Source organism: Astatotilapia calliptera, chromosome 16, assembly GCF_900246225.1.
Source record: "Astatotilapia calliptera chromosome 16, fAstCal1.2, whole genome shotgun sequence".
Lineage (NCBI taxonomy): Eukaryota > Metazoa > Chordata > Actinopteri > Cichliformes > Cichlidae > Astatotilapia > Astatotilapia calliptera.
Genome location: NC_039317.1, coordinates 17,735,662 through 17,795,336, shown reverse-complemented (window position 1 = coordinate 17,795,336; position 59,675 = coordinate 17,735,662). Strand labels below are relative to the sequence as shown.

At 39.6% G+C, this 59,675-nt stretch overlaps 2 protein-coding genes across 11 annotated transcripts; both read right to left on the bottom strand.

Annotated features, from left to right (window-relative positions):
* Window positions 1–1,919: 1,919 nt before the first annotated feature.
* On the bottom strand, window positions 1,920–35,375 carry mid1 (midline 1). Of its 7 annotated transcripts, none has more exons than XM_026143755.1 (11): window positions 35,268–35,375; window positions 13,342–14,063; window positions 12,076–12,135; window positions 8,172–8,267; window positions 7,619–7,726; window positions 5,217–5,365; window positions 4,993–5,120; window positions 4,227–4,370; window positions 3,516–3,677; window positions 3,218–3,425; window positions 1,920–2,941 (listed from the first exon to the last, which is right to left on the bottom strand). In XM_026143755.1, exons 2-11 carry the CDS (start codon window positions 14,005–14,007, stop codon window positions 2,593–2,595), a joined length of 2,070 nt encoding a protein of 689 aa, XP_025999540.1. In that variant the 5' UTR covers window positions 14,008–14,063; window positions 35,268–35,375; the 3' UTR covers window positions 1,920–2,592. The 7 variants fall into 7 exon arrangements, with proteins under 7 accessions (XP_025999540.1, XP_025999535.1, XP_025999539.1 ...); XM_026143750.1 differs by lacking the exon at window positions 35,268–35,375 and adding an exon at window positions 28,041–28,155; XM_026143754.1 differs by lacking the exon at window positions 35,268–35,375 and adding an exon at window positions 24,274–24,460.
* A 1,650-nt stretch (window positions 35,376–37,025) lies between these two features.
* LOC113008227 (rho GTPase-activating protein 6) lies at window positions 37,026–56,802 on the bottom strand. 4 transcript variants are annotated; one of them, XM_026145502.1, is made up of 14 exons: window positions 56,542–56,802; window positions 45,271–45,430; window positions 44,618–44,689; window positions 43,590–43,852; window positions 43,196–43,391; window positions 42,660–42,715; window positions 42,420–42,570; window positions 42,159–42,307; window positions 39,877–40,056; window positions 39,286–39,383; window positions 38,866–39,116; window positions 38,300–38,368; window positions 37,926–38,215; window positions 37,026–37,832 (listed from the first exon to the last, which is right to left on the bottom strand). In XM_026145502.1, exons 1-14 carry the CDS (start codon window positions 56,686–56,688, stop codon window positions 37,647–37,649), a joined length of 2,268 nt encoding a protein of 755 aa, XP_026001287.1. In that variant the 5' UTR covers window positions 56,689–56,802; the 3' UTR covers window positions 37,026–37,646. The 4 variants fall into 4 exon arrangements, with proteins under 4 accessions (XP_026001287.1, XP_026001286.1, XP_026001289.1 ...); XM_026145501.1 differs by having other exon boundaries at window positions 37,027–38,215; XM_026145504.1 differs by lacking the exon at window positions 56,542–56,802 and adding an exon at window positions 50,384–50,433 and having other exon boundaries at window positions 37,027–38,215.
* Window positions 56,803–59,675: the final 2,873 nt, after the last annotated feature.

The window sequence follows — 59,675 nt, the reverse complement described above, 5'->3', positions numbered from 1 at the left end:
GTACTTCACAGTGACTTGGTCCACTGCCTAACATTACTTTTTTACCTTGCACAGGTTAACATAAAACAAAGGAATAATGGGAGATCTGTCTTTAATTCTACCACTCAGCAGAACAATAGACATTAATGGTTGCAACCAGACTGCAATTTGTGAGCTCCATTACCTTGGGACTCAGTGTTTAATGTTTTGTTTCAGTTCCATGGTCAAGGGTCACCCACATCCAATGCACATTTATTAAGGCAACAACTAAAGTTTTTCTAATGTGCTAAATTTTCAGTTTGTCTTTTAGTGATGTGGTTTGATATTTATTTCTCATAGAATTTTCTGTTTTCTCATGCCCCCTGCCAGCTGATTGTTGGTCCCCCAGTGCCACCTCATTTCAAAAAATCTTGGGAACACTCCTGTTTGTGTGTTTTATTGCATTTTGTTTCTCTGGGAAAAGTGTGTGTATGCATGTACTGGTCATAACAGAACCACTTGAAAGTAACTGTTCGTGCATAGCTGGTTTTGATCGTTAAATAAATAAATAAATAAATGTTAGATGCCTAACCAGAAATTTCAGCTATCATCCAGGTTATGGTGAAGGCCCATTGTAGGTTTTACTAAACAAACACCACAAAACAAACAGATCAACGTGGCAGATGGAATTTGTGGGCGGGACAAAAAATGGCACCCAGCAACACGTTAATCTATCACAGAAAAAAATAAATAAATCCAGCAGGTGGAGCCCTGGGAAACATTTTTAATAGACAAAAATTCAGGCTCCGGGATATTTTCACTCCGTTAACTCTTCTATGTCTGCGTCCATTTATTCATGCAGAAGTAAAAGTAAAAACAATAATGTGTCTACTTGTGTTTTTCATGCTACAGCGTTTCTTTACTAAAGTTGATGTATATAAGCTTAGCAGGTTTTACTATTTTTTTTTAATCAGTAGAAAAAAACTGTCCTTAAGTTAAATGTTACTATTTAACAGGAAGGAACTTTAATACCACTGTTTATTTTACAGCTAACAAATCTACTGACAAATTTCAATAATTAATTTTAATTTAACGATTTATTTTTTAATTGAGGAGGTGAAGTGACAACTGGCAATGTGTAGCATTTAGTATACTTCTGGTTGACTAGATCCTCTTCACAAATAGCTTCAAGTATTTCTTCCCACGCAAAAAATGAACACATCACAAAATCAAGCTCTGGTGACATTACATGGAGGAGGTAGTGCTCACTTATTATGGCTTTGTCTGCAGGGTGTCTCATGGGGAGGTCACAGAGAGTTCAGATCTTCTTTTTTTTTTTTTTTCTTTTTTTGCTCTTGTACTTTGTTGAAAGGAAACGCTGCAGAATTCAAGCCACGCTACTCCAATACAAAACGAAATGTCAGAGCAAATCTTGTCAAAAATTGTGTTGTGGCTCAATGCAGGTTAAAGTCAGTCCTGCAAAGCAACGTTGACACTTTTCTTTATGATGGCTGTGTTATCTTTTCATAAAAAAAAGCATTCCAATGTTAAAATAAAACTCAAAAATAAATGATGGTGCATTGTGTTAAGTTACAATGTACTGTTACTGATGATTAAATGAGGTAGAAAAGCAGATATATTATAGGAGGCACACATTTTACAAAATTGTAAAGAATGGTGCGTTTATATACATATATACATATATGTGTGTGTGTGTGTGTGTGTGTGTGTGTGGGGGGGGTTATCAGTCAGTCAGAAAGAGAGAGAAAAGTCAATGCACAGATTTTTAAAAAATTAATTGTTCTTTTCTTCAAAATTTCTATAGAACTTGCAGTGAATCCTTTGTTGTCAGTTGTTTTTCAGTATGCTATTATCCTGTCCAAATCTGCTTTGGTGACAGCCCTACTGAAACACATTTGTGGATTGCATTATTCATGACACAAGGAGGATAGTCACGCAAATAATCATGCGAAGTCACTTTTATTAGATCTTGTCAGAGAAACTTAAAATGGCATAATTATGATGAAGATCCATTTTAAAACGGCTATAATGAGGAGATGAATATTCCCGAGATGCTAAACTTTACTAGAACATTTTCAGAAATAAATACATAAAAACCCCTGAATTGACTGATTTCTTATTAGAATTAAAAAAAAGTGAAACCGTTCTTAACTATTATTCTTAGATCCTGCATTTACATGTTTTTTTTTTCTTAGAAACATTGACAAGTAATCATTTATATTATAATGACAACTTTATCAAAGTGCTACGACTTAAAAAAGTTCAAAAACACAAAATTTCCAATGGCCTCTAAATCAACCTTCCACAAACATATGAGCCCCCTTAATAGATGTCATTAAAAATTCGCCATTTTCCTTAAAAGTATATTAATAAAAAAGTGTGCAATATGAATGTAAAAAAATGTGGAGCCAGCTAGTGAATTTGGAATTGTCACCAAAAGAGTAATGTACATAAATGTGCAAAGCAAAGAAAACATTTATTAAATAGCTCAGATTAGTTTTGGAAATCTACACCAATGTCACTGTATCCTTTTTTCTTTTTTTCAAAGGTGCACACTATCAAGTCCCTTTCTGGATACAAAAAAGAAAATCCAGGAAAGACGGGGCAGGTTTATCAGTTATTGTAGTCTGTTCCCTCTAAGTGATCGGGGATAGGCAGTCCACTCAGGATTGTTAGGCATCTGTTCCAAACATTGAACACAGGGCAGACTGGCTGAGCAAAGTCAATGTCAAACGTATACAAGTGCTGAGAACCAACAGCGTCATAAAAAGACAGAGATCCAGAATCATAGTCCAACAACACCCCGAGACGCCGCAAGTGGGGCGAGGGCTCGATGGGAATCTCTTTACTGTTGTGACGCACCACCCATGAGTTGTTGCAGCGAGACATTACCCAGGAGGCTGAGTTTTTGCCGACCCACTCGTGTTTCGGCGCTGACTTGTACGCAATTCCTACTGCAAACCTGCGTAACCAATGAGAGGAAATAATTACATTTCATAAATACAGGTTTAGTAGTAACATTCTAAATCTGAAACATCATTCACGCTTACATAAAAACAATACATCTACAGACTTAAGCAGAAATAAGAGCAGACATTCTAACTGTAGCAATGTAGCAAATTTCATGGAAATCTATCCAATGACTAGCGAGCCTATCTTTGTTTAGTCTTGAGTCCAGCCAACCAGGAGTCTGACACTGAACTACCTGTGAGCCATGCTACGAACTTAAATGTTTTACCATGTGCTTCCCCCAATCAGAGCCTCCCAGTAATGGCGCCCACTGTCGATGTAGACATTTCCCGTGACACCGTAGCTGCTGTGGCTGGAGAAGCGGTCCTGACTATGGCTCTTCTTGGACGATGTCTCATCCCTCTCTACTGTCAGGTTGTCATGGGACACCCTCAGCTTCCGGTGAGCAGACTTTGGTTCCAGTTTGAATGGCTGACCTTACAATTTTAAAAAAAGTATTAATTACAATTGTCAAGTATTAATAATTATTTAGTAACACAAGCATTTCTGAACAGCTGCTGACGTACTGTTTGTCTTGAGTTTCCCTGGTTCACTGCTGCGGGTTCCAGCCTGGTTTATTGCTTTCACTATGAAAATGTACTTGGTGCCACACTGGAGTCCGTGCACCGTGTAGTGATTTTGCTTGATGTTTGGTACTATCATCCAGCTATCAGCAGATTTACACAAACCTATAGACAAAGCACAAATTCACCATGAGAATTATTACTAAGTTTAAACTAAGGAGTGAGACAACACAGTATAACAACATGAACTCTTTCAATCTAAGGCTGCTATTTTTAATTCATCAAGTATAGTTGCACTGCTACTCAAGTGTGCTCGAGCGCTGAGGCAGATAAGAATAAATGCTTGATCGAGCATGTTGTGGCTAATTAGGGCGATCAATTCGAGCAGTCTGCTCTTTATTTCAACCTCGAGATAATATCCAGCTTACGATGTGCATCTGGATGTAAATCCAGTCTGACTGTTATTTTCCTTTCCCTTCTGAGATGCAGCAAAAATTACAGTGCATTTTGGAAACATCTCATTACCCACGAGAGCCAGGACAATGCTCTCCACTCCAGCAGCTAAAACACAATATTATGTTTGGATATTGTAGCATACCCCCTCGAACTATTTGAAAATCTTTCTCAGAAATCCTTTTCAAATCCCACCACTATCGTGTTTTCCACCCCAAACATTTGACTGTGGTTCCTTTAGAAAACAACATATGGACTTACTGACAACATTAGATTGGCTGGTGAAGATGGCATACTGTAGCTCGTATGATACAACAGAGAATTCATCATCTGATGTCCAGTGAACCGTGATCGTGTCATATGAAGCTGTACAGAGTTCCTCGCGGATTACTGGTGGATTTGGCGCTTCAAACACAAAACAAAAGGTAAATGTTGCCCAGAGAAAATAATGAAAGCAGTGTTGATTTCATTCTGCACACAACATCAAAATAACAAACAGAGACCAGTGATGGATAAACAGCACCAGCCCTTTGTGTGTATGCACGTGTGTGTTTGTGTGAGTGTCTGCATGTGTCCTTTATTCTGACAAGTGTAATTAATCTATATTGGAGTTCCTCCAGCTATTACAGTTACATCCCCCACGCTGAGTTAAATTCACAGTGCACAACAGGAGCCGTGCATAAACAATCAAACCTGTTTCATTCAGCAGCAAAAAAACTATTGCTGTAAATTATATGAGCTTTTTAGTTTTCTGCCACTCCTTCACAATCACATAGTTTAAATATGAACTCACCGCTGTTATGCTTGCCGAAGCCTGTAATTTTATAAATCCATAATTCACGGATAAGCTGTGGTTCATTTTAAGTGCATCTTTCAATAAAGGAAGCCGGCAAATCGTATGAAAAAGAAAGTTTTGGGGAAACTGATCAGGCGGTACTAAACAAGCAAACAGATTATAGTAATTTACATGGAGGATTCATTTCAAACAATTAAATGCTCTGTGCTTAACATGCGTGGCCAGACTCACCTGTGAGGTAATCTAAGCTTTCTAGCATTTTCTTCTCCCTTGTGAAGTCCAAAGCAAAAGTATCAAATGTGTCATTCAGGTTAATTTCTGGTAACAGGATTTGGGAGGATGCTGTTGCCATAGACACTCTGGTACAAAGAAAATATTAACATTAATATGTGGCGACAGTTTTACACACAGTTTCTATTGTTTGTTCCCGTGTCTGCCTTTCGCTGGTGTCTCACCTCTCGCAGATACTTTTAGCTGTCTGAAGAAAGCGAGCGTGGTCTGTCTCCTTGAGGGTTTGGTCAGCCTGGGTGATGAGCGAGGAGGACCTCTCAATGCACTGCTTGCAGCCGGCTATCTGCTGGGCTAGCTTCCTCAGCCTCACAGACTGGGCAGAAAATAGGATATGCAGACAGATGAATAGCTTAGTAAACTACCAACCGATGCATGACCTATGAGACGGCAACTTATCCAATGTAAAATTGGGTTTCACTTTGCCAATAAGGAAATCCTGCTGGGGAGAAAAAAACTCTGATTTTTCAGTAGTGTCATAGTCACAAGAGTCTGTCCTACAACCTGTTTTATAAGCAATACTTGCATAAGAGGGGTATTCATGAGACATCCTACACAGTATTGTCATAGAAACCAGACCCTTCTAACCCCCCTCTGTGGCTCAATGGCTTAGTGGCTGAAAGCAACCTCACAACCTGTGTCATGAGCCATGAGGTGTGGAAGGAAAGAGGCCCCCTCCAGAGTGGACCATCACAGGAAGCAAGACTGATCTTAGTCTGACACTGAACATGGCACAGCATGCTCCCGCTTCTCTAAGGCGGACAGGGGAAAAGGAAGGGAAACCATTCAAGAGGCATAACACCTCCATATTAAAATTATGGACACCCGCTCCTGATACTGAGGACAAAACAAAGCAATAAACTCTCGTCAGTATAAGTGGCCATCAATATGTTGAAACACAGGTCCACACTGCAGAAGAGAACTGCAATTTGTTTTCTCTTTAGAATCCAAAGTCAGCTTTTCTTTTAACTATTCTATATTGTATTCTTTAACCTTAACATAGCCAAGTAAATTGTTTTTGTGCCTAAATCTTCCTAAACAGTGGCAAAAATATATTTGCTTGTTGCCCTATAATTGTTCACATTAACAGGATAGCAAGCAATTACATTTTAGTTCTTGAAGCATGTCTCTTTGCCACATATGTTTTTTGTTCTTTCCCTGAAGATTCTTCTCAGTCAGTTGCTAAAACAGCCCCACTGTTAGGCAGCTTGACTGAATACTCAATAAGATGTGAAGCAGGAAACAGTAAACATCACGGTAATGTGTGCTACGTTTTACTATTTGTATATTTTTGATAAAAGCTGCTTTTGAAAAGCCAGTGGTGATTGCTGGGGGGCAGGGGAGAGAAGCTACCCGCTGAGAACAACACATTTTCAGGGCCTGCCTTCTGTTTGCATTTACATGGCTAATAGGAACTCTGAAGGGACTTAATAGCTGACCAGTGGTGGCTACAGCACCATCCACGCTTTCTGTGTTCCTTTACTTTCACTTTCCCATAATCCTGTTTCAGTTTTCTTTATTTTTTCTCTACTTTGCAACACAGTGTGAGTTTCAATAAGCCAAACACTTCACAGACTGCTCATTTCTCCATGCATTGCAAATTTGTTAGACTGTAAAAAATTGTTGCTTGCATAGCTGATGTTTAGCTAATGTTCACTTTTTTTTGTTTGTTTTGTTTTATTGATGTCCACGGTTCCTCTTGGCAGGAAAAGTCCCTGCTACTAACAAAGAAAACACTTCTGAGAACCATTATGGTCACCAGAAACCGGAAAAAATGTCATCCTTCCTCCATGAATTATTAGAACTATACAAAAGTTTATGCTGCCTGGAAATCAAACTATGTATCAAGACCTGCTTTTATGTAGTGTAACGTGTGTCCAGATGGAGCCAAATGTCACATTTAGAGAACTAACATCAGTACAGATTACAAAGCAGTATGTGTCTGCCCACATTAGCTAACACTGGCCACCAGTCAAATCAGAGGCCTACACTGTGAAAGCCTGATTTTGGCTTATCCAGGTAACTTCAGGGTTACCATGGGTTTGCTTTATGATAAAGGCAGTTCACTTTTTGCCTCTAGAGCAGGTTATATTAAAGATTAGAGATCAGCAGGCATGAAATCATTGCCTACTGACCAATCAGTTCCACTGACCAATCAGTTCTCTGGAAGATAGTATCACCATTCCTGGAAGATCCCTGGGACATCATTAATACAGTAAATCATAGTGTTTTTAATACTAAACTACTGTACAGTGCTTTTTCAATTACAATGCTTTTCCTACTGCTGATTTGTATTAGACAATACATATATGTTTAACTCTTCATATTTTTTTTATCTTCCTTTGTAGACGTTGCATTACATCACTTATGCGTCCTTCGTGCGTTACATACTCTCCCTTTGAGCAGTAGACGTGTGAAGAGTCTTTTTTTTACCCATCATCTGTGATTTGTTATTGCTGTATTCTAATAAGAACAGCAGCCTAGGGTGAAGAAGCAAGGTTATCAACATGGACGAGGTGATAAACAAACAAACAAAAGCTATTGAGATACAAAGTGTGATAAACGGTACCTTGCCCTCCTTTATCTTGGTAGCTATGATTTGTCTTCGCTGCTGTATGATATTAATCAGCAGGTCACACTCTTCCTGCAGCTTGTTTTCTTGTCGCGATGCATTTACCTAGACAAAACAGGGGTACAGGTAACATACATTAGAGCAGAGTTGCAATCAGCTGTCCTTGTTTACACACACACACATACACATATATTCATTTAAAGCACAGTCATTTTGAGATAACTGACATAATGCAGTATCTTAATCCTTTATTTGAAAGGCTTTTCAATGAATCACATGCTATTTACTTTATACATATTTATTTATTTATATCTAGACATAAATAAATTCATATTTAGCTTACACATGCTGTTAAAATACCAAATTTGCAGTCATTTAACAATAATTGTTGAGCTTGTGAGTAATGAGCACTCAGTCTTGTTGACATGATACAATTCCACATTCGGATAAAGTAATTCATCACGGTGTTAATAATTTAATGAGTTGTTGCCCACGGATTGCCGGGAAAGCTAAAACCCCCAACCTGAAAGGAACAGACAAATAACCTCACCTCCACATGTTGGCAGGTTTGGATAAGTTTGCCCATCAGACTTTCCAACTCACTGGTCCTCTTGATTAGATTGCTGAGGTTGGAATCCAAGGCTTGCTGCAAAACAAAATTGAAAGGGAACATTTCATTATACACTGCCTCCCCAATCAAACTGTAAACAGCTGAATAAATCCTGGAAGAGAGTTAGGTGAATAGGAACATAAGGACCATATCAAGTGTAATGAGCACGTGAGAGGACACACAAGGTTGCCCCTGGATATGAGTGGCCAGATTTGGGCTCTGATCAGTGTGAGCCCCCCCCCCCCCAAGTCCTAGCTTTGTGCCAAAGATCCCATCATACTGCCCACTGAGGCCATGAAGCTAAGCAGAGCATCTGCCAGTAATTTGGACAACTGAACCCAGGGTGTGCTAATCACCGAGTCAGATCAAAGGGTGATGTTTCGAACTTAAGCTCTTACTATAATCGGGCAGCATGATGATGGTGTCCTGTGACATTACAGAATGTCTAATATTATAAGCATTATTCAGAGGAAGTAAAAGATTAATGCATGATTATATTAAAATGATTTCAATTCAAACAAAACTGTGGTCTTGCAAAACCAAAAGCAGATGGGTGGAGAAGGTTGTAACTTCAAATATGGATGACAGATTTAGACTGCAAACTAAGGATACTGCACACCCATGCTGTAGCCACTTGTCAATTATAGTGTGTTCATGATCTCTATTTTATTCCAAATTGGACCATGATTTACAAATTTCCCATTAGGGAAAAAAAGCAGTTAAAAGTACTTCTATACTAGCATCATTTAAAAAACTGACACCAGACATTAAAATAAAATAAACCTGCATTTCCAGCTAAATCAAATACAAGCAGAACAACGTATTTCAATATATTATTAAGTCTTCAGCAATACATGTGAATGGATCTGAAATTTTACAGTCAAACAGTTACAAACTGCCTTTGAATTTCACTGTTTGTAACTATAGCACCTGGTTCCTAAAACATTGATTTAAAAGAAATTATTGTAGAGAACCATAAACACTAATCACAAAAATATAACTCTGACTAACATCCCTTTATTCAAAAGGGAAAAAAAGAACCCACAAATACTTTGAGATGAGACCAAACAAGCACAAGAAGCCTGCAAAGATTTAAAGCAAATAGATGGTGGGAGAGGCTCTGTCATGTTAGTTCAGTCTCACATTGTGATTTCATAAGGTGTGTGAGTCACTGTACTAAAATAGCAGAGCCTCTGTTTTACTGCTCTTACAAAGATAATTTATTTATATGGAAAAGAAAATGTGATGAAAGCCATTTCAGATGATCCGTTGCAGGTCCAGGTTATGGCGGCTTTGAAACCTCCTAAGTGGTGTACGAAACATAAGATATTCAGCTGATGGTGAATACAGCAAAATACAGTATGACCGTTAAAAACAACAAAGTAAAATCACCTCAGCGAAAATTTTTGCTGTACAGGCATTTTCAATTAAGCTAAAATAACTTCTCTTGCAGCGTGAATATTCTTCACATGTTTAGACAGCTCTGTCTAATGGAGGTCTCTTTCCTAAAATCATTTAAATCTGATGAGAGGAAAGAATAGTGGCTTCCTTTTGTATGGGAAAGCTTCTGGTTCCACACCTTTTCATTGGCTGGCCTCTCTTCCTTCCTCTTAGAGTCCTGAAAGGTCAACGTCAGGACTCAGACTTTTATCCTGTGTCAACATTAGAAATTTTATTCACTGTGCGACTCCTCATCCTGTGAGCAACACAGGCCGTGTTTTGCATTACTTTGCTGGAGAACACCGTAACTGTATTTGTACCATAGTGTGTGTGGTAACTCTGGTGTATACATACATGTGTATAATCTGTGCTGTATTTAAGTAAATGAATCAAAAATAGATGCAATTGTAATAAGTTATCAACTTATACATTTATTAATTACTTTTTGATGAGCTTGTAAGTAGAATCCATTTTTTGCTTTTCATTGTTCACTTTAGTCCTGCCTTGGAAGATTTCCAGAAAAAGCAGGTCAGCTGCCTCTACATCTTAACAGGCTCCATTCATGTGGCAATATGAAATCTTGAATGCTGTTTTTGATTGTTCTTGTTTTAGTTTTAAACCATCTCTTCTCTGCCAAATGTCAAATCAATGCGTACTGCTCCAAGCAACCGAGCCTGCTATGCCTGCGACCAGCCAACCACACCAAAGTGAGTGACCACGCTGGCGAACAAGAATGCCTCTCAGGGCTGGATATTGCTAAAAATTCAACAATGGTTTCCTTCTAAAATGAGAAACAGGCTTTGACACTAAACAGAATAAAGCTTCTTCACCAGCTGTGAAAGTGCTTTCTAAATCAAAATGCAATGGACTTGAACTAGTTTTACTGAAGACATCAAATGTAGTAAGTTAGTAATTAATACAATCATATTTATGTTTGAACAGGTTAACTAGTAGTCTTTATTCTATAACCTTTCAAAAAGAACTTTTCCAACACTGATTGTAATGATGCAGATTTTTTTTCCTCACAAAAAATACCACATTAAATATCAGTTGGTTTGATTTTTATAGAACTTTAAAAGTACCCACATACTGTGTGCGACCGAGCTGTTCTAGTATAAGTTCTCTGATGACAATGTTTGGAAATTTATATCACGAGAACATGCGAGGCGTACGTCAAAGTCAAGAGGTGAAACTAATACCTGCGGAATACATGAGTGCAATCTCTTTTTAATTAGGCGCGCACAAGGTCATAACAGTGAAATGAAGAAAATGTAACTTATCCATTTCCTACTATCACTGAAAATAAATATTTCAGCGCTGTGGTTGAGTATCCCACCGTCACCTCGTTATAGAGTAGTCCTGGGTCTTAATTTCATTTCCTCCTCTTGTTTTCCACGTGTTTACATGGGTTTCTTCCCACGGTTTTAATCTAGCTGGTTTGATCAGCTCAAGCTTTACAACGTCTGCATGACTGTTTCGTATGTTTACATATAAGCTCTGTGATTATCTGGCAAAAAAGGGGGTTTTCCTTAATGCTTCTGCCTTTCCTATGACTTTAATAGGAATGCAGCGATATAAGAAAATATAACATGGATATATAAGATTTATAATTATTTAACTGGGATCATGTCACATAATTAAGGCTGAAACACAGACACGCACACAAAGACGCACATGTGTGCCTTTACAAGTCACAGTATCCCTTTGTCTGGGAATTTGCGAGAAATGTGAGGCACTGTGGCTATAAACATGTGCTTGAAAAAAGCCAACAACTATCAACAAGCAAAGCTGCATGCCACCTGGGTCCTGTCCTATGCCATGAGAAAAAAAACTATTTCTCTCTTTGTTGAAAATTGTCATTTCCTCTTTCACTTGGGCTAACAATGCAACTAACAGTGCATGTGCATCAAGGGGGGAAAAAAAGAGTAAACACATGAAATAGTAAAATATGAGATACGGCGATAGGATACCGAAAAAGGTAATTGGTTAATGTTTTTCAAGAGAGAAAATAGACCTTTGCTTATAACAGTCTGCAAGAGGATGAAAATGATTCGGTTCGCCTTAATTCACCCACAATCCTAATGTCTGCAAACATCTGCAGGATTTTATTCTCATTAAAAGGGAAGTAACAATGTCACAGCACACATTAACTACTTCGTGAAATAATTAAAACACACCAGGCTCACAATGCTGAGTGCTTTAACTCTAGCATTAATAACCATCCAGGCCATATTGCCATGCCTCATTACTTCATGTTATGCAGACCAGCTGCAACTAGCGTTTCACTTTCATTTCACTGGTCTTGATTTGGTAATCGATCCCTTCAAAAGTTACATTCAGGTCCAGGCAGATCTACGCAGTAAATCTGCCCCGAATGTGTAATTAAAGAAATGATGCTGATCACCTGCTCTGCCTCCTGGAACGAATGATCACGCCCCACACAGAGAAAGCGGCCGGGAGATTTCTGCACAATGACAGCACGATCAAACAAAGGAGAGAGGTTAAGGCTGGTCCTATCTTCCCAATATGTTGCAAAAAGATTGTTTATATCCCACTTCCACTGTGACCAAGCATTGTGAAAGAAAGGAATGGGGACAAAAAAGGCTTTCAGTGCTGCGTGTGATACATAAAACTATCCTTTTGTGAGTCATGCATTAAGGGAGTGTTTTGTGAAAAGAATAAGGGTGCTCTTTTTTTGTTATGCAGCCTATGCCATGCAGACAAACTTTAAGGTGAACTTTAACTGAACTGAAAAGCTTTTTGCAGCCGAGTTTAAGACTTTCCCAAATTAAAACAGTAAATGTTTGATGTTCCCTTGTGTATGGTAACTTTCTTTTTTGTGTTAAAGTTCCATGGAACAACTGGCTTATAGTGGACGATAAAATCATCCTGTTGAGTTTGCGAGTTACTTTATACACCTACCTAAGCTAGTTTTTTTATGATAGAAGCTTATTTGTGAAGAAAAGCCAAACCGCCCTTTTATACTCCAGCAAACAGCATCTTCTTATGTCTTATTCATGTCGGCCCATCTACTGACAATGAGCAGTACTACCTAAAAGTGTGAAAGCAGTCTCTGACTGGCCAAGTGGGAAACAGCTTCAAAGTAAACACATTATCGCTAAGCGTAATTTAGAGAGGAAGTCATTTCGTACAATTATTTATTTCACAATGCCGAATAAAGGAGCTTTTGTAGTGTTTGCTAATTCGCTACAGAAAAACTCAACTCTAAACTTGCTTCACAAAAACACCCTTCTATCTCTCTTACTAGAACTGCGAAGTATTATTGCACTTATTCTTGTAAATCATCTGTATTTTTCGAGTAGCAAATCCGTCATGGAGTACTTTCTTGTTGACTGTCTGTTTCAGATAAACGACTTAAAAAATAAATCGATGAGATTTAGTTTCACATTCCTGTAATCAATACTCTTAATTTATCTCTGTGTGTTTGTGCGTTGCCAAAATCGAGCTGTGCAAAAAGCCCACTTAAGTTTATCATAATGTGGAAATTCAATACTTTCATTATCAGCTTGCCAACCTGTCATGCTGAGAAGCTGAAAGAGGTTTTTGAAAAATTCAGAAACCGTCTCTCAATTATGTGCTGGTAACATTAGTGAAAAATCTGTTCTCACTGTGTCCTAAGTCCCTGAGCTTCTCTAAAATTATTTCTTACCTTGAGTTTGTCATATCGGTCACTGAGGGCTGCGACTTGGTGGTCTCGGTGTCGGCCAACTAGCTTACACAATGCGCAGATCAGCTGCTCGTCCGTCACACAGTACATGTTGACCTTCTCGTCCTCGTGCTCCAGACACATAAGCCCTCGTAGATGTGAGTCAAGCAAGGGCTCGATTAGACGGTGTCCCGTGAAAGGCTTTTTATTTGGATGGGTGGCCTTGAGACACTCCTCGCAGTATGACACCTCGCAGGTGACGCAAGTCTTCACGGCATCCTGTGGAGGGTCCTGTTCGCAGAACTGACACTGGACCCGGTTGCAGGGGGACGTCATGGCTGTGCTGTCAGGGACGGCTCGCTCACGCCGAGTCTCGTTAGGAGAGTTGGGTCCACTTAAAGAAGCTTTCTGGTAGCGGTCGATGATATTCTGCAGAGTGACGTTGCGTTTGAGTCCCTCTAAGCCCCTCTGATTGAGGGTGATGACATAGCGACAGGTGGGGCACTGAAAGGCGCTGATGGACTGAATTGGCTCGCTGGGGGTGCAGTGGGAGACCAGGATTCGGTGGGCGCAATTGAAACAAAGACTGTGAGCGCAGGGTAACAGCAGTGGGTCCTCGAAAAGCTCCAGACAGATTGGGCAGGTCAACTCAGACTCCAGCGTTTCCATTTTCAAGCAAAACAAAGCGGGATGTTCAGCGAAATCCAGGGAAGCTGATCAGCTATCTGTAAAGATGACACAAAAATAATAAAGGAAATGCTAGCAGCAGCGACAAAGGTTAAAAAAATGATAGACTGTTGCTTATTAGTTTCTATCAAGTTATTTTTCTGAGATTAACTGATGGAGAAACAATAGTTAGCTGGAGTCCTAATGTCCACAATCAAATCCAACATATTCTTTGGAAGGAACAATAAAAAACACATTACGCATACCCGATCTAATTACCAGTATTTATGATAATAAAAACAAAGTTATTCATCTCTACTTGAGTTTCAGCATGCACCAGAAATCGACTGAACGTAAAAAACATTAATATTTTATTACATAAATATTTGTAAGAGATATCTGATTATGGAAATGAAGAATACTGGAAAAATAAAACAAGCAAGCAGGAGAATTCTCGGGCAAAAACACGTGTTTGCACATAATACATAAACATGTATCAGCTTTCAGTTTGGTCTGTGTGGCTCAACTGAGAACTTAAAGAATGCAGCAGCAGCTCCTTTTAATTTGGCACAGGAATAGTCTAGCCTGTCTATACTGTAGCCCGTAGGCCAGCAGGCCAGTGAGGACTGACAACTCAGCCAAGCAGAAGTGTATTGGCCTGCTTGCTGATGGCTGGGGCTACACACCATCACAGACACTAAGCCTTTGTTCCCGGCCAGTCAGACACCCCAGCTGCGAGTGGACACACTGTGCTCACAGCGTCTTTCTATGTGAACTCTCTACCTCCACTCATTATGTGTGAAGAAGGCAAAAGCTCATTATCAGGACAGTCGAGCACAAGTAGCCTTTTGAAGTTATGAGGATACAGCAATTACCTATGAGCTACAAACCTGGGTTTGTTCTTTCTATTCTATTCAAATCCTCGCAGACATTCAGCGATCCCACTGTACTGCACAAGAAAAGAAGCAATTGTTGCACGTGTCTCTTGTGACTCTGATGCATCTGCGGGCCTTTGTTTCAGTGCTATTTTGTTCTTTAAAGGCAAAGCAGCAAATGTAGGTGCCTAGAAATTGAGAATCAAGGGATACCGCTCCATTGTCCAAACCCCTCTGGTGTGAACAAAATATGCTTTCAGGAACAAATGTTATTTAATAACAATACTATATTATGTTAACTTTACAGATGATATGAAGTCATTTTTGCATTGTACTAAAGCAAATAAACCTCTACAGGGTAACAACATGATAGTAAAACATGGTAAAAAAACAACAACTTCTTGTTCAAAATTTCATCCACTTGTTAGATTTTCCGCAGCAAGAGAAAAGACAAAATCACACATTATATTTTTTTTAGCAAAGCAACTGGATAAACATAATGCTTTTGCGAGTTGTTATTTTCAATAGGATGCCCTAAATACAAACTAAATAAAGGGCTTTGTGTGACAAACACAAAGCAAAAAGACACTTATCCTCTGATGTCATCGCTTATGGTATAAAATATCCACACATTATAAAAAGCTTGTAAAACAACACTGTGGCAAAGAGCCCTTGCAAAGTGCGTTACAGCCCCAAGTACATTACGCACTCCTGAAAGTGCTCCCATTCATACACAGTTTACTTTACCCACCGATGGATTTCGCCCCACTTTGTACTGCCGAGACATTTTTGCTGAAGGAGAACTTCTGACTCGAATCATGAAAATATCTTTATACCACAAAATGCACCAGTCATTAACTCCAGCATGCTTGTAGAGATATGCATCCAGATGGCACAAGTTTTCAGAGCCCCATAAGTCCTGCAGCAGAGCTGTCATTAAGCAAGTGATTGAGCAAGAGGTAGCAAGCACAACAGGAAAAGTTGCCCGACAATTCCAGGAAAGCCAGCTCCACCTACAGCTGGAGCTCAGGCCAGTACTGGAAGAAGAGAGAGAGAGAGAGAGAGAGAGCAGGCAACAGCGAGAGAGAGAGAGGGAGAAAGAGAGAGTGCGCGTGTAAGAGAGCGAGAGTCAAAATCAGCAAATAAGCAGAGGCACAGTATCATGTAGAGCCCTAGCTCACATCCTCACAGGCAGGTCAGTGTCCCCTCAGCCCTGCCCATTCAGAAATTCAAAGCGTTCGGATCAGTTTCAGGTTCCCTTGTGTGACTGTACCTCTGCTTCAAGCAGCACAATGCTGAGGTACTTGGCAATTCCACCGGAGACTCAAAAAGAAAGGCTGAAGACACAAACACAGATGAGAAGGAGCCCGGGAGGCAGCGGGACTCATCTGTGATGTGGGGCAGAGGTTTGGGATTCCCGCAGCATCCAGTCAAGAAAATTATGTGGAATCGCTGGTTCACCATCTATCGGAGTCTGTTATCCCTCCTCTCTGAGGCCATTGTTATTTAATATGCAACAAATCTGATGCAATGGATTTTTACAGGCTGCAAAATAACTGTAAAGTTGCTCAGCAAAAAAAATGCTGAGGCACGAAGAATCTGCCATACAATTACAAATAAAGACTGGCACTTTCTAACATTATGTGCTACATTCCAGTCTGTACCAGCTGGCCCTCATGTGGGAATCACTGAGGTACCATCTGCTTACCATGTGCCTCTATTTCCAGACACACCCCTGCTGCGCTTCATTTGAATTCTTCTGTCAATCAAAAGAGTCCCCAGGGTGACTTTTCTCTCTGAGAGACAGGTACACTATAACTATTAAAGGCATGCTACAGTTCGTACAAAGGACTGGGTAGAAGGTACATTGCTTGCGAGATACATATTGGAATGTCACTGGTATTGCCAGGGAATTTGGTGTCTATCATAAGATCGCACAGAGAATTGATCAGTTTGAATAAACAGCGCTTAGGGAAACCAGGAGAAAAATGCACATTGATGACTGAAAAGATTCAAAGTTAAGTTTAAAAAGAACCTCTTTTTTTTTTTTGCTCTTTACCAAAGTATTCACAAGTGTAAGGCAAAATTCTGACTTCTGTTCCCATTTAATGAGAAAAAGGGGAACAGTCAAATTCTGGTACTTACTGTCTGTCTATGGGGCATTGTAACATTGCCTACATAAAATTTCATTACCTTTTGGGACAAGCTGTATTAGGTTATATCACATATCCACACCAATTGGAACATGCATTAATAATGACAGACATTGTATTGATATAATATTGCTATGGGAGTATTCTGGTGTTATGAAGTTACATACTTTGAGACCATAAAGCATTAAATATGAAAACAAATGAGATCCAAAGTTCAGTTCTCTCAACAATAATGGTTAAATAAGATGAGACCTTAAATTTGGAGAGTAATACGACCATACAACCAGAATACTACATAAAACCTTGTACAAAAACATCTGACTCTATACATCACTTTAACAGCTACGTTTGGCAAACTGATTGCTTTTGGATAAGTGCAGCATTTTCAGCTGACAGTTTCTCTTCATACTCTATACTGAGGAAGATGCTTAGGGTATGGTATCCAAAGAATCACAGGTATGGGAAATAAGAAATTAAATGTGTGATTGTCTTTAAACTGAAGTATTAACTGAACATGTGTAATTTTATTTGATTAGGAAGTCGCCTAATGGGTCACTAAGAGATGAAACAATTACAAAGTCTCAGATATGAAGACAATTTCCTGTTCAAGTACTGCCTAATCCCTTTGGTTATGGTCTTTTATCGCCCTTAATGATAGCTCTGAACCCTGTATTCGGAGTCTGAAAGAGTGTGATTGCTCTTTGTCTTCCTTCCTGGGGCACACACCTAACATATTTATCTATAATCCTGTCTTCACAGCGTAGCTGTGACCAATGTGTGGCCTGTTGCTGCTCCCTGAAGCAGCCAGCTCAGCAGCGGCCCACTCTGGCCTAATATGATTTACAGCTGCAGCAGCACAAATCAGCTGATTAGACTGACAAATCTACCTGATGTGCAGCTGCACACATTACTGAGATTAGCTTAATGGGAACTGGCCCTGACCAAGGGCTACAAATGCTGTTATTTAAATGATTACGGAGGACAAGTTAATTACAAATCTAAATATTTCGGCAACTGAATTCAAAACGCATCTGTCAAGCACAACTGCACGGAGAAGAATAACAGCGTTATAAGTTTTGGTGTTGTGGCTGTGCAAACAAAGCTTTAGCTGGAAACCAGGTCCAATTAATGTTAGCAATGGCATTCTCACAGCGTAAGAAATGGAAACGGAGGTGTAGAGGTCAGCTGAAATATGTTCATTCTTCCTGCCTGTCACTTCTCTGCATGTTTACTGACACAGGTCATCCCGGTCAACATCAGAAGTTGCACCAAACTCTCATTTCCTCTCGGCGGCTTGGCAGGTGGCATCAGCGGGGAAACACTGTATCCTTTCCACCACCACAGGAACTTTAGAAAATGTGACTTTCCAAGTATGCAGCTGTGGTTTTGTGACTCAAACGTCCACACAGAAGAAATGTCTCATTCACTTCGGATCTATCTCAATCTGCACGTTTTTGCTGAAATCATAAATAATGTTTAGACCTGCTCTTGTTTACCGTCTGTCCCCTGTGCAAGGACAACCAGTTTGCAGACGTCATTCAACAAGAATGAGTCTAACTGTTGTGGAAAACATTCAAAGAGCGACATCGTGTGGCTGATTTGTGAACTACAGCAAGCACAGTGTCCGGTCTGACGTTGAAATTAAATGGTGACCTATAAATTCCCACCAAAATAAAAAATAACTGCAATCTTAAGAAACGTGTAAAAATTTAATAGTCAGTTAATACTTCTGTTCCCAAAGCGTCCACCACTTGCAGCTCCTTCTCCTAAACTCTAATTATTATACATTATAAAAAGACCTCGTGAGTTACCATGGTGACAGCTTGATATCTATTTGTCACACTAGTGATCAGAAGCAGTGCTCTGGTGGGAAGATGTCTAACATTCCTCCTCAAGTGAATGAGATAAGTTACTTATTAACAGGGGCAACCACAGACTCAAATGCGATAACTCAGCTTCACTCTTCATTAGCTCTGCTCTGTTTTTATGTATGCAGGGCTGATGCAAATGGGCTCACGCATGCACGCACAAACACGCACACACACTATATAAATATATATAGAGATAGATTTTGCAGAGGGAAAATGTCTGTATCCTTTATCTTATCAGCTCCGTAAATGGTATTTTGTAGGTCACGAGGCCACAAGATTGTGGTTGGAAGAGTGGCTTTATCTTCCTCAGTGCTGCAGTGGATCTCTAAGTCTGAGCAAGGGTTGGAAAAAAAAAGGGAAGTGGGAGGAGAGAGAGAGAGAGAGGGAGGGAGAAAAGAAAATAAGGCTAAAAGATATATTCTTTCAGGCAGAGGCCATGTAAAAGTGTGTGTTTTAGGAAATGCTACACTGAATTGCTGCTTTAACACTGGAAATCGACTTTGTCTGCTCCCACTCTCTTTGACGCTTTTTAATTACAAAATCCCTGTTGGCCCTCCAAGTTAGTCATCTTATTCCACAAGTTCTACCCACACTTCATAACATGAAGGAATCTGTGAGCACCACAAGGCCAAACCACCTCAGCTCTTGCACAGATCCTTGCCTACAGGCTTAGAAACATATGACTCATTGTTTTGGTAGAAAAATACAGAGGCACAGAAACACAGTGAACAGAGCTAAGAATGACCCTCTGACTTACCTGCCACATGATTACAGCAATAAACAAGCAGTTAGGCTCTACCAAGCTGATCCACTGCAGCGGTCTGAACTTTAAGCAAAGTCACTCGCCCCCTGAATCTCTGTGAGTTTCTGACACTAACTCTTTCCTTCTAGCCTACTGAAAAAACAGCAGGAAGATCAAAACTTACCACCCTTTTCTCTTCCCTCACTGAGAACTGCACCTATCCCATCTACAAGTAGTGGGCTGCAAATTGTTGAGATAGCCAATCATAAGAAAGGGGCAGGCCTTTCACTGGTTTGGTCTGTCTCTCGGAACTGTTAGAGCATAGGGTGTTACCATAACTCCGGAAAGAGGTTTGCTGTCATCCTCCAATGGATTTTTCCCCCCAAATAGCTGAGCTGCATGCCACAAAAACAACATGCACTGCATTAATAAACAGATTCATTTCAGATTCATTGCATGTTTCGTACGATGAGATTTGCATATAATATAAACCAAAATTTGCAATGCTTTATAGTTAACCCTGCTAAAATTAGTCTAGAATAATGCAGCTTCACGCCTAAGTCACGGTTCAATGGAGCCAAATGGAATAGTGCCTCATGAAACACAGTAATCAATTATTAATCAACTGTTCAGAAAGTACAAGAGCGACACTTTGCAAATGCTATCATGGCTAAGCAGAGGTATATTAATAGACTGTCAGTCATTTATGCCATATAACTATTAAGAATTGCTATCTTCATTATCTCAATGCTGATGAATAACATTGCTCAAGGTAGGAAGGTTACTTTATGTTAGCTTGGAAAACGCTCAGAAGAAAGCTTATTTCTTAAAGCAATAACACCTTTTTTTTCTTTCTTCCTTTTTTTTCTTGTGAACACATTCACTGAAATGGAAACACACAGGAATGTAATGTGGCTGCGACAGCTGACTTAGATATTGTTGAAAGTTTTCTCAGATTGTTGGCATCTGTTCACCAGTCTCACAGAAACGCTTCCAACGCAAACATGTGCTGGCTGACAGGATTGGCATCCAAATAGTGAGACTGATAACATCAAGTTTGATCCGTTTATTAGCACTGAATTCGAGCTTACTTTTGAGGCAGGGCATTACCTGCAACAACCTTGTCAACAACATAAGGTCAGAGTGGTTTTTGTTCTTCTTTTTTTAAATGGCATCCATATAAAGCAGACGTTTATGTTGTGGGGTTAAACCACAATATATAAGGCATGGCTTGGTTTGGATTAACTCTAAGCCAAAACCCCGGAGGAGGAGCAGTGAGATCTTATTTTTCAGTATAAAAAAGGATCAAAAGAAATGTAGGGGAATGACAAAAACACTTAGATTCTTATATATGTTAACTCAAATAATGAGTTGAAATGCATCATAACTGCAGCTGCAGTTAGGTCAGCACCATGTGCAGTGTAGAAGCATGCAATAAAGTGCAAAAATATTTAACTGAGCACCACAGAAAAATTCACTGGGCCATAAAATCACCATTGATGTTTGTTTACATTTTTATATCTACATTTCAAACATGCAGACAAAAAAAAATATGCAGAATACCGTATTTAATTTAGCACACTAAAACTCCCTCAAAGCCAAACTCCAAAGTCTAAAAGAAACCTAAACAGCTTTTAAAGTGTCATCCACTGGAAATACAGATCACGCCTTACCTCGCTGTCTGTTACTCAGTCAAGCACACAGTTCACAGCCAGGGTGACAGATGAATACAGAAATAAAGCCCAGGAAGGGATTTTTCTCAAAACACCGGCTTTCCTCAGAAGCCTCCCTTCAGCTCCCACTTTCTGTCTGGGTTCTGCTGCTTCATCTGTCTCACTGCTATCTCTGAAATTCTCTTCACACAGCCTCTTTTTCTCTAATCCTCTATAAAAGAAGCCGAAACTGCTCCAAATGGTTCAACCAGGCGCCGACTTCTCAGGCTTTTCCCTCTTTGTATTATTTTGTTGGCTGGGATCATTAACTTAGTCCCATGAGAACACAAGGAGGTAAATAAGCCCCCTCCTTCCTGTGGGAGGCTGTCAATCACAAATGATGATGAGGCAGTGAAGGGGGTGCTTTTAGCCAACAGGGAAGAACTCCTGATTGGTCACCAGGGAACAGAGGTGCTCTGCATGACAAATGAGAGCTCTGGGATAGATTGAATTGTGAAGATGCTCAGCGAAGTTTACATGCTCTTTTATAATAGACCTTTTGCGTCTTATTCATTCACCTGTCAAAAGAATGTAAAGCCATGGTAATGAATAATCAAAGAGGGCAGCAAATGTCTATTTAATGCAGCTGAATTCAGGAAAATGTAATTTATGTTGTAAACGGCTAACTACTGTCAACACAAATAATCCCAGGATCTTTAAATGACTCTTTGGTACAGTCTGGACACTCAGCGGGGGGACTGCGAGGCAAGTATAAAGCTTCCGTTGCCATGACAGTGTGGCAAGAGCAACGGTGCATCTTGGCGCTCCAGCCAAATGCCACTCTAATCTTTTCACTGGCAAACCTTCAGCTCTCTCTTCACAGCTTGTTTGTTTCTCAGTCAAGCCTACTGCTGTCTGTCACTGTCCAGTTCCTTCCAGCAACCCATGCCAATCTAAAGTCTGCAACGTTTTGTAAGGAGCAAAAATGTGTAAAGACGCTGTTAGCGAGACAACAATACCTGAGAGAGGTCGCTCTCCTCCCGGTGACCATGACTAAATTGAGAAACAAAAGGCAAATTAAGCGGGTGACTCCTATGGCCATGTAACTAACATACTAATGGATGTGAAACTTCACAGGACAAATCAATTTAATACATAAAAAACTACCAAGCGGCATATAAAGATGAAGCTAATATGACTGTCACAAAAACCTAGTGGCATTTTAAGGCCGGCTCCCAAACCAAAGAGCAGAAATAAACACATTTATGGCATCATTTTTAAATAATTCACTTTATGGCTTAAAATTAATGGCAGGGCTGTTCTGGGTGGTACAGCGAGCTAGTACCAATAAGGCTGCTAGCTTGCTGTTAAGCTTTACCTGCGCTAATGTGAGTCACTGAACTTCTTCTTGACTTCTTGTTGCAGTTGGACAAATAATTTGTCCAGTTGGTGATTACAATTAAAATATTTTATTTGTATGTGACTGTGCGACCAGAAAGTCTGTAAAAGGACCTTGCTAAACAAGCTAGCTATTATTTCCTGAGAATTTAGCACTCTTTTAACACTCCTTCCTTACATTCTCTTCTTTCTGGGAGCAGAAAACAATAATAATGCTAAAGTTAAGTCTGGGTGCAAAACACAGCAAAGGTATTCCTCATATCAGTCCTTAGATGCACACGACCTTTTCAATAATTTCCAACAGCAAGAAAATCAGCAGGAAAGTGCTATTGCTCTGAGTACTATATATATATCCACAAATTGTCTGCAGAATAATTAGTTCACTGCTTGCTCTCATATTGAGAATCATATTAGGGCAGTAAAAGGCAATAAAACTCAGGACATTAGAGTCATCCTGACATTTGCGGCCAGTGCTTTTTAAAGATGAAAATGACTTGCTACTTCAGGGTCAGTCTAAAGTCACGCCCTATTCTGAACTGTAATAAACGCGAAGTGGAAAAATGTCTGTTTCTGTTTTACTCATCCCATAAATATAAAACTTGTCTGGGCTGTGGTTTTAACAACTGTCCCCACCTCACCCACTGGAAACCCAATCTGATCCTTGTTAACACACAAATTCTCAGGGGCTTTCAAGTCCAGCAAATTGATCCATATTTATTTTGGTATCTTCTTGTTACTTAGTAGCTCTGCTTTCCACTAAAAACAGATATAATAAACTGTATAAATCCAAATATTTACCACGGATTATGTCATAATGCATCAACATGACTGAAATATAAACTGGCAGTTTCATTCTATCAAGCTGATATCAAATTGGACTCCAGATGTTTGAGGAGTAACAGAAGCAATTTTGTTTATGCTTTGTTAATGCATTTGTATATGTGACCTTTTGTGAACTGTTTTCTTAGTGTAATCTTACTAGAATTAAAAAAAAAGGTCATATTATAGCGCCCATATATTTCCTTATCAATAAATAACAGCATGGCTGGAATAATTATTTAAACAAATGAATATTCATCCTCACTAAATAAGGCCATTTACAGCCTGAGGCAGTTCTCTTGATGATGGCTGGCACATCAAGCTCTATAAATTGGGGGGGGAAAGCCCTGAAAAGGGCTAGAAATACCCTCCTGAAAAAGCAGATAAGAAGTTAGAAAAAAATAGGCTGTGAAATTGAATGTTACATAAACTTTGATGAGGGAAAAAACAGGATCTATCCAAGTGAACAAATGAGCAGACATTTTTAAACTGCATCATCATCATCATCATCATATGTTTCATCTTGGTGTTTATTCTTTCCCAAGTTCAAACCTCTTTCATACCTAACAAAGAAATTCTTAAATATACATTAAACAGAGAATAAAATTTAAGGTGACATTTTGGAACTAGAGGACAGACACCATATGCTCCAAACAATGCTCTGACAATGATGAGAAATGCTCACTAAAGCATCAGGACTAATTAAAGAGTCAGGGTATTTCATTAGCAGCCAAACAGTAACAAGTAAATCTGACTTACATGGTATAGCAGAATAATCTTCAAAAACGCAGAAGTAAGATGCAACTCCCACTGACAGCTCAGCTCTGTTTTTCAGCAGCACATGGGAAATTAAACAAAACATACAGTAGCATCCTGGCTAGTCTCTTTCCACACTCCCTCCCTCATTGGTAAAGCTCTCTACCCTACCCCAACCCCAGCCGTATGCTCATGCAAGCGTAAAACATGTCCAGGAAGCGTCACTTCCACTGGGCTATTTCATGGATACTGTCTCCATTAATGCCTGGGCCCACCAACCCCTCCCCTATTCCGGGGTTGAGCTCTTGCCCCTGGCACCCCACCCTCTCAGCAATGAGACAAAGAGGTAACAAATGGAGAGACAAAGGGGGGTCCACAAACCTAGGGGGACCACATTTTGATGAGTTTCTAACTAAGCAGCCAGGCCTTGAACAGATGGGATCAGTCTCCAGGGCTATCCTGCATGGCTGGCTTTAATACACAGCTATATACATCCTCACAATTGTTAAGGTCTGCTCACTAAATGGCACGCATCACCTCATAGAGCACATGCAAGTGAAAGGCAACACAAAGGAGAATATCTTTACAATGTTATGTTTGCCATTAAGCCTTCAGAAATGACGGTAATTAAAGTCTGAATGTACATGCCCAATTGAGTTAGCGCATGCTTTGGCATCCAGATTGTCCTTTTGAGTGCAAACAGTGATCTAAGCAGCAATAATTATTTTCCTAACTAGGACAGTCCAAAACACTTCTCATTTTGCCAATAAACAATAAGATGAAAGCGTAGACTGCCCCCGCCATGGCAAAGGTTCAACACTTTAATTGCTTTCATCCCCAAGGCATGATGCCCACAACAAAGCAACACACAATCAATCCAAACATCAACCAAATGAACGAGCCCGTTAGTACCAGGCCAATTAACACTCACTGCAGTTTATCTTCAGCTTTCAACGGAGGTGTTATTTTGTGCAATTTAAGCTGGTATCTCAAAGAAAATCTGCACGTCTTCATTTTTAGAGTGTAGGAGGTTTAAGGATATAAACTGTAGAAGATCCAACATCTACATACGCACATTCACTGTGCTTTATGATAGACTGGCAGAACGTATAGAGCCGCTGTGGGCAGTGACCTAGAAATGATTCTTGTCCTCTTAGTTTTCTGCGGCTTCGCTGATGCTACGTTCAGTTATGCCAGCAACAGAATCAATTATCAGCCCTGTTCTGCTCTCTACTATAGTGTATCAAACGAATACATGCTGTGATCCTAAGTGGTGGGACTGAATTTATTATAAAATATTGACATAAACAGGCATATTTTAAGGGATTCCCTACAGAGCATGTCTGTTTAGTGCTTTTAAAGCAACGCTTTTAAGAGACTCTGTTAATGTTTGAATAGTAATAACCTTATTCGGCACGTATAAAGCGTATATTTACTACACTCCACCCTGAAATGATGAGCATGAAGTTTTGAAAATTATGACAAGGGATCAAAAGAAAAAAGTGGAAGAACAAAGGAAACGTTCATATATCATTTACAGAGGAAACTACTTATACTGCGTTGTTCAAAGCCTACTGTGTCTGGTGCTTTCTCATTGAATTGAAACACTGAGGATTTTTTTCCCCCCTTTTTTTTTGGAAAAGTAAGGTCATGTTTTATGTTTAGTCCACACCACAGCCCCAAGGCCTGAAAGTCGTGGCTTGTATTTTATTTTATTTTTTATTTTTCCTGACAAAAATGTATCTTTCTGAAAGAGTGCATGGTGAACGCCTGCTACATTCTTGCTGCTTGGAGGAATCTGTAATTGCTTCCAGCTTCTGAGGGACCCACTAAAACTAGTGTCACGTCTTTATCATTATACTCTCACTGACAACACTGGAGTTATCTTATCAAAGATAGTGAAGCATTGAGCTAAATACCCCCACAAACACAAGAGGCAGCAATTAAAGACAGTACTTATCCAACACAGGAAGGAATAAAAGTGTACCGTCTACTCTCCAGTGAAGAGGTTTAACACTTATCTGTTCTCCAGTTCTCCGTTAGAGAAACAAAGACACAGTGCCACTGTGCTCAAACATCCTACGCCAGGATATGCTTGAGGAGCTCTGAACATCTGTTTTGGTGCACTGTGTTCATGCGTTCATAGAGACTGTTGGAGCCAAAAGCAGAAGTGCAGCTGTTGTGATCTGGGTCAGCTGCGTCTGAGCTGAGCGATGTTTTCAACACACTATCTTTGCGGGTTAAATTAAATTTTGACACTACCGTCGCCGTTTCATTTAGCACTGACCATGATAACCGCCGTCGTGTAGAGAACGTACACATAACAGTCTGTCACTGAGGTGTTACTGCTCCGCTGTATATGTTGGCTTGGTGCGGCCCTACAAAAAACCTTCACTTACACTCCATCTACATGTCAACAAAACATTCCTTCGAGACAGTTTAGGACACATTACTCAACCCTGGCCTGTGAAGCACATTCTTCAAGGTTTTAAACTGGATGAACATTTGCAGAGGTATCACTGATAGAGGGATATGCTTCAGCTGCACTGTGCAGCGAGTCCAAACACATGCATGCGCACACATTACAATCACACGGGCCCCATTTCCCCACAAGACCCCATTCCCATTTACAGTTATTGGCTCTGACAATGAGAGTGACCTAGCATCAGCTCTCGCTCTGTCACAACAACGAGGCGCAGAGAATTCACAGCTGATGGAGTTGGCACTGCTGAGCCGATGGAGACTGTTTTGTTTATCATTTGGAGTGAGGACTGACGAAATAGAGCTATATAATGAAGGCGAGAGGGAGTTTTAAAACATATATTAAAATCAGCAGACATCCAAAGCACTCAGGGGAATAATAATACATTCAAGCTATCTTCTTCTGTGTCTTTATAATATGATTATTATTCAATACCTCAGGCACAAAAGATTGATGTTAAGAAATAGTTCGGTCGCTTAAAACTGTAGCAAGCAGGGTGTTTCAGAGAAAAAACAGATCCAGATGCTTGCATGTAGGAAAGTACTAAAATCCTAAATGAATTCACCAGAGTTCCCTATCCGCAGTTATTTGGCACAATTGCACATTCTGGTCTGTCTGAAACAACATGGCATTGCTTCACTTCCCACCAAAATAAAAGTTTGAGGGAGGGAAATGCCTCTCGTCGAAACTTATGAGCGATCCAGGAAAAATACACAAAACTGCACAAAACCTTAGCACCACATTTCTTCCTGTGAATAGCAAAAGATTTATTTATTTATTTTTGCCAGCTGAATAATTTACCAACAGTTGTTTTGTTCAGTTGTCAGCAGATTTGATGCATGTGCACGCATGAGTGAACTTCATATTAAGACAACATATCTGGCCTCCCTCCCTTTTAAATTAACTTTTATGTTGAGAAGCACAAACAACCCACACTTTTAGTGTCTTACGTCTTCTTCTTATGCAAACCTGTTTGTGCAATCCTGTGCATCCATGCGTGTATTCTCCTTCACTGTGCAGACTGCAGTGTGTAAGTTTCTTATGTAGACTATAGCAGATTCCAAGGAACAGCTGAAAAAATTGCCAGAAACCTTTTACGAAAGGATAAAGGCCCCAACTTTCACCCTTTGTGACTTAGCACAGTGCTAGTCAATTTCCCTGCTGTTCAGTTTGAGGTGATTAGCACTGGTCATGCAATTAAAAAAAAAACAAAATCTAAAGTCAAGACTCAGCACTAATTAAAGTCGCTTGATCCAGTCCCACTAAGTGTTTCTTTAACAGATCTTACCTGCTTCCCCATGGCTGCAGTGGTATGTGTCTCTGTCTGGTGAATAAATATTAGGCTAAAACTGAGTGTTACTGTCAGGCAGCTGGTACTTCCCCTGAGGTAAAACAGGAGACAGAAGGCTGAAGGTGTTCTGTCTGCATGTATACTCCCCTTCATTTGGGGTGTGTACCTACACATACCTCACTGACACTCACTCTGCTTCTCATCTGCTGTACAGGTTTGCACAGGAGCACGGAAAGCTCCTGAGAAGAAACTTAACCCTTTGATGAGTTGGCATTAAAGACACTGATTATCTTGAAAATCCAACCTAACCCAAAAGCTTGTGGACTCTATTCTTGGTCCATTAAGATAGTGGCAATGATATTAATGGCCGTTAATGAGTAGCATTCCAGCTTTCAAAAACAGAGTGTAAAGGGTGACCAGATATAGTGTAAATCAGCATCATAACAATGCTGATAAAGAGATCTACTTCTTCACCATGGGTGGCTTGTGTTGGCAAGAAGAGAAAATAAGTTTTAAGCTTAAGGATTTGCAGCAGCCAGCAGCAAAGGCAAAAAAAAAAAAAAAAAAATCTTTCTCGCTATTAAGCAAGAGAGAATTGGTTTCCTCCACCCTAATGAGAATTCATCCTTTGAGATAGATGAGTCAGTCTCAAAACACAATTCCATACTTGCAATAATGAGATCATATTTGAGGAATTGGGTGTACGGCTTTCAAGCAGGAAGAAAAAGTCAAGGGTTTGAGCTAGACCTCACCTTATCTTATGAAATTTTCACTCTTCAACTCATAATAAAATCACTGAGTATTAACATTCACAGTACGCACATGTCAAACAAGGTGCTGTAAGGAAAAGGAATAACAGGAAGGAAGAAAAAACAGAGAGAGAACCTTGCTTTTCTTCACCCAGTTCTACTGAGGTAGAGATTTTAAAGCGTGTGTGGCTAGGATCTGGTCAAGTAATAAAAAAAAGGCCACACAAAACAAAACTGAAAAATGGACTGGAAAGTTCTGGAAGCTGCCACTTAGAGGAAACTTAGAAACCTAAGACTGCAAGCCTACGCAGGTTATTTTGGATCAGAGAAAGGAAAGTTACAAATCATGTAGGAGTTCAAATAAAGTCAGAGTCGCTTTAGTTTTTGGGGGAAGTGTTCGGTTAGGTTGTGTATCATATAGAAAAGGATTTGGGAAAACCTAAAAAATAAGGCAGGGACAAAGGACTGATATCTGTCAATGCAACCACATCTCCTATACTTTGACCTGTTGATGGTGTGAAGGTGAGGCTAACATCCATGGTTTTAAGATGTCATTTTAAAAATGTTGTGTTATGGTAGATACCAATAACAGTGCGAGCTGATTCAATTTTGGTAAAATGGGTCAAAGTCAGGTTCACACCATATGTGAAAATCAGTAAAAACAACTTTTTATCAATCGCCTTCGAACAATATACTAGGCCTAGGGGACATGCAATTGTAAATTAAAAGAATTTAACCATGACCTTCATTGTTAGTGCCCAAGGTCAAAGTTGTTCTTGAAAACAAATTTCAAGAATCCATATCGAGTGATATATATGATATATAAGGGCAAGGAGAGAACACACGTTTTCTTTTTTCAGTTTGACGCGCTACGACATCACAAACATGCCAAAGTTCTTGAAATAATCACACACTGCATGACTATGTCCTAAAAGCTAAAGTTTTTACAGCTTATAGAAGCCAAAGATTTCAGGCAATTCTGCTCCAATCATATAATAATATGAAAGATAATAAAAATACATAATTTTAGTAATGCTTCAAGGTCTTAGGTTAAAGGTCAGACATCACCGTGTTGTTATAAAAGCAGGCGGACATCAGCATGTTGTGATAAAAACTTCATAAAGCATGAACATTTTAGGATAGCCCTCTATGCCCTCTCTTGTTACCTACTGCTACTACTATATAGTATAATAATGTAATATATTTTGCTGTGCAGAACATAGACTGAATTCTTGCTCTGAATATGTTTACTAAGTCATCTGAGTTTTCAATCTTATGATGCATCTGCCTGTTGGTGATTTTAACAGCAATGATCCTTTTTTGAAAATCTTGGATCTGATCGAGACGCCTCTGATGAGGTTTTCAGTGACGACTGTGGCACATCAGACTGATTTCATTGTCTGTGTAACATGCACTGTGACTTTGTGCTTTCAAGAGGAAGCTTTTGTAAGCGCTGGATTACAAGGCAAAGGTTGATGCTCGGTCGAGGATGAGATGAACATGATCAGAGTTTGTTAACTCTGCCATGATCACGATGGAGAACACAGAATGATCAAGCTGACAGCTCATCAGCTAACTCAGCATCTAACAGAGTTGATGAATGAGTTGCTCCCCGAACCGGCACACCATTTAAATCTCACTCTTTCCATCTGTCATTGCTTCCATCTTCTGATTAGCACCTCATTCTCTTATAATTACCCTTCCTGTACGAAAGTGGCACTTATTAGAGGTGGAAAATTTTGCTGGGACGGATTCTTGTTCCAACCTGTGTTGATGTTCAGGAATTTTGAACTGGAGTCTCGTAACTAAATATTTAAAACTAAGTTTAGGCTCTCTGTAGTGAATTGATCTAACTGTGCCTGGTGGACTGATGGAATATTTGAATAGTTAGAATCATCATAAAGCTGGTAAAGGGGGAAAGGTTCAATCTACTTTGAAAACATCTACTATTTGTGTGCTTTTATGATAAGAGAGCATTTTCCACAGGCCAGCTGACTCCCTAGATCTGCCTACATATGATGAAACCAGGAAAAAGTTATAGGAATTACAAGGGACTTTTCACACACCTGTTGAGGTGGGATGATTACACCTTTATGATTTCTTTGAGCAGAATACAGTTTGATGACTTCACCAAATTTCCAGAATATAGCAGTGAGTGGGCAGGGATGCAGAACATTTACTGTGGAGCATCAGACATAGTATGAGACACCTGAAGTGTGAGATGGTGTTTCATACTGCTGAAAATTTGGTTTTAAGGTTACCAGCAGTATAGGATTAAAGAGGAGCTAATGTGCTTGCCTTTTGAGAATAAAATGCCAGAATGTTTCGGATCAAGATAAAAGATGCCACAATCATATTTTTAGTGAAATAAATAAATAATTTAAACAAAAACATTTACATTTTAGTATTGAGCTTTTTGCATCGAAGGACCCAGGATTTCTGGTCATTTTTAGAGTGGTCTTAAGCAACAGCTTTTAAAGGCTTTTTAAAGGTATTTCAAATCTTTTCTTTAGACATTGGTTGCTTTTCCACTCATTTTCAGTCCAGTCTTTGTACCTGACCATTTTCAGAAGAAGAGTATTTTTTGTTTGTTTGTTAATCCACTGAACACTGACCTATATCTCAGTCAAGCATAAAAAAGGGCACCCAATGAATGAATGAACCAGTTTTGCACATAACAGGCAAGTTAGCAAAGAGACAATTTTTAATTGCATCTTTATGTACTTTGTTAGTAATTGTTAGTAATAGTTGTATCCTGTTTCTTTAGTTGAATCCATGAATAAAATGACCAAAATAACACATTTTGAGAGGCATAAAATTGCATTTGTCACCAACAACTGCAGTCGATCCATCTACTATTCTCTGAAGCTTCATCAGAAATGATCTCAGTGGAAGGGTGGCAAAGACTGAACTATGCTAATTTATAAAAGAGCTAAACTGAAAGACAGTGGGAGCACATCTGATGGCACCATGAACCCAAATTTGAATTATTTTGTTCAAATCAACTGATATATATGTTTGGAGGTCAATCGAGATGTAAAACAGTGAGTGTATACAGCCATCTGTAAACCACGGTGCAGGCTCTGACATCATTCGGGGTGCATTTCAGCCATTGGCGTGCACCACTGGGGAACACAGTAAAATACCATCAGATTTTCATTCACCATGCAATACCATCTTAAGCAATGACCTCAGACACAATGCCAATAAGGTCATGGATTGAGCTCTCTGGAATCCAAGCAATGTTACTGAAGCAGTGTGGGATCACTGGAACAAAAGACTGAAGACTACTCAAACAGTTTACATGAATGAGGTCATACTGCACATACTGCACTCCTGGATCTATTTCCCATTTAGGGGTGGTTCAAGACATTTTACAGTACTGTACTGTACAACTAACTAACAGTACAGTGACTCAGTGGTTGGCACTGATGTCTTACAGTAAGAAGATCCTTGGTTTAAATCCTCTCAGTGGCTGGGGCCTTTCTATGTGCAGTTAATGTGTACTCCTGGTGTCCACATGGGCTCTGTCCAGATAATCTGGGTTCCTCCTACAGTCCAAAGACATGCCTGTTAGGTTAATTGGTAATTCCTATAATTGGTAATTGGCTTTATACTTAGACTGGCTTTAGATGAATAATCTTGCCCTGTGTGCTTTGACATCTGGGATAGGCTCCAGTGCCCCTGCCACCCTGAATTGGATAAGCGGTTAAGAAAATAAATGGATGTTTGTTTTCATGTTTTATAAGAAAACTATCATCAATGGGTACTTGTTAGCAGCTTACAGTTGATAAAAGCTAGGCTTAGGAGCGAGGGAACATGGCTTTTATCCTGTAGTCTAGGAATAAAATAAGTATTAACATAGAATTTGTTAAACACGTTGGCTGTCTTTGTTTTCCCATTCAAACTCGTTTGGTTTGTATTTTCCACTATGTTTAAGGAAGAGAGCAGAATAGAGACTGTTTACAAACCGAGCACCTCAATCAAACCTGGAAGAGCTTAAAAATCAATTTTACAGCCTGACAGTGTTGGCGTTTGTTATTTGTTGCTGTGTTTGTAAGTGTCTGGTAGCTTTGGCTCAGTGTATCTGGCGGTATTGGTTGTTATTAGCTGGCTGCTAAGTTCCCCATGATGATTACTACAGTATTTCCACAAATCCTATACATCAAATGACTGCCAAACTGAATAACATATGAGATAGCACATTACTAGAATCTGCTATATCTGAAAATGAAGACCCGAGGGAAAAAGGATGCAACCAAGACGACAAGAAAGAAAAAAAATCGTCTAGAAGGAAATAGGAGGACACGGCGATAAAAAAAAAAGCTGCAGAGAAAACTCGCCTCGGAGCTGCTGCTCCCTGTCATCTTTGAGACGAGAGTGCGAAACCTTAAAGGGTGCTGATTAAAAGCTTGGCTTCTTTATTGGCACACAGTCATATTACCAGGTGTTTGGATGTTTGCACTTTAACACTGACATTTTTGAAGTAATTATCACGGTCCATTCTCTGCCTAATCATTAACTGCTGGCAGCCTCTTTCATTCATAACAAAGAAAGGTTATATATAATTGAAGCTTGTTTTAACATGTTTTCTACACTCTGTGTGTACTAGCTTTGCCTGCGTGCAGCCTGTGTACATAGGGGAATTAAACAGAGCTTTAAATTGCCCTGCAGAGTATTGATAATGACCACTTTCTCTTCAAGACATTTTCTGGTACTGATCACTTTTACCAGAAAATAATTAGATTCCCCCCCACCCCACCCCCCATTTTTGCCACCTAAATAAGGATTACATATAAGACTATGATTAAAAATAAACATATTAAATGGAATCTATCTATCTATCTATCTATCTATCTATCTATCTATCTATCTATCTATCTATCTATCTATCTATCTATCTATCTATCTATCTATCTATCTATCTATCTATCTATCTATATATCTATATATATATATATATATATATTTTACATTGCAGTGGTGAATGCTCATATTAAACATGAGTCACATTTTCAAGTAATCCCTATGAGCCCAAAGCTCTAGCTTCAAAGTGCTCTAAACTCTCCAGTTCAGCTTTTTCTTCTCTTGGCTCAAATAACAGACAGACAATATATTTAATATGGTCATCTCAGACACACAGCTCAGACTTAAAGCAAATATTGTGTTTGCAAACTGCAGCTAGTCAGAAGTAAGAGGGCATAAACAGAGGTGAAAGGAGTTGGAAATTATTAAAATAGTTCCCCGTCTAAATTTAACAGTCACATGTCTTTCACACACACTCTCACACACACATATTTTCACCGAACATATGTTGTGAAATATCTCTGCGCATATGCTAACCGCTAAATGGCATTCTGACAGTCTCAAGTAGACTGTCAGACAAAAAAAAAGAGAGACAGAGATGGCAGTAATACTAATAAGCAGACAGATTCAGTATGTGTGTAGTTGTCCCATAAAACAAGCTTGATAACAATGAGCTATGGAGGAAAACATCTGGTTGCTCTGATGCCTGGTGTTGCATGGAAGTGGGTGTTTTTTTCCAGCCACGCAGTTTTCTGTTTGTTGCGCAATTTTGAAGACTGAACAAAACTGCCTGTGAAAACTGGATTTTGTTTCCCAAAAGGTATTGTAACCGCAGCTTCAACAATGAATCATTCACAGTCTAACACAGCCAAAGACCTGACTTGAACCCGAGCCCTTGTCCCACCCTATATACAGCTTGCATCCCTCTGCTGTGTCCTGTAGACCCAGGGAGTGAAGAGGAATCGCTGGTAATATAATTTTTCGGACATCACAAACAAATTCAGGTCCATGCACTTATTTGTTTGGGACAAACATGTATATAGGACTTGAATACAAACATCAGAATGAGAAAAAAAAGAAAAACACAAATTTCATCCATTACTCTAGGTGCAGTGTGGTCTCTGTTTCAAAAGGGGAAATATTAATCACATTTATTTCCAATTGGAACATGAGGCAGAACAGATGGCAAGAATGAAATGAGATTTTGCAGGCTGCTCTTGCATTGCTTCACGGAGATTGTGGCAAACTGGAGAGGGGAAGACTTTTTCTCAGTATACTGGCCCGATCATAGCAATCAGACATAGATTAATTGAGTTGGAAAGCATTGATGTTAAATTAAAATTTTAGAAAAGTAACTTTTAAGCATTACTTCAAACAACCCCTCCACAGAAGATAGTTGCTCAGAATGCAAAGCAAGTCAAGAACTGCACAAAACTGCTTAAGCTTGTTTTATCAGTGACTCAGTTGGTATCTAAACCATCACATTTTGGTCATCAAGTGTGGAGGTGGACTAAGATGAGAGGCTTAATGCAATCACTGCTAATCCCTTTAATCTGGAACTTTTTCTTTTTCTTTTGAAATAAACTTCATTACCCAGTCAGGACTATGACTCCCATAAGCCTCTTTTTTATTGACATTAGGGCCGTGTGTAACTCTTGCATTTACTTACCAGTGTATTATCCATTTTTCCATTAGCTGAAATGCTGGGCATCATCAGTTATTTACAGTTCTGCTAAAGTTACCGAAATCCAAAGAAGTCGAATCATAAGTCAGCGCAAAACAGCTTCTTGCCTCACCTTCCTGGGAATGCAAATGCAGCACATTACCTTGGCACTGACAAGTGACTGAGCACAAGATTTGACTTCAAGGCACACCCTCTAATTTTAAGTTAAATTTCACAAGGAGAGAGGAAGCATTTACATTTACGTGTGCTCACGACTGCTTTAACAAGCCAGGGAATATCTCCTTTAGATGGCTTCAGATATATGGCGAATAGCTGAAAAGCAGTTAGTGCAGCTGCATATTAAGTGGTCCAGAATTGGTGCCTAAAATGACAGAAAAAGGACTGAGGACTGAGTGATTGTGCATGACTAACACTTTAATGAGCTCCACTGAGCTCTATTTTTCCTCTGCAGAGAGCTGTGTATCAATCTCGACCTTGAAACTGCAGGGCCAGGGCTCTCTTGTTTCTGACTGTTGAGTCTCATTTTGGTTGTGACCTTCTTCTGTCCTCCCTGCAGCTGCTCCTGATGCTAAGGAGCGGACTCAGACAGGATGGGCCTCCTGTTGGGAACAGAAGCAGAGGATCAATTTACATCCAGTACTGCAAAGATAAGACGTGGAATTAAATATTTGATCTCAGTCGTTTGCTTCAGGAGGTAGCTGCGGTCTGTTTGTTTTTGCCCTTCAGTGTTTGGCCTGGTAGTGTTTAGAACAATGAATGGTTCCATTTGCAGCACAGATTTTTTTATTTTTAAGTCGTGAAGACAAATGGCAGTGAGAGTGGATTCTCTGTGAAACACATCCAGACATCCTGTTCTGTTTTCTTGGTCTCATCAGAATTGGACTGCATGGCAGCCAATACAGCTTGAGTCCGACAGCTGTGGAGCCTTCAAAGTTTAACCACAAATCTTTGTATTGAGGAAATCTGCTGTCTTTGATGAATAAAAGAGCGTGCTATGTAGGTGAGAAATTACCTACCACTAAACTTGATACGTGAAAACTAAAATAGGCAGTTCAAGCAATCACAATCATTCCATCATGTTACATTGACTAATCATAATGAAGCACAGCTGTCTGGAATCTGTGCCAAATTTCATAGACAGATGATTTTTTTGTGTCCAACAAAACATCCATTTAATGTTAAATATGAGCTCGTCTCAGATCTTATGTCCATTAGCACAGAGTAAGATTAATGCAAAATCTGTGGCCCAAGAAGATCACTCATCTTTTCCAACATGAACATAGCTCTACTCCAACACATGAAATCCCCACCACCAATCATAGTGGTGGAAGAAAAGCAATAGGAATGAAAGTTAATAAAACTCTATTTAATATGTAATGAATTGTTATAGCCACTGACAGATCCATATTGATGGTCAAGGTTTCGAAACAGCAAGGAAACCAACTATACAAAAGTTTCCTGGTCTTATGCTTCCCTCTTGTGGCCAGATTAGGAAATTGTTTAACTGTGCTCTGAACTCCTGCTGCCTACCAGTAGCCATTTTAGTAAACCTGAACCTAAAATAAATGAATATATACATATATTCATATCATATAATGTAATTTAATACTATATCTCAATGTTCGGTGCTGATACGTGCCACTTCCTGGTACAGCCCACAACCTTTGCTAGATAGATAGGACTCTAGAATCTGAGTGAAGCCAAATGTGTGAGGCAGGAAATGTGACCACAAAGAGACAACTCTTAGTCTGTTTATTAGGAGACACCTGGAGAAAGTTGTTTTTCATTAAATTACAAATGACTGTAAACTTATATTAAATATATTCATATCTGCAAATAATGCTGCTTAACAATAATTTCTTTTGTAGCAAACACAAAATTAGGAGTGTTGGTAAGCTGACGAACTTCTGTTAAAATGTAAGCATTTTCTTGAAAGAAAAAATACAAAAAAAAACAATGAGCCATGAACTCAAGACACACATATTATTGCAGCATTTACAGATGTGTCAAGATTAGGTTGCTATAAATTTAAAGAAATATTAAAAAACATTTTTTTATATTTACATTCAGCATTAATATAAAACAATATTCAAGTCCAATTATTACATTCAAGTCTACATACAAGTTTTTCATGGTTCTTTTTAAAAAAAATACAAAAACATACACAATCATGCTTAAACTATATAGTTAGTGCAAAATAACAATAACAAGTATATATCATTTAGCATTTTATATTCAGTATAAAACACTAAAATCAACTGATAATGTTAACTGCACACAATGATAACCTGATGATGTGACATGAGACGTGCACATGTTTTTATAAAACATTGATCCACAGTCTGCTTATCAGTTAAGAGTGGGTCACACCAACGTTTCTGGTAGAGCTTCTGGATTTTCTTTTGACATCATCTTCCATATATGCCACCTCTCTTTCTGCCAGTTTGAAGAATCAGGGCCTTTTTCCTCTCCAGGCCCAGTGGCATCTGCTGTATCTACAATCTTGAAGTCAGCGCTCTGCTGGGACTGTTGTGGGATTTGGGGGTCATGCTGAGATTTTAAGAGGGAGGGTGTGGAGTGAGAAATATGAGTCTCTCTTAGAGGTCGAGAGCAGTTAAGGGAAGATAAACTGTCAGTCCTGACCTGGAGTAATGGACATTCAGTGCATCCTGTCCTTTGTGCTAAGTTGTCTGAGCTAACAGCTCCCGATTGGCTGCTCATTGCCTGATGTAATAATAACGATTCTGGATGTCTCTGCTCTCTTTGGTCATCAGGACCACTGCTGCAGCGAGTCACCGGAGGGTGTGGCCTGCATTCCGAAACGCCCAATGACATTTGTGTTGCACTGACAGGCAGCTTGTTGTTACCTTGGTGACTGCTCAGCCCCTCGGATGAGCCGTATGAGTCACATTCCGACACGTCTCCAAGGTATCCTGGGAGAAAACATTCATTAGCATCCAGCATTTATTCCATATCCAAAGACCATCTGGAGCAACATGTAAAATGGATTCAGTTACCGGCGATGCCAGTGAAATCCTTTCCAAACAGCTCATGCCAGGTGTCCCAGAAACTGTCAGCTGAGGTCTCTAACAGAAACAAAAGAACTAAGAGGATTACTTTCTTTGCTTTAATGCATATTATCTCAATGCAAAATATGAGAAGGTTAAAGCTATTTCACCTTTTTTAAGCCTCTTTCTGTTTCCTTTTGGCCTTGGCAATGTGACGTTTACAAAGAAATTATCTTAGATATATTAGATACTGGAAGTTATGGAAATGTTTAATGACATGTGACCATCTTGTCTTTTAAAGAGAGAAATAAACGCCTCCTTGGGAGTATTTCAAGCATCAAAATGATACCATAAAAAATAGAAGTTATCATGTTTTATTATTTGGAAATATACTGTCATGTTTACTGTTTTATGTTCATATTACAAATGTATTCATTATATCTGAACTTTAATGTGACTTTAAGGCACTGTTGGCTAACATAGATGTGGGAGTGAACTCTCAGGAAGAAAATTCCACAGATCTTTCAAGTTACACTTTATACATTAAAACTATGGTTGAAATGAATTTTGTTCACCTTTGTCAGTAGAAAGTGTAGGGGAGGTACTGCCAGAGTTGTCTTTTGATTGGTCTCTGAGTTTGTCCTGTCTGGGAACTCTGTCTGAGAGCAGACTGCCGTCCTCTGTGTATTTAAACCGCGGTCGATCGGACAGGACGGGGGAGTTATTGTCATAGGGGGAAACCTCTCCACTAGATGGCTTGTGTGAGTCACTGGACAAGCGTCTGTCAGTCAGAGAGAACGACTCTTCTGACCTAAGGCTGGGCTCTCTGTGAAGACAAAGCAGACGCAATATATTAATGGATGGGTATGTTTGGACAAAAACACTCAATTCTAGAAAAACCTGTGACCACGAGCTATAATGTGTGCTTGATTCTGATCATTTAAGTAGTCATGCATGCGCATAAATGCACAATGAGACAAAAGGCAGAAACTCACGAGCATTGTGAGGCCTTTCTCCGCAGTAAATAATCCACCACATCAGGATCTGTTTCCTGCAAACTCATCAACAACTCATTCTGCAGGTCAGGGGGCACCTAGAAAAAAAGACATAAATTTGGTTTCTCCTTCATCATCACTCATTGATTTGGTGATTAATCGCATCAGAACGAAACTCTTCTCCATATTAATTAGATGATGCCCCCCAGAAGGGTTTAAAAAAAGCCTACACTGCTCGTTTATAGTGAGTCATTTACCAGATGTTTGCAAGGTGCACTGAGAAAATAATTAATGTAAATACATGTTTGATTGACTTCTACCCTGCTGATTTTCTTGACAGATAATTTTCAGATAGTTTAACTAAAGTGTGACTCGGCTGAGGTTTCAGTTGAAAAACAGAGAATGTAGATAATGAAGATGAGGATCCTGGCATCATCACACCAACAAAACAGAGGCTGGAATCATATTTTATTTGAAGTCGATTTTTATATCTAGTTGGGTGAACTTGCACAAGACACAACAGCAAACACTGACTGACCAAAGAAAACCTTAAGAATGTTTAACATCTTAGTTTGCAGTTAGAGCCCTTACCATAAACAGCGTATCATATGTATCGATCATCTTTTGGACAACGCCGATGATGGCTGCACTCTCCTCTGCACGGGCAAAACTCTCTACTGCAAATTCTTTGTCTGAGTTTTTTTGCTTGTGTAAGAGGTTGGGTCCAAAGACGGTAGCTAAATTAAGCGATGTCATCTTGTTGCCTGTAACCTAAACAAAACAGAACACAGAGTTCTCATAACATGTTTAAACTACTGAACAAACACATCCTCCAACTAAACTTTCATTATATCAATGTATTTGCACATATTTTGCTTTTGAGTTGATGATGATAAGCTGATCACTTTAACTGTCTCGTAATTCTCAAACGAAGTGCTGCATAACATGACATAACAGTGCAAAAACATGAACAATCGCTGGTTCGAGTCCAGGAGGAGTCACAAATTCCCATTAGGATTATGTCAGGATGAGATCTACTGTGAAAAATCTGTCAAATCAAATATGCAGATCCATCTATATCAGGTTTTTTGCAGGGAAAATTAGCTGCAATTGAAAAAAAGATGGAAAAAGAAAACACCTGTGGGCATGAAAGCTTTTGCAAGTGATCTACTAATAAGGCACTAAGTTATTCATGCAAACATAGCCGGCTCATCGCAGTAATGACCAACACAAGCTGCTAAGAGCAGAGCAAATTACTGAAGACAGCTTAAGGAGAACGTTTTATATATTTGTAAGAAACTGGTAAGAACTTTGTGGGAATTTGGATGCTGGGCCATCTGCTCTTTGGCTAGCTTTGACAGCTCAGGTGTGGAGAAAAACTGCTTTAATACAACCAAACCTATACGCCTGGAATCTGTAACAGCTGTCCTGTGAGATGTGCAGAATAACAACACAAAACACTGTTTGCCATCAGATCCTGTCTGAATATTAATGGAGTGTGTATGCACTGCTGAGTAAAGACATGTACAGACTTTTGTACTCTCTGCAGTTATCGCTGTATGGGCTGATCTCTGTGTAGAAATGTGACTTGAAGGACAAAATACTGGAAACTACCTTGTTCACTGTAAAAAGTACGTTTGCTGCCTCTCATACATCACGGTTTGTATCCATCTTGTTTTAGGAAACTATTGTCCCCTTCCACTGCGTGTCCATGTTAAGTTGTGCCCTGTTACACTGAAATACCAGTGTGATGGAGGACAAGAAATATGTGAAGTGCTTTTCTAAACATTCAGTGGGAGGAAACAGCGAAGAGCCAAAGGACAGAGCCAAAGTTCTGCCACCGCACTTACAACTTTGACTAATCCACCCACAGCAATTACGCACTCATTCTGATAACATCTCCTGTTGGCATTTCAAATAAATTAACGCAACTATCACAGCCACATCAGGCGCAAAATAAGACATGCTTTTTCCCGAGTTAAATAATGGTGTAATTTGCACTAATTTGCCTGCAACAGTCCTTAGTAAATCACATTTGTATGATTCATTTAAATAATCTCCTCCCTAATTTTTTACACTTATTGGCCCTTCCAGTTAGGTTTATTATTTGCCACGCAGTGAAAAGAGCATTTACCAAATTTCATTAAATGATGCTTGCCTCGAGGCGACCGTTGTTGTTGACTGTTGTGAAATAAACTTAATTGAATGATACTTATTCCACCTCAAAACCTATGAAGTTAATGCTTATGTTTTGTTCATCTTCTAAATTCTGAACCATGAGAGGGAAATTTAATCCACAAAATGTGTCCATGTTTTATAGCCACAAAATTGACACTGTGCGTATTAAGTAAATCCCAAGAGTAGCTTTTAAAAAGCCAATTGAGGGTTTTGCACAGAACAACAGTAAATCTGGCCCTAAGACAGAAGAGAATGATACCAACGTGCAGTGTTTATGTCCTCACTCAATGGTTATTAAAGAAACCATATTGTCCATAAAGGTGTTGCGTTTTGGTATGTCCCTTCCTTCAAATTAAAAATAAGAGGCCTCAGATGTACTGCATATCTTTTTGACTTCCCTCCGATGGCAGTTGGGATACAATGTATCAGCAGTTTGTCAATGAGATTGTTTTGTGATTTAACATATTTTTCCTATTCAGCGATAGAATCAACAAGCTATAAAATGTGAGTTCTTGCCAAAAGAGGCAGTTCCTAAGGGTTAAACTCTGGGTGTCTTCTGGGAGCAAAGAAGACAAAATTATTAACTAAATTATCATCACCTCATTGTGTGCTACCTCACACTTATATAAAATTCATCACACAAAAGCTTGTGCTTCTTGGAAGCATTTTAGACTGCTGTAAAAACCGGCCTCTACCTTATGTCCCTCACTGTCCAGGCTGTCTTCAGCATGTGCAGACACAGTGGACAACAAGCTGAGGAGGCGCTGTAGCGTGTCGCTGTTACAGGGAGGAAGCATAAACACCAGGAGCTGGATGGCACTGTCTTGCTCTAAAAAATTCAGCACTGTAGAAGAAAAGAACAATAACAACAACAACAACAAAAAACACACAGTTAACATTCATTTCAAAGTAATCAGAAGATAGTGGATTGTTTATTGTGTGTGTCTTTTTCTTACACATTGTATTGATGAAGGCTGTATAAAGTTCTTTTGTCAGCAGTGACTCAGGCATGTCTCTTAAGAATTCTTTAAACAATGCAGCTACATCATGGACGCTGTGCTCTTCATCCATGTAAACCTCCCATCCCTGGTCGAATTCCTCACGAAGCTGGGTAAAATATTGTGACAACTGATATGGTTAAAAGGTTACCCGTGGATAAAGTGCAGAGGTGTTAAAAAGCTAAGCTGACGTCTTACTTGTCGTACTCGCTTCTTGGAACTCCCAACACGAAAAATTCCAATTGTCTGTAGGGCTAAACAAAGACAAAGATGCTCCTTTACTTCCAAGGCATTTGCATCGCAAGACAATGAACATTTAACCAAGTGTTTAAGGGGATATTCTGTACATTTTGCATCCATCCATTTTCTTCTGCTGGGGCTGGAGCCTATCCCAGCTGCCATAGGGTGAGAGCTAGGGTACATCCTGGACAGGCCCCCAATCTTTCGCAGGTCCAACACAAAGAGACAGACAACCATTCACACCTAAGGCCAATTTCCAATGACCAATTAGCCTAGCCCCACTAACTACATGTTTCTGAAGTGTGGGAGGAAGCCAGAGTGTCCAGAGAGAACGCACACAGACATTGAGGGGAACACAAATTCCACACAGACCCCAGCCAGATGGTGGATTAGAACCAGGACCTTCTTCTGTGAGGTGCATTACTGTACATTTTATAGAATTTAATTTGGTATTCTGCACTGTGTTTATGTACCTTTACTTGTGCACTACGTACCGTATTTTTCCAGGTGCTGGCAGCACTGGTCCACTATCTTGGGCACCTGTCTGTAAATAGGGTTAAGGCTGAGCTTTTCGTCATGGTGCTTCTTCGTGTTGCCAGCTGCCTCTTCTGGCAGAGACAGCTGGAGTGCCTCCAAGAGCCGAGACTGGTTGTCATCAAGGTCAGTGATGCAATCCACAGACACTCCGCCCTGTTAAGCAGATGGGTGACAGTATAATGACTGGAAAAGCAATTGATCATATGCTGTGAATGGCCACATCATCAGCCTCCGGGGGAACATCTAAAAAGGTCACAAATTCTCAAAGAAATCTCGAGTGCAAGCATAATCAGACAAATAACTTGTTATTCTACATCAGTGTATGTAAGGTTTGTTGACAGGGAAGCCTACCCGTCTGCGTGTCCGTGGGGCTATGTCTGGTGTGCTGGGCAGTGGTGATTCATTAAGGGTCTCAGAAGTGGAGCTCAGTGACGAGTTGCTGCTGGAGAGCTCTTTGTTAGCCCTTTTGTAGCTAGATGTAAGATGAAGGAAGGATAGCATCAATTCAGTGGGGTCACTGTGCTCTTCCCGCGGGTGATCGTGCCGCAGCTTGTGCATGCGGTCGTTGGATATGACATGCGACAGTGGTATGCCAAACGCCTGTGGCGTGGTGTCTATGTGAGGGGGGAAGAGCAAGACAGCGAGACTTAAAGTTCACATATAAGTCAACAGAAAGCTTCTCTTTAGATGTGTCAATCACGGCAGCGTATTATCCATTTTACTCTCTGGATTAGTTTACGTAGAAAGCATTTAATATATATTTTTAAATAAATCCTGCTCAAGATAAATGCCAAGAACACTGTTCTACAGCCACACTTAATATTCAGAGTGAGGGAGCACATACTTTCCCAAGTGCTTTTGTAAACAAAAAGGGAAAAGAGGAAAGAGGGGGCTGGGCATGCCTGAGGATAGGCTGTAACGAACAAGCCACCACTTAAGATTGTTTTAGTTATTTCCCTCGACTGCCTGTCTGACAGAGAACATCACTTTCCTGTTGGATTGTTGCAGCGGGCGGGGCAGCGTGGTGGTTGGAGATCACAGCCCTCTCTGTACTGATTTTGATCGCTCAGTGCTCCGTGGGTATAAAAAGCTGAGATTGTCGGCTTCAGTGAGTCGATACAGCTTCAGCCAAAAGGGATAAAAGAGTATTTTTTAAAATGTCACAGGCTGACTAGACTAGAAACTGGAAGGGAATGAAAGTCTTACAAGACTCAGTGGTTCTCCTACAGACCTAAAAGATAGCTGTGTTTATCTTTAAGAAGTGCTTGAAAGCACCAAAGTTCCTGCTATGCTGCCATTACTTCATGTTGTAAATAGAAAATTGGGAGAAAACTACCCTTTAAAGCACCAGAATTAAGACTATATCCTGATCATGTTACCTTTGTCTTTACTCTTCTCTTTAGATAATGAATCCAACTTCCTCCTGAGTGTCTTCTTGTGCTTGTGGCCATCTAAAAAAAGAGTCACAGGTAAAAAAAAAAACAGAGGTCTAGATAATATGTTTCTGTTTATGTCTGCTCCACTTGATATTCTCAGGATCACTACACAAAAGAGCTAAGAAACAAACTATATAAAAAATGTCAAGATAATGACATGCAAAGCAAATCTTAATTCACCGTGAATTTACAGGACTGTTCCGTTTCAGAAAACAGCACATTTTTCACATGTACTCTATTTATGGCGTTTTCAAAGCACTACAGACTCCAGGGACAATTTTGAAACAAGAAAAACCAAGACAGCTCACCAGAAAATAAACAGTTTTTAAAAGCTTTCTTTATAGAGGGCAGCAGTAGTGGAATCCAGAAATGATTCAGCCTATTACTGGAGAACGTAGATGAGCTCACGTCATTAAACCAATGAGTTTATTAGTATGACGCCCTTACACAACAAAAAGGAGAAAAGGGAGAGAGGAACATTTCCCATCTGTTGCTCAGCATGTGTTTTTTCAGAAAGTTTCTTGCCTGAGACAGAATAACAACTTGGGAGACAAGAAGAGGCCTGTAATTGTGTGTGTGTCTGTGTGTGGTAATACATTTAGGGATGGTGATGTGGCAGCCCAGGTCATGACACCGAAGCAATCGCTTGAAGGCCACATCCTGGAGACGAACCCTCTCCAATTCTGAGAGGCTTTGCAGGGGGACGGGTTTGAGGCCAACAGTGCCTCCTGACAAGCTGTTCCAAGTGAAGTCACCCTGAGGGCAAACACAAACATGCAGGTTTTAAAGCACATCAGACAATTACATCCATAATTTGTGTCATACGTTCATGACCTGTCACACTCTCTGCAGATGGCAGTGTGCATCAACTGGCAAACACTTGCAGTTCTGCTTCACTTGGCAGCTGAAAATCATCAAAACTGTTTCCCACGAGGGAAACTGACAGACTGCACGGGAGAAACAGGTTGCAATGTGCAAATGTTATTCATTTCTTGTTGCGATTGTATTAAACACTTTATGTAATCCATCGCAAATGTTTTTTCTGCATGTCGAAACAAGAATTATGAGGTGTTGACATTAGTGATGCTGCCTGACTGAACTTGTGCCCCAGTAATGTGAGGCCTTTTGACCGTATGCCTCCACCATACAGTGTAGTTACAGATTGCATCCATATCTGTCCACACACACATGCAGTCATGTGAAAAAGAAAGTGTTCACAAGACTCTATGCATTCCTGTGAAAGAAAAAAACCACTACACTCCATCTTTCAATAGCATGCACCGTTAGCAGCAATAACTTGAATTATTCATTTTCTATATGACTTTATAGTCTTTTACATCACTTTGGAGGAATTCTGGCCCACTATCCTGTACAACGGTGCAGTTCATTGAGGTTTGCAGACATTGTTCCAAAGTCTGAACTTTGACTGGCCAATGCAACACCTGGCCCAACTTTTCTTTTTCAATCTTTCTGTTGCAAATTGCTGCTGTGATTTTGGATCGTTGTCCTGTTGTATGACTCAATTTTGGCCTAGCTGTAGCTGTCGGACAGACTGAGGACAGAGCACCCCTCCATCACTGTGCTTAACAGCTGGTATGAGGTGTTTGTTCTGATATGCTGTGTTTGGTTTTCGTCAAACATCTTCACTTAGGTCTTGCCTGACAAAAGGAGATTGTTACAGAGCTCCTGTGGTCTGTTCAGATGCAACTTTGCAAAGATAAGCCGTGCTGCCAAGTTTTTTTTTAGGGAGAAGAGGGTTTCTCCTGGCAACACCTTCCAAACAAGCCGTGTTTGTTCAGTCTTTTCCTAAATGCACTGTCATGAACTATAACATTTAGCATGCTAATTGAGGCCTGTAAAGACTGACATGTAGCTCTTAGTTTTTTTTTCTCCAATTTCTTTGACTCTCTGAGTCTGACCTTTGGATGAATTTGCTGGGACTTCCACTTCTGTGAAGATTGCGGCATTGCGCCGATTACACCAGATCAACAAAAACCTTAAAAACTTAGGCTTTAATAGGGGTGGTCACACTTGCTGATGACAAATTAATCAAGTGCATGTGATTATCATCATATACTTACTCATACTGAGTACTAAGTACTCAGTTTTTCACAGAACTACAGAGTCCTTTCTTTTTCACAATAAAAGCCTCATGGCATAACTGTTTTTATCTGAATGAAACAAACTGACATATGGATTTGTGCAACACCTAAAAACACGCTGCCATAGGGCACAGCTGCTGGAAACCAAACAAAAAGCAAAAGCTTAACTAGATCAGCTGAACACCAATACTGACTGTGCAATAATAGCTCCCCTTAAATGTGAAATGCATCATCTTAATTTCTTTTTAGCTCAATTTAGTATAGTGTGTACAGTTTTAGCAGGTGCTTGTCTATCGTCTAAAAAGCCATTTCACAAAAAATGCTTCATTAGTAAACACTGTTACAGATATTCTAAAGGTCTTATACTGGAGTAGTGACAAGGAAAATAATCTGATCTGAAATACTCAACCTCTGAGCATCTCCATCCCAGAGATTACCCTGCTTTGATCCAGTACAGTCAAGCCAGTCATATGAGCCATTTTCCAAAGAAGCTTAGTAACTCATTATCGGGATAAGGCTTACACTAAAGTGGCTCACTCCCATTAAATGAGAATTAGGGCTGTGTAACAGTAGCATACCATTATCTAGCACACATACAGTATGACAATGTGCAGTATAAAAGCAGTGAAAAAGTTTAAGACGCAGGCATTTTTTCAGAGAGGCATCTGACTAAGTCTTAATTCATTCACCAGCATGACACCGAGCCCAAACCTTTAGCCACAGTCACAATCTATCCTCAGTGACAAGAAGAACAACGAGTCCTGCAACAGATCGCCTGGGCCACACAGATTCTCTTGATCCCAACATCATCGAGTCAGTCTAGGATTATATCAAGAGACAGAAGCAATGCAGACAGCCTAAAACCGCAGGAGAAGTGTGGGAAGTTCCCCAACATGCTGGAACAACCTACTTGCCAAGTACTTAAAAAAAAACAGTGCTTAAGTGTACCAACTAGAATTGGAACAGTTTTAGATATCCTCCTCTTTACAGCACATAATCTTGCATAATTCTAACTGATAAAAAATATTAATTTATGGAACTACTATAGGGGCAGCAAGGTGGCACGGTGGTTAGCACTGTTGCCGCACAGCAAGAAGGTCCTGAGTTCAATTCCTCCATCAGGCCGGGGTCTTTCTGTGTGGAGTTTGCATGTTCTCCCCGTGTTTGAGTGGGTTCTCTCCGGGTACTCCGGCTTCCTCCCACCATCCAAAGACATGCAGCTTGTGGGGATAGGTTAATTGATTAATCTAAATTGTCACTAGGTGTGAATGTGCGAGTGAATGTCAGCGTGAATGGTTGTCTGTCCCTATGTGTTAGCCCTGCGACAGACTGGCGACCTGTCCAGGGTGTACCCCGCCTCTCGCCCTATGACAGCTGGGATAGGCTCCAGCGCCCCCCGCGACCCTGAAAAGGATAAGCGGAAGCGAATGGATGGATGGATGGATGGATGGATGGAACTACTATAGAAAGAAGCTGCTCTTTAGCATCTAATCATTTTGTAATGCACGGGCAAATAATATTCTATGACAAACATATTTTCTTTACTGTGCAAAGAAAAGTAGTCAATAACCTGTATTTGGTATGTATCACAATAGATTTGTGACTCTTTTCTGCTGCCAGCTTTAAATGTTAGATGCACGTTCAGTCTCGCTTTTAATGTGTACAACTATATTCCATTAAAAAATGTATGATTAGTGATTCCTATAATCATTACTTGCCATTTACAACAGTTCTGATCAATTGTATATAATATATACATGAAAATAAAGGGCTTTTCTTTCAAAGTGGCAATGAGCAGGAGATACTTTTGCCCTGTGGCAGCCGGGATAGACTCCAGATCACTCACAACCCTGAGATGGATGAGTGGTAGATAAATATTATCTTAGCTGTCAGCATTTTACAAAGCTTTTTGGCATTACCTTTTTGACCATTGGACAGAAACTACACACTTAAAACCTTAAATCATTAACACTGCAGTTGCATAAATGCCATGAGTAAGTCACATTTGCAGTTATGTCACTTTGTTCACACATTCCTCTTTTGTGACTGTATGGGAGTGGAAACGCACTCCATGTATCTGATGTGATGGTGAGCTGGGTTCCCACAGTCTCTCCCAGTTGTTACAGTACTCAGAAACAAAGAGCCACTTATTTGCTTTGTGCAGTTCCAAGCACCGTCCTCTTTTATGCAATATCTCTTAGCCAATAGGTTCAATTCTGTCATGTCCAAACATGAACAGATTTCATTCAGTGCTTTTTCATATCATTAACAGGTTGTGACAATTACTGCCTTTTGTAGTAGCCTTTTGTAATTTTTCAAATTAGTCAGATTACAGTGACCTCAGAGCTAAAAAGCTGTTTTAAGATGCTACAGAAGCTGTCATCATAAAGGTGGAATTACCGTTTGCTCATGTTTGTCCCTGATGGGGCATTATCCTCAATTTACTGGTACGTTAATATCAAGTGATTAACTTAATCCATTTATATGCTCTTATAGCAACTGATCTGAATATCTATTTAAATTTGAAACACTCCAGCTTCACTGATACACAGCTCTCAAATACAGGTGCACCCGGTTGTGCAGGACCTAAATTTAAGTCAAAGCCTTGCTGAAACACAATAGCGCTTCCTCGAATACAATGAGAGGAAATGTGCAAGGTAGTTCATACAATATGGCTAGATTGAAAGCTCAGATTACACCAATCAACCACCCTTAAACAAAATCCAGAGGGGTGATGAATATTCTTTAGTGCTCAGGAAGCCATTGAATGGGGCATTACAGGAAGAGCTTTCTATGGAGCCCTTACACTGTGTCAACATTATTTGCTGGAGAGTTGTACAGTGAATTCTGCATTAGATTTGAATAAGCAATGAAACAACTACATTCAACACTGGTATACAGATTTTTGCACGCAAGGGTGGATGTCAGCTGTTATTTCCCTTTGTGTTTGTAGTTTTTTGCAACCATTATTAAACCTCCATTATTGAAAAACGAAACAACCAAACAAAAAAATACATTTATTTAGAGGACTGAGCCATCATAAGATAAGGCTAATAATATTGACGCATAATGTATGCTGAGTAAAAGTGCAGGTGCATGAGTGGAAATATTGTGATGCTACCTCTATTAAAATCGTACGGATCAAAAGCGTTAAAGTCTGTCGGGCATAAGCGCACGTCCTGAGTTTATGTCATTACACTAATGCCTGCAAATGTACTCTGCAAACTGTTTAGGAAACATTCAGAGCGTCAACAGCTCAGATCGCTAACTTTCTGAAACATTACTCACAGCGTAAGTGATGCTTCGCTCCAGATCCCCCATCACAAAGTCTCCGCGGACGAGAAGTGACCCTTCAACTGCGCTCAGAGCCCATTAGTGCCAAATTAACCGATTTCACACCATCGTCCCTGATACAAGCAACCCACATGTTTACAGCCAGCACTGCCCGGCCTCACGTCTACTGGCAAGTGACACAAGTTCTGGGTACGATTTACATTGCTACAAGCCTCATAAATAAAGTTAGGCCTGGCAGGGAGGGGGCGACAGGAAGAGTCAGCTCTCTTTGTGTCAAGTAAACAAACGAATCCCAAAGCACAGAAGTGCATACCTGCAGGTACATCAGAAGCACGCACGGTTAGCCAGTTTGTCGCTTTGCGCGATACTTCAGAAGTGTCAATCATTCTTAGAACTACATTACCCAAAAGGCCGTGCCAGGCACTGTTGCTACTGAGAAGTTTGGGAACCCAATTCTAATAAAATAAATAAGTAAATGAATTTAAAAAAGCAAGTAAAGAGTATATTAAAGTATAATAATACTTTAATACTTCGTTCTTTTACTTTACTGGGCATTTTGCTAGCTGGGATATGCTCTAGACCTATTGGTATATTAATAATATGCCATTTTGCTTGGTGCACAGTGCTGCAACCTTTGGCTTGATGAGTTCACGTTTCCTATATCATGTAAGCTTTTACACTAGCCGTTTGCCAGAGAACATTAACGCTAGAGTTAAATAGCTTGAAAATAAGGGCTAGACTGTTAAATCCAGCAGACAGCTGTGCTCGCTGCAGATAGGCTTCATCTGTATCTGCACTCAATATGAGTCTTTTATAAAGGCATCAACCCCACCCACAATCCTGAATTGCACAAGTAGTTGAGAAAATGAACCCTACAGTCCCTTGACTCATGTCCTCAGGAGCTGGGTTGAGGTACTCACTTCACTAGAACTGGGTCATCATTAGTGTTGCTTCGGACGTCTCCACTTTTACCTGCTACTGTATGATAAGTCAAAACTGTAGCAGCTCCTTAGGTGAAACCCGTCCACACTGACATAACATGACAGCAGCTGGCGCAGTCTACCGTTGACATAGTGCTGAAATTAAAGCTTCTGAATTGTGTCTGCAGAACTTGGTAGTCAGAATAAAGGGCCAGCAGCTACAGAGATGAAAAGCATGTGAACCGTTTTCGGTTATTAGGTGTGATATGATCTCCCGAAAATTCAAGTATTTATTACTATTAACACAGTAATGTTCTGATGTTAATACACTTAAAGAATTAACATGCTGAGCTTCAACTCATAAACAGCCACTGTGATTTTATCCTGTAAAATTAATGTAATTTCCATGTGGGTGATGCCAAGCTGTTATGGCCCACAGGCAACAAAGCAGTCCTCCAATGTACCACACCTTTGTAGTACCCATACACTTCAACGTCAACATGTCTGTTCACTGATTTGTTCGCAGCGGAGAGTGATGAAAAGAGATGTTAACAACATCTACTTAAATGAGCATTCTGCTTTGCGTCTTTGGAGTAATCTTACATAAATGCTCACTTCTACCAAGAATAGCCACAGTACTTAATTTTCTCTATTTACAGACAATTGTGAGTTAATGAATATTTAACTTTGAAATTACTTTATAATCCCAGCTTTACCAAAGTCAACAAATCTAAGCTCTCCTTTCTGGAAAGCAGAGGCTTCTTGCGAGAAGCAAACTCAAAATATTTGAGTGTTTTAGACAAAGTTTCATTCTCATCTGCAATTCCAAACTTTTTCCAATCTACAGGTTTGCTTAGTTCAATTACTTCTTCCACAGGAACAATAAAGCAAGGCTTAAAACCTGTAGATCTCTTTGTACTAGAGTCATGCCTCAAATTTCTTTTTCTTGTTTATTTTTCTTCCACATCTTCTTGTAAAGTGCGCTGAGACTTATTCTCTGGAAATGAGTTTTCTTAATGCTTTGGGATGATAAACAGGAAGCAGCACGCCAGACAGACACAAAACATTTTGATAGCAATGTTGGGTGGAGAAATCCTCCATCACTTTGAGAGCTCTTCGGACAGCTTAGCAGTAATAACTGAATCACCGGCAAGCTCTTCCACAAAACTTGAGAAACAGCTGAGATCAATCGAATTTACTCTAAAACGAATATCATAGTAGCAGGTTAATCATTAAAGTGCTAAAAAATAAACAGATAGACGAACGCTGTGTGTGCGTGCTCATGTGTTAGTTAAGCAACTGTTTATTGTACACGCCACATTAGGTAGTTTCGGAAAAAGACGTGAATACAGGGATTCACAATTAAAAAGGGTGGTTTATGACATTTTGTTACACTGTTTTTAACAGATATAACCAATAATAATACATTTAAAGGCTTTTTTCATATCCACTGGAACATATTTTGACTGATAATCATATGTCTGTGAAGGTTCTCAGTCATCCAGGTCATCGTAGTCAAAGGAGCTTGGAAAGAAAAGCGTCTGGACTTCTTTAAGTTGCTTGAAGACGTTTCACCTCTCATCCGAGAAGAGGTGAAACGTCTTCAAGCAACTTAAAGAAGTCCAGACGCTTTTCTTTCCAAGCTCCTTTGACTGATAATCATACTGTCATATCATTGGGAACACAACAGCTGGAACAGCTGGAATTTTTACCCCGCTACAATACGGTTCCTATTAAGTTAATGCAACAACAGTCAAAGTTTAAGAGCTAATTTTCAGAAACCACATGTTCCTGTTGAAAGCGCAACGCTTACGTGCACACTGAAAGATTACGACAATTTGGTGAGACACCTCGTACTCAGTTGTGAGTCACAAACGTGACTCAAAAGGGCACTTTATGCGCTCTAACTGCAGTCATGCTTTCAGCGCTATTGTTAGTTCTATATTTTCTAACTTCAGTGTTCTGAAAACAAGCTCGATTTCACTTTAAATATGCCTCCTCCAGCGTTTAATAAAGTTAATTCCTTTTAGTGAGATTCGAGAGTGCAGTTTTGAGTTTCCTGCAAGCTCTTTTTCTTTTCTTTTTTTCCCCCTTCAGGCCATCTCTGTGCTGTGATGCTTAGAGGAATGCAGATGACGCCAAAGCTGCACTGTTTCTTTTTCTACATGAAACAATATACCCAGCGCGCAGGGCTCCATTCTGATGTGTTTTGAGGCTCATTGTGATTTCTCATTTTCAACTTTAATGCCGCAAACACTGCAGTTTTAGAAAGCTTGAAAATTGCTTGCATGCTTGGTGGCTTGTGAATTGAGGCTCTATGTCAGTATCTATACATAAATAATGATGCAAAAGGCCTGAATAGATTAAGAAGCTCTCTAGTCGTCAGAAACAAATTTGCTTTAATGTTGTTGACAAAATCTATCAACCTATATATTCAGCCTCCTCCTACTTGGCATGAAGTTAATAAATAATGTGACCCAATAGCCATGCTGCTTAAGCAAATGACGGACTAATGATCTTGTGTATGAACAGTGCAAGTATGAAAGTTGATAACAGTATAATTGCAGACATTTTGTAAAATATATACTAATAAGTAACTAATTAATTCAAGATGAGTGTGGATATCATTTGGAGATTATCTCCTAACAAGCCCTAATCATTGTTCCAGTGATGAATATCCTCATTTCTTCGCTACATTACTCCTGCAAAATGATGCATGGCTCCCTCTAAAGGCTTGATAAGCAATAACCCAGTTATAACCCTGCCATTTACCATGTTAGATCTAATTTATAGCTGGATATCTAATCTGGCTCTATTGAGTCATTCAAGTTTTCAAAAGCTCTGTGACTTTCCATGTGAACGATATTAAAACTGAGTGCCAAAAAAGATACTTAATGATTTCAAATATGCAGTTTTTCACATCACCGATTTAAAAGTCAGGAAACATTTTTCAGATATCTCCAGTCCAATTGCAGCCAGTAAAAGGCAAAATCAAAAACAGCTCAAATGGACGCTTACCATGACTGCAACTGAGTCTACGTACTTATAAGGACATGAGAAAGAACCAACACACTCATATTAAAAAGTTACAGACTTAGCGTTGGGCAGTCATACCAACTGTCATGATATGGAAGCGCTGAGCACACTTTAGATTTTTAGTAAATTATTAAATTATTTAATTTAATAAATCTTTCAGTGCTCAGTGTCCTGTCTTCTGAGAATGTGTTGGACCATGCTGTTCTCATTGGGACTCTTGAGCACCATACACAGATCAGAACTGGGGAGGGGGGGGGAATCCCTGAAACTATAATATAAACAAAAAAACAAACAAACAAAGAAGTGATCCATAAGCTTTTAACAGCTCATGGAAGCCAAGATTATGAATGGGTTTTAGTTATTCAGTGTAAGTATCCAGGAATTTTGGCTGAGAATACAGTTTAACTTACACTAAGCAGATCGTAACTTTTCTATTATGTAACCAGTGGAAAGATGAATGTGAGACAAAATGATATAAAACAATGATTTTGCACATATGTTTACATTGGTTTCCATTTATCAGACACTAAACTTGACACTATAGTGCTGCAGTTGTAAGCCAGCAGATTTAGCCCCATGCCATGCAGTCTCTTGTCGGACAGTCTCTAGTGGGAAGAAATATGTGCCTGAGGGACTGTAGCCAAGGATCAGGTCATGCTGCTGTACTGTGAGAAAGAGAGGCTTTCTTCATGTAAACCAGATGTCTCTGCTTTCCATCTCCACTCAGATTGTTGAGATTCTGAGTGAGTACACCACTAATAAAGCACAATGATATTCAACCTATGGAGCTAGCAAACCACTTAATAACATAGATCAAAAATACCGTTCTGACACATCAAGATTGTGTTTTTTAATGTCAGGATCACACTGACGGACCAATGAGTTCCCAGTCATCCTGATCATTTGAATCATGTCATCATTAGAAAGCAGTGTCAACCAGTGTTATATTTTTTATAAGCCCTCTGTTTGCCTGTGTGATCTTCTCTTATCCAAAATCAATAGCGGTTGGCATTTAAGTAATTAAAAACACTAGTAAAAGCAAAGTTGGGGAATTTAGTGGGTGGAGATACAGCAGTATTTTGTGGAAAGGCGAAAACACTGTCAGCCTGCTTTTACTAATATTTCTGCAGAAGACTTCGACTCTTTCCGAATGAACCACTTGTCGGACAAACTCAGAAAATGTGACTTTGATTTGTGACCTTGAATAAAGTTTGCATACAGTAAGGCACTTGTCGCTGCAAGCTAACACCAGTCACGTGGGTCTCTAGAAATGATCTCAGACTTCAGATTTCAGCTCAAGGGACTGAAGTTCTTTCTAGTTTTGCGCTGGAATTGCACAGCTGCACTTTCTATAAATGTGTAAATACTTCCTCACATTCTCAGTTAAATTAATATTACTAAAAGTAACTCTGTTATTTGCCTGCACGTCTAAGCTTGTTATTGCAACACAAGGAACATTCAACAATGCTCAGTAGAAAAAAGAGAAAAAGTGCATGCTAACTCATGCACACACTCCAAAAAGTCATAAATCACATTAAAGTCTTCGCTGACAAAGGGTGTGTCTCCAGCTTAGATCAGCTTCATTCAGATTCCCTGAAAACTGAATTTCTGAAGGCTCTGAGGCTCTGATTTGCAAGAGAGACCAGATATCTGGCATTTATTGGAAGCCTATTAGAATGTCACATCTGTAATGCATTTCCATTATACAATACAAACAGTTACCATGAGTTCTTAAGTAAGAACAGGGGTGTTTTTTTTTATATAGGATGCTAAATAAAATATAATAGCAAAATACTAATACTAAAGAAACGTCTGTCCTTTTATGTGCTTCGACCCGATTTCCCTCACTGTGTCAGATTCGCCAAATGTGTCAAAGTTCAACGAGCTGGTTAAGACAAAGACTTGTGCTGACATCACTTTGACAAAAGCAACCAGCTGAATCACTTTTACTGTCCCGAGACACACAGACTGCATCAAAAGTCTACACATCTCATCATGAAACTAAGAGCTCTGTTAGTCATGGACTTGGTGATGTTGCAATACTGAGGATTTTCCTATGATATTTAGCCCACCTGAAAATCAAAAATAAATCAAATAATATAAATGATAATGATGATGATAAATTTGTTGAAAGCGAATTCCCAGTGTTTTCCTTAAAGGCAAAATTGAGATAAAATAATAAATGGCTATATATCATCCATATGGGAATTTCAACTACTTCCTGAATTTTGCAACAGTATAAACAAGTTCTCTCTTGTGCTTCGCTCTTGCACGCTTAGGTACAAAAAACATTTTTAATATTTCTCTGTATTCTAACCTAAATTTTAGGACACGTGCATCTCCACAGTTTAGTAAAACATGTCAGCATCAAAAACATTTCACACAAAAATCGCCTACAAACATCATCACTGTCTGCGACCTCTTCTAATACATTTAACACCAGAGGAAGTACGCCGAAAATCCGGTTAGCCTATATTTGTGGTGTCAGTCAATCAAACCTGGCGAGTCAACTGACCTTAGTCGACGTCTCCTCCGCTTCGGTACCGCAATGTCGCATCAACGCCGAGTCCAAGCTCCTGGTCTGCCTCAGTCTCCGCTTGGCAATACTTTTGGGGCTTAGCGAGCATGAGAAAACAGTGCTTAACAGTCCTTGAGCGGACATATCTTCTTCACTTTGTCAGGTTGTGGAGAAAAAAGTGGAAAAACTGATTCATAATCAGGTCCAAACTAAACGAGCGAAAGAAGGACTTTTTCACACCAGCAGCAGGTCCCCCAATGCGTCACCATGTTCCGTATTATGAATTATGAAATACGCGCCTGGAGTCCCAGGTCGCCTCCTCCACCTCCCAACACTGACTCACTGCTTCCTGCTTTCATCATTTAACATCCATTTAAAGAAGTTATGTTAATTCCCCCCCGAACACCAAAACAGCCAATACACTCAGGAGTTAGAGTAGGCTGTGACTCAGAAAGCGTGCATTTAAGTTCCTCCTGCGGCTCAGCTGAATTTTTATTTTTATTTATTTATTTATTTTTTATCGCGTACACAAGCGTAAAACACAATGCAAAAATAATAAATCACTAAAGAGACTCCTAGAAAGCTGGAACAATCATTATTGTAGAATAAAAATGAGACTGTTGGACTATTTTACACCTTATCCAAATATTGCTTGCATATTTATTACATACCGTATAAACTCATTAACTTAATTGAAAGAGTTGTTAGAAAGAAGCTTAATTTATCTTCTTTGTAAGACTCCAAATGTACAGTATATGTCTTTCTGTGATCTGGTAATATGGTGAAGTCCATTTTACACTAACTGGGCCTGTGTTGATTACACTGATGTAAAGTGAAACTGCCAGTAGATGAATTTTCTGTGGGACACATTCACACCATGAATACAAAGACCAAAGTATGTTTTTGGCTCTCTCTTGTGTTAAACCTTACATCTTAGCAACAATAAAGACAGAAATATTACACGGATCTTTTCCCACCTCATGATCCTCTCTTCCATCACCCTGAGCTCAACATAGAGCAGCTGAGATACATGGCATGCAGTGCCCTCGGAACAGGCTCTTCCTGTGGGAGCCCCGGGGAAGGGACCTGTGTGATAACATGACATGTGAACCAGCACTGTATGGGCACGATAAGGACTGATCAGATACCAGAGCCCACCAAACAGACAGGGGAAGTGGTGATAAGAGAGCGGCCCCGCGTTTGATCCACTTATTTGGTGGTGGCGTGGTTTGGCGTAAGACTCCCTGCAGATTCTCATCAGACTTCCCGTTCTGTCATTTCTCAGAGGGATAGATGCAGCTTACACTGACCTAGCCTTGTAAAGTATAAGTGTTTAGGTCACACACGCTGTGTGGACTTTTGGAATACCTGGCAAAATACAGTTTGGTTTAGGTTTTTTTTTTACATCCATGCACAGAAGAGCAAGTTATATCACTTCTTTACTTAAGTCACGTGGGTCACTGAGATTCTGTAGTACTGACTTCTCCGATTTGTGATGAAAATATGAAGAGCACAGTGCAGATTTTTTTAAACTCTAGAAACATATGTGTTGTATTTTGAGGCTTACTGGTTGTTTAAGAAAGACTTTCAATGGGAAGCATTTGAATTATGTGTACAAGAATGTGCCACATTGTATGAGTCAGCATGGCAAGAGCTGAGAGATTATATGCTTTATTTGGTTTGAGCAAACAAGAACTTTACAGCAGACCACTAGATGGCATTAAATTACTCACTTTGTCAAATGAGTAAAGGCATGGTATGCAGCTCTATGGAGATTTTACTGTTTTTGTACAGACTAGCCATCTTTGCATTTAGTATCTGCAACTTATTAGCAACCTTTTAGCCACATGTGCGCATTGTATAGAATATTTATGCTGAGATGTCACATAGCCTCAGGTTAGCTGAGGGCAATTTGATTAAACACAACTGAAAATATTAATATGCAGTTAAATGAAATCTGTTCTCTTTTCAAGACAGAAATTTATCAATATAGCCGCTCCTTAGGGTCCTAAATATGCAAGAGTGTATTCTGACTTAGTGGCGGTATTCAGATGCTATAAAACACAATACATCACAATAGCAAATGAATATGCATTTAGAGGGCTAATAGATTCTGTTCAATCTAATTCTTGAGAAGCAGGGGTTCAGCGCATTTTTGGCATTTATATTTTGCACAGTTTTGCATTTTGTTAGAAAAAAGGCAAATGTGTCTCTTTTTTTGTCTGCAATTACTTTATGATATAACCATTATGGAATCAAATGCACTGCAGAATATGGCATTGCTGCAAATTCCTGCATGATAAACTCTGCACATTTGTATCTAAGAACCATACAAAAACATAAACATTGCATAATAAGTCTAATTCAGCTTACTGCAGTAACTCCTTTCTGTCACTTGTCTGTGCTGGTGGACTGTGAAGCACATGTTTAATTCAAGCACCCAATGGCATCACTGTGTTATGAACCTTTATTAATCCACATTAAAGTGACAGCCTGTCCAAAAGGGACAAACCAAAAATAGAGTGACACCTTTTGAAATGGTGCGTTTGCTCTTTCTGTTTATGGTAACTATTGTTTAGCTGTCAGTGAGCATAAACGGGGAGACAGCTTTCTAATAGTGTCGAGGATTTTTCTTTTTTTTTAAGCCTGTGATGCAGAGGGGAGAAACTATGTGATTATGTTACAGTTGTGCAGATCCAGTTTCCTTTGTTTAAGGTTAAAACACAAAAATGGAGGTTTCACTTTAAAGCTGCAGCATGCAAGAGTTTCATCCAGTCATCGTGGACGCCCCAACATTTTTGAGCTGTGCTCTTCAAGATTCAAACGTGTACATGGCACATGGGTAGGCAGCCCCAGTGTTGACACCTTTGGCACAGAAGTGAAGCAAAATTCGTTTGTCTTCTGAAACGCGAGAAGGGAAGACAAAACCCTGTTTTTAATCTCTTTAGAATAGTGCATCTATATCAGATTGGAGGCTTTTATTATTTCTCAGATTACCATCTCTTACATTTAATAGCGCATCTTCTCTACAGCGAAGGGAGAAAATGGGCGTAATGGTGAGAGGAAAATGCAATCGAGATGTCAGACAAGCACCCGATTAACCACTTACAGAAGCAGTCTCTGCATTACAG

Coding starts and splice junctions, on each gene's coding strand:
- mid1 (XM_026143755.1), bottom strand. CDS start 14,007: ATGGAAACGCTGGAGTCTGAGTTGACCTGCCCAATCTGTCTGGAGCTT. Junction 5,366..7,618: donor CCAAGATAAAGGAGGGCAAG/GTACCGTTTATC, acceptor TTTTCTGCCCAG/TCTGTGAGGCTGAGGAAGCT. Junction 3,426..3,515: donor AGGGAAACTCAAGACAAACA/GTACGTCAGCAG, acceptor TAAAATTGTAAG/GTCAGCCATTCAAACTGGAA.
- LOC113008227 (XM_026145501.1), bottom strand. CDS start 56,688: ATGTCCGCTCAAGGACTGTTAAGCACTGTTTTCTCATGCTCGCTAAGC. Junction 44,690..45,270: donor CCACATCACCATCCCTAAAT/GTATTACCACAC, acceptor CTCTTTTTTTAG/ATGGCCACAAGCACAAGAAG. Junction 39,117..39,285: donor AGAAAGGCCTCACAATGCTC/GTGAGTTTCTGC, acceptor TTGTCTTCACAG/AGAGCCCAGCCTTAGGTCAG.